Source organism: Helianthus annuus, chromosome 7, assembly GCF_002127325.2.
Source record: "Helianthus annuus cultivar XRQ/B chromosome 7, HanXRQr2.0-SUNRISE, whole genome shotgun sequence".
Classification (NCBI taxonomy): domain Eukaryota; kingdom Viridiplantae; phylum Streptophyta; class Magnoliopsida; order Asterales; family Asteraceae; genus Helianthus; species Helianthus annuus.
In genome coordinates, this window is record NC_035439.2 from 125,285,621 (window position 1) to 125,357,709 (window position 72,089).

The 72,089-nt window shown below is 35.4% G+C and overlaps 6 protein-coding genes and 1 long non-coding RNA gene across 16 annotated transcripts; 1 reads left to right on the plus strand and 6 right to left on the minus strand.

The window, feature by feature from the left end:
• Positions 1-3,449: 3,449 nt before the first annotated feature.
• On the plus strand, positions 3,450-8,604 carry LOC110868462. 2 transcript variants are annotated; one of them, XM_022117621.2, is made up of 4 exons: positions 3,450-4,416; positions 5,492-5,647; positions 6,187-6,795; positions 7,390-8,604. In XM_022117621.2, the coding sequence occupies exons 1-4, from the start codon at positions 4,075-4,077 to the stop codon at positions 8,368-8,370; spliced, it is 2,088 nt and encodes a 695-aa protein (XP_021973313.1). In that variant the 5' UTR covers positions 3,450-4,074; the 3' UTR covers positions 8,371-8,604. The 2 variants fall into 2 exon arrangements, with proteins under 2 accessions (XP_021973313.1, XP_021973314.1); XM_022117622.2 differs by having other exon boundaries at positions 3,455-4,416; positions 7,393-8,604.
• Positions 8,605-15,528: 6,924 nt separating this feature from the next.
• Positions 15,529-16,301, minus strand: LOC110867301 (RING-H2 finger protein ATL70). Its single transcript, XM_022116404.2, has one exon. The coding sequence runs from the start codon at positions 16,226-16,228 to the stop codon at positions 15,686-15,688; it is 543 nt and encodes a 180-aa protein (XP_021972096.1). The 5' UTR covers positions 16,229-16,301; the 3' UTR covers positions 15,529-15,685.
• A 9,359-nt stretch (positions 16,302-25,660) lies between these two features.
• LOC110866862 (probable LRR receptor-like serine/threonine-protein kinase At3g47570) lies at positions 25,661-27,384 on the minus strand. The gene is made up of 2 exons (XM_022116009.1): positions 26,106-27,384; positions 25,661-26,034 (listed from the first exon to the last, which is right to left on the minus strand). The coding sequence occupies exons 1-2, from the start codon at positions 27,382-27,384 to the stop codon at positions 25,661-25,663; spliced, it is 1,653 nt and encodes a 550-aa protein (XP_021971701.1).
• Positions 27,385-27,563: 179 nt separating this feature from the next.
• LOC110866863 (LRR receptor-like serine/threonine-protein kinase EFR) lies at positions 27,564-29,012 on the minus strand. Its single transcript, XM_022116010.1, has one exon. It carries the CDS (start codon positions 29,010-29,012, stop codon positions 27,564-27,566), a length of 1,449 nt encoding a protein of 482 aa, XP_021971702.1.
• A 1,016-nt stretch (positions 29,013-30,028) lies between these two features.
• LOC110868463 lies at positions 30,029-39,576 on the minus strand. Of its 9 annotated transcripts, none has more exons than XR_004862616.1 (8): positions 39,380-39,576; positions 39,213-39,286; positions 39,055-39,098; positions 38,745-38,974; positions 38,535-38,636; positions 31,334-31,967; positions 30,292-31,253; positions 30,029-30,202 (listed from the first exon to the last, which is right to left on the minus strand). It is a non-coding gene; the product is annotated as an uncharacterized LOC110868463 (long non-coding RNA). The 9 variants fall into 9 exon arrangements; XR_004862612.1 differs by having other exon boundaries at positions 39,055-39,105; XR_004862613.1 differs by lacking the exon at positions 39,055-39,098 and having other exon boundaries at positions 38,745-38,996.
• Positions 39,577-49,149: 9,573 nt separating this feature from the next.
• On the minus strand, positions 49,150-50,669 carry LOC110866864 (probable leucine-rich repeat receptor-like protein kinase At1g35710). The gene is made up of 2 exons (XM_022116011.1): positions 50,617-50,669; positions 49,150-49,981 (listed from the first exon to the last, which is right to left on the minus strand). The coding sequence occupies exons 1-2, from the start codon at positions 50,667-50,669 to the stop codon at positions 49,150-49,152; spliced, it is 885 nt and encodes a 294-aa protein (XP_021971703.1).
• A 13,927-nt stretch (positions 50,670-64,596) lies between these two features.
• On the minus strand, positions 64,597-66,116 carry LOC110866866 (probable leucine-rich repeat receptor-like protein kinase At1g35710). The gene is made up of 2 exons (XM_022116012.1): positions 66,064-66,116; positions 64,597-65,428 (listed from the first exon to the last, which is right to left on the minus strand). Exons 1-2 carry the CDS (start codon positions 66,114-66,116, stop codon positions 64,597-64,599), a joined length of 885 nt encoding a protein of 294 aa, XP_021971704.1.
• Positions 66,117-72,089: the final 5,973 nt, after the last annotated feature.

Sequence of the window (72,089 nt, forward strand, 5' to 3'; positions counted from 1 at the left end):
GATACGAGGTCGAAGATGGTTAAGTTAGTTATCCTTTCGAACATGGTGGTCTGCTCTAACGATAGGGTCTCGGTTTCTAGTCATCCGAGAGAAATTAAATCCATTGGGTACCTTTGGATTTAAAGAAGGTCCAATTTTAAAGATTTGGAGTGGTCTAGATGGTATATTTTTATTTTGGTTCCTTTTCTTTTGTTCTAACTCCTCGCTAGTTTATGTTCTTTGTTTTGTTGACTTTGAAAAAATGTTTACAAAAGACCATGCGTAATGGGCGTGTAATCCCTAATTCACGTCACACCACCAACCCTAGGGCGTTTTCGGGGCTTGAAGTGCCAAAGACGTTTTTGTGTAACATGCAACTTGCACACACATTCCTACACAATTTACCTCCGCTATTTTTTAAAAAAATATTTAGGAATCGTTAGAGGGGTATAAAAGAGGTTTGAACAATTATACCCATTTTTACTTCAAAATATCTATAGTGACGTGAGATCCACATAACAACTAACAAAAAAACATCTCTCACAAGGACTTGAACCGTTACATATAATCTAACTTATTGTACATTGTATTATGTTGTCCAACGTTTTCCGTGAAAGAAGTTTGAAAGTTCAATAGCATTGACTTTGTTTTTAGTAATTTGTACTCAAGAGGAAAATGATGATTTTTGATTTTTTGCAAGGTGGAAATCTATCCATGTGGAATCGATTGGGAAACAAGAAACCTAAAATTTGTTTTTTGTTTTTTTTTTTTATGACTAAATTAAAGCTTTAATGTACAATTAATGCAACTACCGATTTTGCTAAGACCATGTGTAGTGGGAGGGAGAAGACCCTTGGGCATTTTGTGATATGTGGCGGTCCAGTTAACATATGTACATTGTGGGACCTTATTATGCACCTTTAGAAACTTTTTCTAGTAAAAAGCCCCAATTATTAAGGTCGTCGAAAAAACTCTTCTTTTGCCGGAAAACTCAACTTTTTAGCCGGAAAACTCAAAGTTTTCATCCCAAACTTGTTTGTAACCATAGATTGGACCTTTAGGAACTTTTTTCCGACCAAAAACGTTTTTCCGGCGATCAGAGACTAACGACGTTAGGGTTCTGTTAGTCAGGGTCCATTAAAGGCCAATATGTGAAAAGATGGGACCACCAGTGGAAATTTTTAAAGTTGGGACCGTTGCCGGCCAACGGACAATAGTTGAGATTATTAAAATCCATTATTCCTAATCTTTTTAGGAATATTTTTCTTTTATTGCTGTATTATCGGGCCAATATCTAGCCGGAAATTACATCGAGATAGAAGGTAAACGGGCAACAAGCTGCGCCGTTATTCCCCTTTTAAATAGCAAAACCAAGTCTTTTAAAAACTACATCCATAGATTGCAGGGCCATAATATTACTATGCATGACCCTTTAAATTCGACTAAGTAGGTCCACAGCCTCTGACGCAAGAAAACCAAAGATAAGAAATAGCTAGGGATGGCAAAAAAGCCCAAGCCCGACGGGTATACCCGAAACCCGAAACATACGGGCCGGGTATACCCGAAGCCCAATGGGTATGGGCCGGGTACGGGCTTAAAAATAGAAAAAATTCGGGTATGGGTACGGGTATGGGATTTAGTGATACCCGCCCGATACCCGGCCCATTTACCCGAATTATAGATTTCCATATATATAAACGTAGTAAATGTACTTATTACCTTCTCTATAGTCATATGCGGCTATTTATTTGGCAAGTGTTTAGTTAACATACAACTTATTTTTAAACATGTATATTGGATATGGAAACTATCACCCTTTATTATGTGGATGTTTTATGAAAATAGGTGGTCATGATACAATTATTTAATTAAGTAATCGTTTTAATTTAGTTTAGCATATGTGGTCTGATTATGATATGTAAGTTATGATATGTAAGTTATCAGTCATATTTTCATTTATTATAGTCATTAAAATAGTAAATTATATAAACATCAAAGTAAAAATTGCATATTTGTCCTAACATGTATTTTTAAGAAATTAACGGGTATACCCGATACCCGCGGGTATGCCCGATACCCGAAGGGTAGTTACCCGAAAAATACCCGACGGGTAACGGGCCGGGTATGGGCCAAAGAATTACAACCGGGTACGGGCCTGGGATTACCAATACCCGGCCCAAGCCCGGCCCAAGCCCGGCCCATTGCCATTCCTAGAAATAGCGGTCCGGAAAATAAAAGAATAACACATGATCAAAATAAAAGCTTGAGTAAGAAAAGTTGGAAGAAAAAACAAGACAAGTCTTCCATTTTGAGCTTATTCTCGTTGATTTCATATGTTTTCTTTTTCTTCATCATTTTCACTCTTCTCTAGTCACGTGTTACTTATATACTTTCTTCATATCGTTTTACATAAACATTCTTTTTAATATATCCCTCACCTCATTATGCATAAAACCATATTGATTGCACTGCACCTCTTGCATGATACCACCAAATCGGCTAACAAGTTTGGCACCCATCGGTAGAAGAAGTGAAGAAGGAGAAACGGTGGTTTGACTCCTGTCAAAACCCATAGATGCCACCGCTATGCAAACGACTATTACCATGGCGTGGTCAGGCTCTCTCTAAAAGCTTATTTGCAGTAACCTTGCCTTCAACATTAAACGCGACAACCTAACCCAAATTCATGAACCTTCATAACCTAATCATAATCCACATGCTCTTTTATATCGTCATGGTCCTCATAGTCGTTCCATGGTCTCATTTTTGCCGTATCCAACCCTAGCCAATAATGCATGTTGGTTATCAAAACACTAGTCACCACCCATGTTTAACTAGAAAAGTCATAATCATTTACGCATTTTGATTTTTATTTCTAAAAACGATTATACACATAATTTTTAGTTACATATCATGGAAATTATTTTGTTTTTACCTTTTCAGTGTGTTGCATGTAATTTTTGTATCGCACAAATACATATTTATGAATGCAATGCTTTATTTGCTTTTATTCCGTACTTATAACTGTTTTACCATATTGCGTTATGAATGCAATGCTTTATTTGCTTTTATTCCGTACGTATAACAGTTTTACCATATCGCGTATAAGAAACGATCCGGGTATCGTATAACTATATACACACGTTATAATCATAAGAACTTTAATCTTAATTTTTAGCTAATTATAATTTTAAGAACTTTAATCTTATTTTTTTTAAAAACTAATGACATATATTTACTAGACGTATTCAAGTAGAAATACAATTGCCTAGATGAAAATTATAATTTCAAACCATTAAAGATCTCCATCAAATGTTATTTAAACATCAACAAATATTACACAAGTAAACAAGTAATATGATTCATAGAATACAAAAACCAAAAGAACATAAAACGATAAACGTAAATCTTGAGTTGACTTATCTAATTCTAATTCTAACGAGACGCAACTTCCGTTTGCTCGCCGTTAAATACCGTCGTAAATCGTTAACTTAACCACACCTCTTTTAACGTTAGTGTGTGTTTTCTTTGACCTTAATTCACACTCTCCTTCTCTCTCTAAACTTTCTCTCTCTAGCTTTCCTTTTCTCTCTCTCTCTCTCTCTAAATTAACGGCATATTCATCTCTCCCAAAAATTTGAGCTTTTCACGGAGACAAAATCCATTAACCCAAAAGCAAGAAAATACCCACATTCAATCTTTCTTTCTTGAAATTTTTCTTGAAATTTTTCATTAAAGATCCATAAAAACATAATCTTTCTCTCTCTAGAAACACCCACACTTTCTCTCTCTCTCTAAAAAGATTAACACCCACATTGATTCTTGAAAATTTTCTTAATTTTTTCTTCAAAGATCCAAAAAAATATAATCTTTCTCTCTCTAGAACACACACACACTCTCTCTCTCTAACCCAAAGCAAGAAAAGAAAATACCCACATTGATTCTTTCTCTGTTTCTTGATTTTTTTTTTTTGAAAATTTTCTTGATTTTTTTTGAAAATTTTCTTTGAAGATCCAAAAAAGATTCAATCTTTCTCTCTCTAGAACAAAACCCACATACCCACTCTCTCTCTAAACATTCTTGGCTGGAAAAAAAATGGTGGTGAATGTGATAAAATGGAGGCCATGGCCGCCATTAATGTCAAAGAAATTCAAGGTGAAATTGGTGGTGAAGAAGATGGAAGGTGGGAGCTGTGATCCTGTGCATGCGGACCCAGAGAAGGGTTACCATAGGGCTGTGGAGATTAAGTGGAAAGGGCCCAAGATTACTTTGAGTTCTTTTAGGAGGACTGTGAAGAGAAATTTCACCAGAGAGGAGAGAGTTGTTGACCCAAACGGTGTCGTTCAGTGGGATGAAGAGTTTCAAACTGTTTGTACACTTTCTGGGTATAAAGAGAATGCTTTTAATCCTTGGGAGATTGGGTTTACTGTGTTAAATGTAAGTTTCTTGATTACCCTTTTTTAATATATATTTTTTAAATATTTTTAATTATTTTCTATTAATATTTTTCATGTTTTTTTATTTAGTTTTTGTTAAGTTTAATGAATTGCAACTTTGCAAGTACAAATCTTGAAATGCCTTTTGACACTTTCAAAAAGTTGGGTGATTTTATTCTGCACACTTTCTTGATGGGAATCTTATGTACACATACATAGTTACATACTTACATACACATACTCTGTATCTATATATTTAGACATACATTTGGGCATCTTAGTTAGGGTTTCTTTGTTCCTTTATTGCATTTTTGTGTGTGTTGTTTAAATGTCATATAGGTTAACTTTTAACATAATTTGCAATAATATTTATATTCGGTATTTGGTTTTGCGTTGTACCACGAGTTTAGCGTAAGCTGTGCTTTACCTGGTCCCATTGGTTAGCAGGGTATTGGTGGAGTAACGGGTTCTCATGCTCACCGAAAGGAAAAAAATTAAAAAATGGTGTACTTACTTGAAAGAACATAGGAAGGCAGATTATAGTATTATGCTAATTTTGACCGTTTTCTTGATGTTGATATCTATACTCATGGTAGTTATTCCAATAAATAATGGTTTATTTAAAGACGTCGAATGCCCTAGTTTTGCTCAAGATATGATTGGTCCACTAGTGTCGTGAATCGTTATGGATGACGCAAATCATATACCGTATATTGTTGCATCATACGTATCCTATACGTATCCTATGTTGTCGCATTATGTGTATCCTATATTGTCGCATCATACGTATCCTATATTGCCTGCATCATATGCATCCTATATTGTCGCATTGTCGCATCATACGTATCCTATATTGTTGCAGCTATTCCTAAACAGATTATGTGATCCCTAAATAACCAGACGGTTTCACTGTACCCAAACGCTAGAAACTAAATATCTGCGACCTAATAAACGCAATAATCAGCCAAACGCTCCTTTAGAGGTTTCTAATAAGGGTTAAAGTTGGAAATCTCTCTTACGTCCGATCTTTATAGTATTGTTTCCTAGTAGTTTCATATGTCCTTTTTTTAACTTAGGGATCAAGCCCGGGACCGAAAAACAAAATTCCTATACTTGGAACAGCATCTTTGAATCTCGCTGAATTTGCTTCGGCTGCTGAAGAAAAAGATCTCGACCTCACAATTCCTCTCACCATTTCATGTGGAGCATCTGAGCCGGGCCCCTCTCTTCATGTAAGTGGCCTTTATTTTTTATTTTATTTTTTTTATACGGAAAATATTCACAATATGTATTTTTGCATTGGTGTATTTAGTAGATGCAATAATTCTAGTTTTAGAAAGTCTGATACCTAAGTAAGGAATTTCCAACATATAAAGGATCTTACTAGTGTTCTTAAGCGATGATTTGTTGCCGTTTTGGTGTGATATGCATGTAGGCCCCACATAATTGTGTCGTTACTTTTAAATAATGAATTTCAGTTTCCCCTTTTGCCATCACATTTGATGTGCATGTACATATAGAAACATTTTACCTATCCCATCGAATAAAGATTGTATGTTTGACTCGGTACATAAATTAAGAAACGAAATACCTCAAATACCCTTGAAACAAAGACACAAAAGAAGAATCTTGTGGCATGTGGTTCTAAATCGCTACTGTCGATTTATTTGAAAAGTTGATATGCAAATAAGTAAATTTAACTCGGAACTTTTCTAGCCAATAAACGTTGCGTTTTGTTAAAGGGCTTGTAATCTTGAAACTGAATGTGCAGATACAACTTAGTTTGATGGAGGTGAGAGCGGATCAAGAATCAGCAGATCCGACACAAAGTCAAAGTCAAACATCAGAAAGTTCATCCGGAGAGAAAGACGAGCTTTCCGCACTCAAAGCCGGACTAAGAAAAGTCAAAATCTTTACGGAATATGTTTCAATTCGGCGAGGTAAGAAAACGTCTCGTGAAGATGATCATGAAAGTCGAAGCGAGGACGGTGATTATTCCTCATACCGTTTCGATTCGGAATCACTAGAAGAATCCGAGGAAGGCGAGTCAAACGAAGTCAAAGAAGATTCCACTTTTCGGAAATCGTTTAGTTATGGGACGTTGGCGCATGCTAACTGTACCACGGGGTCTCTTTATGAAGACAGTGTTTATTACAGTTATAGAAAATCCGATGTGGGTTGCTCTCAAAACGATGATTCGAACGCTTCGGTTTCCGAACCGTATGTGGTTCCGAATCCGAAACGTGGTATCTTTCCTTGGAAGAAAAGGAAGCTGAACTTGAGGTCACCTAAAGGCGAACCGCTTTTAAAGAATGCTGAAGAAGGCGGTGATGATATTGACTTTGACCGCCGCCAGCTCAGCCCAGCCGAATCTCTCGGGGTAAGTGAAACTGAAACCCTTATGCACTTTTAGTTTTTCACTAGGGATGCAAATGAACCGAAACGAACACGTTCGTTTGTTAAGGAAATATATGTGTTCACGAACTTTCATGAACACTTACCGAATGGGATTTTCTATTCGTGTTCGTTCATTTAGGAAATGAATGTGTTCGTGTTCGTTTGTTAATTTTAGGTAACGAACGTTCACGAACACAAACGGATGTTCATGAACACAAATTAAAACAAACAAACACAAACAAGCGTTCATGAACATAATATATAATACACCGATACTTATTAAATATTTTATTTGTCAGAACTAACGAAAATAAACGAACACGTTACCGAACTTTCACGAACATAAATGAACGAACGCGACCTCTGTTCATGTTTGTTCATTTAACAAAACGAACGGAATTTCTTGTTCGTGTTCGTTCATTTATTAAACGAACGAACACAAACGAACTTCCCGCCGAATGGTTCACCGAACTGTTCGTTGAATGCTCGGTTCGTTTGCAGTCCTATGTTTCACCATGAACAATAGAAAGAATTTTTTTTTTTTTTTTATTTCTAATGCATTTTCATTTTCTTTTAGCAGTGGCATACGATGAACGATCAATCTTTGATATCAGAATTCGGTGACGATAGTTTCGCTGTCGGAAATTGGGAACAGCGGGAAATAACCAGCCGTGACGCACACATGATGCTTAAGACGCAAGTATTCTTTGCGTCAATCGATCAACGATCCGAACGAGCAGCCGGAGAGAGTGCATGCACCGCACTTGTGGCGGTTATAGCCGATTGGTTCCAAAATAACCACAATCTCATGCCGATTAAGTCCCAACTCGATTCTTTGATTCGCGAAGGCTCGTTAGAATGGAGAAATCTTTGTGAGAATGAAGTTTACATGGCCCGGTTTCCCGATAAACACTTTGATCTCGAAACTGTTCTCGAAGCCAATTTACGCCCGTTATCGGTCAATCCCACGAAATCGTTCATCGGGTTTTTCCACCCTGAAGAAGTCGAAGAGGGTAGTTTCGACTTTTTGCATGGCGCGATGTCTTTCGATACTATGTGGGATGAGATTAGTCACGAGTCAGAGCCACGAATCTACATTGTAAGCTGGAACGACCACTTTTTCGTCTTGAAAGTTGACTCCGATGCGTATTATATCATCGATACTCTAGGGGAGAGACTTTTTGAGGGGTGTGATCAAGCTTACATCTTGAAGTTTGACCGAAACACGATAATTTATCAACTTAATGCCTCGGAATCCGGTTCTGATGATTCTAACCGAAAGTCAACTACGGAAACCGTTGCATCGGTGGTCAAGAACGCGAGTGAAAACGAGGTTGTTAGCGAGGGTAAAGAATCTTGTAAGGTGTATCTCAAAAGCTTCTTGGCGGCCATTCCGATAAGAGAACTGCTAGCGGATATGAAAAAAGGTTTACTTTCTTCAACACCGATTCATCACCGGCTACAGATTGAGTTTCACTACACTCAGTTACAACAACCGACACCTGTTCCAGTCATCGCGCCTGCGGTTGATGACTCAGCAATCCCGGTTGCCACATAGGATAGTTTCGCAGGCGATGCTAGTTTTAGGTTTACAGTTTTAAGTTCAGAGTTCAAACTAGCTTTGTTTTAACAACTTGTTTTTTCTTATAGTTTTTTTTTTTTTTTTTTTTTGTGTTAAAAGACTCTTGGGATGGAAAGTGAAAGGGAATCTCAAATGTGTAGTCTCTGTTTCCATCTTTTGCAAATGGAAAAAAGTTGACTTTTTTGGTCAGCTTTTGTTTTTTAGTTGGAATTTTGGTGTTTGTTTTTTCAGATTTCAGTTCCCAAGCTAATGGTAATTGGTGTTAAAGAATCCTGCATTTCTGTTGATGCTTTTAGGTTTCCATTGGTGCAGATAAAGTCTTTTTCACATTATGTAGTTTGTGATTCCAGCTGTCTTAAAGACCGAGCGTTGTGGAATAACTTATCATGCCACATCATCCTAATAACTCGCGAAATACTGCGTTGTCTAGTTATTGGGAGGGTTCCAACCAATCATATACCTTTATTTTATTTCATTTCTTTAAAATCTTTGTTTTTGTTATTGATACTGGGGTGTTTAGTTATTCCACTATGCATTCCTTTCCTCGCCATTCGGTTCATGATCGCCAACGGAGAAAAGGTGGGGCACATGCCTTTTCCAACCAATCACATCAGGGGCGTAGCTTTCAAGGGGCCGGGAGGGGCGCCCGACCCCCCGAACTTTTCGCTCAGTAGTGTTATGTATGTACGTTTCGTATAAAATTTTTTAGGTATATTTGTTTTCGACCCCCCGGTTTTATAAAAAAAAGTACTTATATATAATTTTTAGGTCCGGTGACTTCCGACCCCCCGTTTGAAATTTTCAAGCTTCGCCACTGAATCACATGCCTTTATTTTATTTTATTTCTTTAAAATCTTTGTTTTTGTTATTGGTATTGTATTGAGTGTTTAGTTATTCCACTACACCTACCTAGTTATTGGATGTTTAGGTATTGCTCAGATTCCTATGTGGCAGTGACGTGGTGGTGATGTAGCAATGGTTTAGTTATTCCACAACACATAGTCTAATTTGAACCCACTTTATGATTAGTAATTCATATTAGACTATGGGGTGTGGTTCCACTTTCTACACCTCATGATAATAGTCACATAATATATGAGGGGTATGGTAATCCACTTTCCATAGGAGTGGAAACTGCCACATGTCTACTTCTCATTGCTTTATACCACTAACCTTGGTCCCACGTCTTGCCCGCTTTTCCACGCCTGTGGAGTGAACACGACCGAAGCCTCATAATTGATTGGTTGACCACTCCTTTTGCCCCTCAGCTCGTGTCGTTGGTTTGACACACACACCGGACAACGTTACGATGATTGGTTTGGGTAACTTTGTTTTAAAAAGCTTGCGCCTCAAGGCGGCTCTTTACACACATTTGTGTTAAATTTGGTCAAAATTATGGCGTGTAGGTGATTGATATTAAAAACAACCATAAGGGGGATGTAAAAGGCTGATATGTACAAGAGATGAGACATTTGATGTAGATAAAACTTATTTGGTTGTACACAGAGTAAATTTTACGTACGTGAAGCTCATACCTCAGGTGATGTGGCATTGTGAAGGCGTGGCCTTAAACACCTCAGGAGGGGGCGTGAGTGGGTGGTGGTGTGAGCTTCTTCACGACGTGAGAGGTGTGGTGATGTGGGTTATGCTTTTTTCAACCAATCAGAATAATTTGTTTATTATTTTAAACTTATTTCAAAATAGTATTATTTTAATGGGTAGTGAGTGGTGAAACTAGGGGTGTTCAAAAAACTCGTGGCTCGCAGCTCGCTCGAAAAAAGTTCGGCTCGAAATTGGCTCGGTTGTAAACGAGCCAGCTCGGCTCGGTTTGTAAACGAGCCGAGCTCGAGCTTGGCCTGGCTCGGCTCGTGAGCCGGTTCGATAAGATTTACATCCTTCATTTTTTTGTCACACATCGCTCAGAAGATAAAAAGTAAGGGAGTGTTTCCCCTATAAAAGAAGGTAAATAAAATGTAGAAAGTGAGTTAACTATTTATAGTTGCCTATTTAGCCATTTGGTTAAATTAAATTGCATATATGGCCCTTAGTATATGAAAATATTCATTTTAGGGCTTTTTATTTAGTAAATTTTGCGGTTTTTTGTTAGTTCGAGCAAGGTCGAGTCGAGCTAGCTCGAATTTTAATTTAGTCGAGCTTGAGCCTCAAATCCCAGCTCGATTTGAATTTTGAGCTCGAGCCAAGCCAGCTCGAATTCAGTTTGAGCCGAGCTCGAGCTGGGTCGAGCGCGGCTCGACTCGGCTCGTTTACAACCCTAGGTGAAACCATAGTGAAGGTTAGTGAAAAAAAAGTGAATGCCAGTGGTGCGGTGAGGTGACAAGTACTTTACGACGTAGGAGTGATGTGGAGTGAAAAAAATGTGAAACGATAGCGGATGGTCTAAGCGTCTCGGAGTGTTAACAGTTCTAAAACCAAGCATGTGATGCATGTTGGTTCAAAAAAGACCTTGACTTTTGGTCAAATTTAACCTATTGTGTTCCAAAATGTATGGTCTTGTTCCAATTTCCAAGTTGAGGACAAGTGGTTTCTCTGATAATTCTGTTATGCTGCATATGTGATGATTATTTTGGGTCACCATGTGGTTCAATTTATGTCCTTGCTGTAAAGTTTTCACCTTTTTCACTTGTAGTGGCCATACTTTTTAATGTCTCAATAAAACTTTATGAACAAAAAAAAATGAATTTTAAATGTTGATGTATCTTTAATTTTGTATAAATTTTAATACACATGGTACAACTTGTGATGCACTGAAAGTGGTATCAGTCTTGCTTAATATGACAATAAGCATCCAATGTGGTTGCTTATAAACAATGAATATAGTACAACCTTTATTGTACAATGTACAAGTTCTGGCTGAGAATCACACCACAAAAATACAAATTAAATCATTTTTTATACAGGGACAAATATTATATATTCTTGGTCACATGATAAAAATTTTGAATTTGTTTGACTTTGCTAATTTTGTCGTTTTATGAGAATATTGGTCAAAGATTGACCAACCATGCATGCATCTTGATTCATAACCCATCCCTTTAATAGTTAAATATTAACCAAATAATTAAAAATAATTTATATACCTAAAAGGAAATAAATTACTAGATATATATTAATGGGCGAATATTTCTTTTAAAATATTAAAATTAAAAAACCAAAGCTGAACGACAAAATATATCATTATATATTTTTAAGTATAAAACAAAAAGAAAAACAATGGAAATAAAGTTACAATATGATATGGACAAAATTGTACTCTTGGGCCTCTATAAACGCTGACAGGATATTAGCCTATTAGGAGCAGAGTGATGGTGGGTTAATTTACTAGACATTGGGCCAAACCCAGTGAGTTATTTAGTGGGCCAAAATTTGGGCCTCTATTTTCTAACTTTTTCAATTTTATATATAATTTTCATTTTCAATACATACAAACTCAATGGGCGCCTATTGGGTGAAATGGGCGGTGGAGGGAATAGTGTCAGGCAGCTGCCTGACACTCCTCTATTGGACAAACAAATTTATGATTTTATCCTGCTTTAAAATTATGATTTTGCTATCAGTTTAAAATTATGTTTTAAAAATAAATTTACGCTTTTGCTCTCAGCTAAAAAATTCAATTTTGCCCTCGGTTAAAAATTACGACTTTGCCCTGTTTAAATTTACAGTTTTACCATTAGTTTTTAAAATTATGATTTTGCCATCAGTTTAAAATTATGTTTTTGCCCCCACTTAAAAATAAATTTACGCTTTTGCTCCCAGCTAAAAATTTCAATTTTGCCCTCAGTTAAAAATTACGACTTTGCCCTGTTTAAATTTACAGTTTTACCATTAGTTTTTCCCCCTTATAATTACGATTTTGCTATCAGTTCAAAGTTATGTTTTTACCCCGAGTTAAAAATAAATTTACGCTTTTGCTCCCAGCTAAAAAAATCAATTTTGCCCTCGGTTCAAAATTACGATTTTCCCCGTTTAAATTTACAGTTTTGTCATTAGTTTTTTTTTTCTCACAACCAAGTTACAATTTTTCCCTCAAATTAAATTTACATTTTCTCCATCGTTTTTGTTTGTTTTACTGGTTAAATTACAATTTTCCCCCCAGTGTAAAATTACAATCATGCCGGCAGCTGCCTGACATTCCTCCATTATTCCATTTAATTGACGATTTTATCCCTGAAAAAAAAGTATGATTTCGCCCGCAGTTGAAAATTACGTTTTCCCATTGTTTTAGTTTTTTAGCAAAAGTATAAAACTTTTTCTCTAATTGGTTGACTCGATTTAATTTTTTTCCGTGTCAAGAAGCCGCCTAACACTCGCTCATTAGTCCTGAAAAATTACAGTTTTGCCCTTATCCGAAAAATATCATTTTAGTTTTTTTTTCCTAGCAAAATTATAGTAGTGATTTTTTAATTGATTAAGAATTATTCGGCCATCGCCCCGCAATGCGGGCGGGGCACCAACTAGTTAACTCTATTACATTTTACAACTTTCGTGAACAGTGCTTTATTAATTTTTTTTCTTTTTTGACTTTTTTTTTTTTGTCTTTTTGAGCCAAACCAATTTATGATTTTGTCCCATTTTAAAATTACGATTTTACCATCAGTTTAAACTTACGTTTTTACCACCAGTTCAAAATAAAATTATGCTTTTACCCCCGGTGAAAAATTACAATTTTGCTTTCGGTTCAAAATTACGATTTTGCCCCGTTTAAATTTACAATTTCGCCATTAGTTTTGTTTTCTTCCTCCCAGCTAAATTACGATTTTGCCCTCAATTTAAATTTACATTTTTTCATCGTTTTTGTTTGCTTTCCAAGTCAAATTACGATTTTGCCCCAGTGTATAACTACAGACACTGAATGGAGGAGTAGTTCCAGGCAGCTGCCTAGAACTCCCCCATTGGCCCAACCAATTTAAGATTTTATCTCCGCTTTAAAATTACGATTTTGCCATCAGTTCAAAATTACGTTTTTACCCACAGTTCAAAATAAAGTTATGCTTTTGCCCCAACCAAAAATTACAATTTTGCCCTCGGTTAAAAATTACGATTTTGACCCGTTTAAATTTACAGTTTTGCCATTATTTTTGTTTCTTTCCTCCCAGCCAAATTACGATTTGGGCCTCAATTTAAATTTACATTTTGGCATCGTTTTTCTTTGCTTTCCTAGTCAAATTACGATTTTGTCCCACGTGTAAAATTACAGTCATGCCATCGTTTTAGTTTTTTTTTTTACAAAATTGTGGTAGTGCTTTATTTTAATTGTTTGACTCGGTGTAATTTTTATTCGTGATTCGTGCCATGCGACTTCCTGGCACATGCTCATTTATCCTGAAAAATTACAATTTTGCCCCCAGTTTAAAATTATTGTTTTTCTATCGTTGTTGTTTTTATTAAGCAAAAGTATGATAGTGTTTTAATTTATTTGGTTGACTCAATGTAATTTTTTTGAGATCGTGTTATAAGTAGTATGTACAGGTAATCAAAACACAGACGTACATGTTATGATAGAGAAATATTCGGCTTAGTGCCCCGCAACGCGGGTGGGGCAAACCCCTAGTAAAATACAATACCATTACCAATTTTGTGAATAGTGATTGATTTTTTTTGTTATTTGTATACTTTTTACAGTTTTACCCCTCAAATTTTGTTATTGACACTTACAACCCCTTACCTTTCTAAAGACTTTGTAATCGAGTTTTACGTATTTATTTTTACGTATGTGTGGGTATAAATTCAAGTTGATTTACGTTTCGACGTAAAGTTTTCTGGAAATGAGTCGGGTCAATGTAATATGTTTTCGTGCTTACTTTTTTATGTACGTTTTCAGTTGGTCTACGATTTAACGTAAAATTTTTACAAAATACTAAGACAACGCGCGGGGCAATTTACTAGTTTCATACTATATATTATATGTCACACAAACGCTGCATACATGTATAACAAACTAATAAGTCATAAGTTCATAACTTGTAAAGTGATGGGCTAATTTACTAGACCAACAGGTAGCTTCCTTTTAGTGGGCCAACTCTTGGGCCTCTATATCAATTACTCTCGTTGACCTTTTAGCCTAATCCAATATATAAAAACTTTTGACATACACCAACACAATTTTTTGGACGGTTTTTTTTTTTTTTGAACGGATACACCACAACACAATTGATTAGTAATTCTTAATAAATCAAAATCTATACTATATAATAAAAGAAACCACTTTTAAGACACTTGTCATCATATTAGGGCATCTCTTATAGATAATTATTATTTTATCTTAATTTTTTCTAATTAATTATAGATAATTCTCATATTAAATATTATTTAGTTTAATATCTTATGGATAATTATTATTTAGTTTAATTTTTTCTTCTCATTTACAATATCATTTAGAGAAAATTATGATTTTGGCCTCTGTAGTTATATGACTTTTATCCTTTTAGCCCAAATTTTTTTTAACATCTGAGCCCTAACGTCTTCTTTTCTAACCCTTTTGACCCCTAACACTAACCCCATCCATTAAATGTTAGGGGCCAAAAGGGTTAAAAAAAGACGTTAGGGGCCAAACAGATTAGAAAAAAAGACGTTGGGGGCTTAGATGTTAAAAAATTCTTTTTTTGGGCTAAAAGGGTAAAAGTGATATAACCACGGGCCCAAAATCGTAATTTTATTTTTTGATGTATAAAATTAGATCCATTTAATTCGTACAATACACGAGTTTTTAAGGATATATATGTAATTTATTCAAACCGTGTAATACGCATATTTTTAAAGATGTACTTTTTTTTATTATTTGGTATATAAAATTACATTTATTCAACCCGTGTAATAAATGGGGTTTTTTAAAGATGTATTATTTTATTATTTGGTAAACAATATTACATTTATTCAACTCGTGTAATACATGTGGTTTTAAAAATATAACTTTTTTATTTTGTATATAAAATGACATTTATTCAACCTGTACAATATTGTTCTTGTAGATATAACTTTTTATTATTTAATATATAAAATTATATTTATTCAACTCGTGCAATAAAGAAGGGTTTTAAATATATATTATTTTATTATTTAGTATATAAAATTTATTTATTCAACCCGTGTAATACACGGGGTTATAATCTAGTGAAATATAAAACAAAATATATATACAACAAATTTATGCAATTCAATAGCATTAAACTCTACAAGATCTACGGTATAACATATGTAAAGAAAATGTAGACCTTCAAGACCAAATGTTCATCCGAGTCGAACCAAGCCAATCCAAATAAGAAAAAAAAAAAAACTAATCTCGTCGTCTTGCAAGTGGGACAACTTCGGCCAAAGGCGTCGAGAGCGGTGTTGGCATGGGAGACGTTCGACAATTAGGGCACGTAGGGTTCAACCGCAACCACGGGTCAACACATTTAACATGAAAAAGGTGACCACAATCAGGAAGTTGTCTAAGCATATCACTTCCTTTGTAATCACCCAAACAAATAGAGCAACAAGTTGAAAAGCCCGAATCCGATTTATTGATCTTAGCATCTTTGTAGAGCATAGTGGGATAGCTCAAAAGTGTCTCATCATCAAGGCCCACTTCAACCACACAATGGTTTGAGTCGGGTTGGCCCAATGCTTGAGCTAAACTATTCCTTTGGGCCCGGATTTGGGCGGCTGATGGTGATGGTGTCGATGTTGTTCGATTGCAAAAATAAGAAGCTAGAGTGATTGTTGTAATAAGCAACAACATTCCAACCGAGATCCCAATACCATACCCGAACCCGCTGATATTTTGTGACCCGAGAAACCCACCAGAGTTTGGATCCGGGCCCATGGTGTTGTTCATCTTCTTGTTTGATTTGGTTTTGTGCAAAAGAGGTATAGAATGGAATGAGGTGAAGGAAATGTTGAAATATTGATATTGCCAGCCATTTTGTGGGGTGTAAATGTGGAGAAATGGCTATTTGGTGGGGGGTTGATTTTTAAAATATTATTTTCGTATTCAAAAGTCAACTGCAACGTAAAGAGGGGATCAAATTGCAAAAAGAATTCAAAAAATTTAGGGGATTAAGTTTAAGTGTCATTTTTCAAAGTAATATGAATCTTTAATTATATTAAATTATGAAAGCTTACGTTATAAAATGTCAACGGTTTTCATTTTAAGATACCTCGTTGAAATACTTGTCATACACGTTGATTATATATGTGGTATTCGTTAAGTATTACAATAAATATGACGTATAATTAATACATTTATTTATAATTCTTTTATCAACTAAAACTTAAACCTGTCTAATAGTATTAAAAATATAACTTTCATTTATATCAAGTCATTAATAATTATCACTTACTTTCTTTTTTTGTAACAAAAAATATCAAGTCATTAATAATTATCACTTACTTTCTTTTTTTGTCACAAAAAAGTTAATTAAGTTTAAATATTTAGTTGCATATAAAATTCTAGTTATATATTTCTGAGGGTAACACCTTAAATTCTACGTATATAGACTTTCGTTCAATTTGAAAACATAATGCGGTGTGGACGTGCTGTTGCATGGTGGAAATGCACGTTGGGAGTACCACAAAAGATGGGGATTCAACTTCAAGTCGTATTTATTTATTAATTTATTTACGTATTTCCGAATATACATTAAATATGATTTTAGATTGTAATTAATGCCGGCGTATGTTAAAAATGACGGTCACGTTCATGACCAGCCTTTTATTCATTTAAATCAACAAATATACATTTATATCTATACCGGGGAAGGTTCATTTGAGAAGAAAATTTTATTGAGAAGAAAAAGAATAAAAGGGTATAATTGTAAAACATTAAATAGTTTCTTTCTCATCTCATTTATTATTATGTTTGATTAATTAATTAGTCATTAAAACTATAATCCTTCACACTAAATATTTTTGCCTACACACATCAAAAGTTATCCTACACATTTCGGAAATTATCCTACACATATTGAAATTTATCCTACACAACTCGTAATTTATCTTACACGCCTCGTATTTATCCTACACTATAAACGAATTTTTATTTTTATTTTTTTGTAAAAAATATATATCTTAAAATTAAGTTACAAATTTAATATAGTTAGTTATTAAAGATGAAACTACCAATTAATGATGTATGTAAGTTTACTAGTATACCCTTATAGTTACATTAAGTACAAATATTAAACGAAGTCTAATTAAGCATTCCTATTGGTTGAAATTTCTTCTTTTTTTCTTCTTACAAAAAATTTATTCTCATTTGAATCCTCCACTATCTATACTACTATAAAATATATTTTAAGAGGGTATATTTGTAATTTAAACTCTATTTTAAAACCTCTAAGATAAAATTTGGTGTGTATAGAACAATTGCTTTATGCAATAGATTTTACTTTGTCTCCATTTTTCTTAACTAACACATCATTTAACAAAATTCTCCTATTTTTTCTTAAGAAACACATATTTTAATAAAATTCTCCTAATTAATGTGTTACTTATGGTTATAATTTGTATCATATAATATTATTTAATATATTACTTTTGTATATAATAATTTCTGTCATGTAAGGTTTATTTTATCAGGTACGTACATATGAAAGTATGTGCGTGAGGTGTCAGTGTGTGCATGTGTGTGATGTGTATGTAGTAAGGTGCATGTGTGTGCACTCAATACTTAAAAGAAGGGTGTGTGTACAATGGCGAAGTTTGAGATTTTCAACCGGAGGGTTCGAAAACGGATATACCCAAAAATTTGTATAAAACCGGGGGGTCGAAAACGTATATATCCAAAAATTTCTTTACGAAAACTACATATTCTCCATTACTGAGCGAAAAGTTCGGGGGGTCGGCCGCGATGAGCGAAAAGCCCTTGTGTGTGTATACGTGAGGTTATCCTTTAATGGGTTTTATAAGGAATGAGGTTAGGGTAGCGATGATGAAACTGTAGGTTGGTGGAGTTTATGGAGTGGTTTGCACTCCGCAGCATCGCGCGGGCTTCCGACTAGTAAGTTTAAAAAGTTTAAATCTAGAACAACAATAACGACATAAAAATATTTATATAATGTTTTATTTACGATACATATGTAACACCCTTTTTAAGATTATAATCGAACAATGCACTCTCTAGTCTCTACTTTTATATTTAATTTGTTTTACGTATAAAGTAATTAGAAGATTCTTGTGATTGTATATTTAAATCGTCTATACGTGTGTGTAAAGTAGGATTTGAGGAAGTCATTTTCATGCATCAATTTCTTGGTGAGGGTTTGGTTTTTGAGTAGTTGACTCTATTGTGATAACGCCAATTTTTAATTTTCTTTTGTTAGTATTATTTTTTCATCAAAAACAAAATAAGAAATTTCGGATAGTTGTTAATTACAAGAGTGAAATTGGCATTAAAAAAGTTGGTCGGTTAAAATTTACTTTTAGTTTTAGAAAAGATTAGTATTTTCAATCCTTATTATATAGTTTCTTTTGCAATTTCCTTTTATATGTACAAAAATAATGACTTGGTAAAATATATTTTGAATAAAAGTGCTGGAAATAATGAATTGGTAAAATGTCCAAGAGGAAAAACAAAAGTTATTAAAAATGAATAGTTAGAGAGAAAATTAAAAATCGAAGTACTTAACTTTCTATAGCACCTCTCTAAAAAATCGAAGTACTTTACTTTCTATAGCACCTCTCTAAATACAAAATAGAAACTAAAAAAAATATTAATCTTAAATATGTTATAGGGTCAACCCGTTTATTAAACAAACCGTGTTTGAGATAACCCATTTATTACATAGATCGTATGCCGCTCGTTTATGTAACACCCCCCACCAATAGCCACAATAATCAATTATGCATATAATCAGACATTATGTGACACAACATTCATCAGGATTTATGCATTTTCAACGATATAAGTTGTCAGTGGTGTTCATACCATCTCGCCAAATGCTAGGTTGATAGCTTATGTATATTGTTTTCATCATGTTAAAATTAGTTATCAACTTTTAACACTATAATGCAACATTGCTACCATGTAGTGCATGTTTATAAAACATGATTTTTTAATATAGAGAGGTTGCTTAAGTCCCAGAACAATCAAATGAACAAAAAAGTTGACGAAAACAATTTAAGTTGAATAAGTCTCAATCTTATTAACCAGAAAATAACTCAAAACTGAAACATCTTCTCTTAACCTTAATCACAACTTTGATGAGGTTATATAAGGGTGAGAGGGGCACTCAACTCTTAGGGGAGTCCCCTCTCTTACACACACCCAATCAGCACGTGCCACGTCAACTCCTCTCTTAAGTCCTCATTTTGCACTCAAACGTTGGCATCACTCCACTCACACAATTATTTTTTTATAAAAAAAGAAGAAAAAAATATGATTTGTGGAAAAAGAGTGGACCCACATTAACAACCAATCACCCCTTTCTCTCTCCTCTCTCTCATGCGGTAACCTCTCACCGATCCCCCACCCCGGCTTCCCCTCCCCGAGTTGATGGCGGCGGTGTACCCGCACGGCAACTTGGGTCACCGCATGTGCCCCGTGCACCCTAAGACATGACTTGGTTACAACTAGTGTAGGATTCAACTTCCATGTTTATCTAACCTATCTATTATAAATTAAATATAACTCAGTTAATTTATCTCTAATTAACTTAACCAAATAACTATACTAATCCTAACTCGAATTAGTCGGCCCAACTTGAACCCCCCCATTACTAGAGATCGGACCGATCCGCCTCATATGCTCGAGTACGGGAATTACGTCCAAAAATCACCCTCCTAATTTTCTACTCGAAATACGTGGGCTCCAACTTGTCTTATTTGTCTTGGTTTCCATAGAACTTCTCCTTATTTCTAGCTATGTTTTTCGGCTCCATTCTATCCCGAACATTCTTGCAACCTTGTACTCGACTAGTTATTTTTCCATGACCCGTCATTTGGCCATAAGAACACGCACCACCATTGACTCGGCCGCGATATTGAGTAAACCTTGTACCCGACATTATTCCCGTAGAATTTAGGCACAACTTTGATTTAAGCCTTGGTTAAATCCATATGCGTTCAACCCGAACAATATCCCTTTATAAACCTTAATTGTTCAACTTAAAGACTTGAACCTTACTCGTTCAACTAAGCACCAAAACTCAACCTCCTTGTTGATTTAAAACAAACACATTGATAAAAAAACTTGTTGGGCAAGAAACTAATAACTATACCGGACTTAGACTCTAACCGAATTGTTAAGAAGTACCAATTTTATTCAATAACATATATAACTCAAGGTATTGTTATCAAATGTAGATCCTTCCAAAAATAATTACCGACTTAGACGGTATTGACGAGTTTCCTGAATTGTAGATAAAAATTGTTGATGTAAACACTTGACTTATAAAGCTTCGTAGACTTAATATAATGGTGACATAAGGTTTCACAGTGCACTACTATTATATTATATATTATATTATATATTATATATATATATAGTTTTCGAAGGATGATAAATAGTAATTTCAATTTTAAAATAATATATAGTTTTCTAATATTTTATTATATTAATATTTTTTTAATATTTATTTTTAACTATTAATAGATATATTTTTTTCTATTTACTTTTAGCTTACATATTTTTATTTTTCCTTTTCTAAAACCAGATTTTCTTTATCATTTATTTTGTTTTTCATAATATTTTCTTCTTTTTTTAAATTTACCTTTACTTTATCAATTAATTTGATATTTCTTTAATAAATTATATACGTTAATTTTTTTCTAAAAACTTAAGTACGTAGTTGAGCTTACTTTTTACCCTCGATTAATATAAGTTTTATTAAAAACGAATTTGTATTAAAAAATAAAGTATTTATTTGCTATCGTAAAATGATACGATGATAAACTAAACCGATTCTAACAGTTTGGTTTTCTAAATAGTATTCTACATTTTCAAACAACGTTTGTTTTACATTATCGTTTGCTCCGTTTCACCGCAACGCGCGACTGAAAAAAACCTAGTTATTATTAATTACTATTATGTCACTTTTTTAATAAATTTATCAATTCATTAATATCTTTGTTTTCATATACATTGGTATACCAGGTTTAGTGTTATTGGATGGTATGATATGATTAAAGTCGAACATATTGTGTTAGGTGATGATTGTTTTTTCAACGGGTCTACAAGGAATGCAATGTTTATTGGTTACGAAGCTCCAAAAAGCAGAAGTATTAGATGAATAAGATTGCCATTGTTATTTCGCATAACATAAACTTCATTTCATCATTTATTTATTTTTATCGTTTTACTTGTATCATAACGCACATGCTTTGTTATTTTTACCTTTATGAGCTTTTGTATTCGATAACAATTTTCATTGAAGCATTTCGATATCTTCTTTATAAATGTATAATGTTCATTTCAACACTTTGAAACCATAATATTTTGTGTGCCCCGTATTAGCACTTTGAACATGTTTTATTAGCACTTTGAACTAGGCATCGGTGCTTATTTCTTTTAGGCCCTGTTCAGCCGATTGGACTGCTATATTTGGGCCATAGGCCACATGTTGGTTCCAGCCCAAATCATTGCGAGCAACCCAAAATAATCAGATTAGAAAACGATATCATCGTGAAATCATTATTTTATAAACTTTACTTCTACTCTATTTAAAGTATTGAGTTAAATGCCATTTTAGTCCCTGTGGTTTATGGCATTTTTCCAGTTTAGTTCAAATGTTTCATTTTTCTCCTGCAGGTCTAAAATGGTTTCACCGTTGCCATTTTAGTCCACTAGGTTAACTTCATCCATTTTTTCTGTTAACGAGAAAGGAAGTTCGGTCATTTTATATGGTCGAATTGCCCTTCTAGTTAACAGTATTACATATAAAACTAGAATTGCGACCCGCCGCAATGCGGCGAGGATTCTTTAGTTATAAATAAGTCGATCTAGGACCCGCACATTATGTTAAACCTGTGAAACGGGAAAAAATAGACGATGTAAAAACATTCACCCACACACACATGTTGCATCGTGTTAACTCGCAAAATTTAGAACGAAACGTAAAACGTTAAACCAAATACGCACGTTGCGATGTGTTAAGTCACAAAATTTAGAACGAATCATAAAGCGAAAAATTTGCGAAAAATGAAAACTATAAAGGACCAAAGTTGAAAGTAAAAAAAGTTGTGAATATAGATTGTAAAAGATAAAAAGTTTTGGGTTAAAAGTAAAAAAAAAAAACAAATAGTTTTGGGTTAAAAGTAATTTATGAAATGCTTTTCGGTGAAAAGTAAAAAAAAATCAATTTTTTTTTGGAAAATCCCCAAAGCCAACGTTACGACAACCATATGCATAACCATTTTTCTTTGAAAAACCCCCAAAGCACACCCCGCGTTGCGGCGGGGCGTAAAACGGTGTCAAATAGTATTAATGTCACACAACCGTCATCGACCACCACCACTGACTCGACGTAGGGTATGCTTGTTGCGACGAACCTGTCAAACATGGGAAAATAGAGGTAAAAACGTTGAACCACACATGCACGTTGCGTCGTATTAACTCGAAAAACTTAGAAATATACGTAAAACGAAAATTTGCGAAAGATGAAAAGTATAAGTGACAAAAGTTGTGAAGTTAAATAGCAAATAATGAAAAGTTTTGGGTTTAAGTTAAAAAAAACAAATTATGTAGGGTTAAAATTGAAAAAGGTAAAAACCTTTGGGTTAAAACTAAAAAATCAAGGTTTTTTTTTTGAAAAATACCCAAAGCACAATCTACAACTCATGATGCACTAAAAAATTGCTTCTTTATATATGGAATAATGACCGAATTGTCCTTCTCGTTAACAGAAAAAATGGATGAATTCAACCCAATGAACTAAAATGGCAATGGTGAAATCTTTTTGGACCCCAGACAAAAAAATTAAACATTTAGACTAAACTGACAAAATGACCTAAACTACAGAGATTAAAATGAGATTTAACTCTAAAATATTTTACTACTTTTCATCATCATAACTTTAGCTATTACCTATAAATGTTAACCTACAATTAAAATAACTAACGTCAAGTGCTTATAGATATTTATTTTAAGTTTTTAACCCAGTTATAAAACTCATAAATTCCTTCAATTTACAATATTAGAGTAATAGAGTATCATGTTCACGTAGATGATTTTCTATGGAGGGTTTTTACAAGATTATGTTCACAACTTGAAATCGTTTAGTACGTAATACATAACATAGTTCCTAATCAGGTCCATACAAGAAGATCTTCGGTTTTTACCACACACAGGACACATCTACGATTTGGTTTTATATAATTTGTTTATATCCTATTGATTCCAATAAGAATTTATCAAGTTAGCCTTGTTTTCTTTGATGTTGTTATTTTATCCACGACACACATATATTCAACTTCTGGTTTTAGGATAATTAAACAAAACCAAATACAATAATAACACCGACCTTCACCATCTCAGTTCGATGGGCTGGTTATCCTCGGTATCAACCATTTTATAGACTGCAACACAAATACTAATATAAAATTTAGTACACCATACACATCATGCATGTTCATACAACCATGTTTATTTATGCACAGTCGTTGTGTGTACTGCCCACCCCTTGCTAGATGGAATTCAGACCGACAACCGTTGTTGCCGGCTGATTACTGACATTCTTAAAGTTCATGTTTCAATATCAACTTACCCTAATTTCACTGTTCAACACAAAGACGATATCAAATCAATGAACCATATCATATTGAAACCCTGATTAAACTTCACATAATCAGAATCACAATAGCTCTAATATTTGGTTACGAGTGAAACACAATAAAAACATAATAAAGCTCAATTATCTTCGGTTTCACTTAATTTCAAACGTGAAATCAATTCTACAGATAAAAATTAAACATGAAATTGACAGATCAAATACATGATGATTCAAATTTAGACTAAATTACTGACTTAAATAGAAAATTAACAGTAAAACGATGAAAAAATGGAACAAAATTACCTGAATTAACAAGAAGTGAGGATCGACGTGCCAAATTGGAAGTGGTCACAAGCGATCGATTGATCGAACATCATATCTTGATTATTGCGTGAAAGGAAGCATGAGAGGCGATTGAAATGTGAACGATTCAACTGTAGGAAGAAAAAAAGAATAACCTAATTGACGGATTAGGGGACTGGAAACGAAGGGGCACCATTCAATTCGCATTCCATAGCAAATGGAAAGGTTAATCTGAAGCCATTCAATCGCCGATTAAGCATTCAGTTGACGCAGGTCATAATGTAGGTTTCCAAAATTTCATGGATGAAATCTCCATATTAACCCTATAGCCTCTTAAATTTTCTACGCTTTCCTAATGTATCCCTTTTAAATGGCTTCTATTCTCTTGTATGTGTTGCTCCAAAACTTGTACTTAAGATAAAATTACAATCTTGTCCATTAGATTTGCTTAATATAGTATTATAGATTATAGATAAGTATTGGATTGGCCCACGCGATACGACGGGTGTCACTAAGGTTCTTTTGGAGAGCACAATTTAACCTCACATGCCTTAAACACTTATTATATTTAGGCATTATTGTTATATAAATATTTAGCAATCATATACTTAAGTATTTAAATAACATAATACTTAACTTAAATTTTAGTTATAAAATATAAATAGTAAAAGTAGCTCTTTTGGAGAGCGCAATCTAACCCGAATTCTGTCATATTAGATGACCATGGTTTATTCGTCACTTATTGTGTTCATTGTTTGATACTTGTATGAAAAATGGATCTTTATGGTTGTTAAGCGGCAATTTTGGTTAGCTGATCTCTTATCTTGCTTTTGAATGTTGGGCTAATCTCTTATTTTGCTTTTGATTGTTGGTTATCCTTTGCCGTTTGTTTATCCATACATATTAATATCTAATATCTAGGAATTTCTTTAAACTAAAGTACATATACACAACATTTTCATTGACTATTGTTGTCTTTATTTAGGATTATATGAAACTTCTTGATTCTTTATTGTTATGCTTAGGATTATACGTTACATCTTGATTCTTTGAACTTGATACGCGACTTAGTGGTACCCGGTATTAAATTGTTTAAGAGCACCTGCTTTTTCAAAAACAAAATATAATATTCATGGAGCTAGTACAACATGAAACTCGTATACTTATGTTAACATGAAATTAAGCAAAATAATAAAGATGACATACAACATCTCCAGAAAGAACATCCACGTTAATTCTACATTTTAGAACATTAAACCTCAAATATTTTGAAGTGTATCTACAATATGCTGCAATTCACGTACAACATTTTTCATATTCATCCGTTGAGGTGGGGAATCCATAGAACATGATACTCCAATCTTGATTATTGACGCCAAACATTCCTCGATTTTCTTTGCATTTGCTTCCTTATTTTGCTTAGACATTTTATCCTCTTTATAAATGTTTAGAATGTTGATATCAATAACATCGATTACATGATCTAGCAAGGCCATGGAAGCAAATTTATGAAGACTTAGGCCCTCAATAAAGATGTCATCAGTTGGTGTTTTCCCGGTCATCACCTCCAGTAATGTTATCCCATAACTATAAACATCCCCACTGCTTGTCATCTCATTTCCGAGTCCGTACTCTGCGATTTACGTGTAATTACTTTAGACAAAAAAGTATTTCTTCAAGCAAGTAAATAAAAATCTATTTTACCTGGAGCAGCATAACCAATTGTTCCTCTAATCTCTGTTGAGTTGTTTAAGTATGGAGTTCCAAAAAATTGAGCTAAACCGAAATCTCCAACATGAGCCAGCATATCATCATCGAGTAGAATGTTGCTAGGCTTCAGGTCACCATGAACAATGGCTGGTAGGCAACTATTGTGAATATAATCAAGAGCAGATGCTACATCAAGAAGAATATTTATCATTTGAAGAAGGCTTAGTCTTGATGTACTTTTACTTGAATGCAACCAATCATGTAAACTCCCATTAGGCATGAACTCGTATACCAAAGCTTTAAAATCATTTCCTTGAAAGTCAACACTTGAACATGAAGTTATTATTTTCAACAGGTTCCGATGTCGAATATTCCGCCATACTTCACACTCCCTCATAAATCTTGCTTGTGCTCCACGCTTTTGAAGACGTAGCACTTTGACAGCAACAAACGTGTCATCATCTTTATCAAGGATTCCTTTATAAACAGAACTGAACCCACCATTTCCAATCAAATTACCTTCGGAGAACCCATTGGTAGCGTTGAGAAGTTGACTGTATGAAATTTTCATGAATTGTTCACTAGTTGATGATTGAGATGGTTTGGTCATACTTCTATTTCTACAACAAGCATATGCCAAGCATATTAAGGTGAAAAATGTTGATGCAACCAAAATGATTATTACCAACAAAGGAAGGTTTCTGGTATGTTTCTTTGTATCCTTACATTTTGGTAACCCGAGTTCAACAATGCCACCACAAAGCCTCTTATTTCCCAATATAGAGAATGCACTTGCATTAGCGAACACCCCTCGTGTTGGTACTTCACCTTCAAAATTATTATATGATAGGTTCAAATATCCTAACAAAAACAACCGTTCTAAGAAATGGGGAATTTGGCCCGATAAATTATTATGAGAAATATCGAGTACCTCAAAGCCTCTTAAGGAACTTATTGATAGTGGTATCATACCGTGGAAGAAGTTTCCTCTCAGACACAATGATGAAAGACTATCACAACCACCAAGACTACTTGGAATGTTACCTGACAAATAATTACCGGATAAATCCAGAGCAGTCAACATCTTGAGGTCTCGAACCTCGGTTGGAAGTGAACCAAACAAGTTGTTTTGAGAAAGATTTAATGTTATGGACAAAGATGAAAGTTGAAGGATTTGTGAAGGTATATTTCCATTTAGTTTATTGTCATTGAGGTACAACTCTAATAGATTATGGAAATTTCTAAAGCTTGATGGAATAAACCCTTCCAACATGTTTGAAGATAAATCAAGTTTTTTTTTTGGGTAAAGGGTTACCCCGGTGAATTTTATTACCATCAACTATTAGAAACAAGAGGGGGCCTAAGTGACACCCTATTCTCAAGTATGACATGCCATACCCAAGTTAAACAATCAAAACAAGCTGAAAGCAAACAAAGTCACTCGACAAACAACTAAAACAAGCAAACATGCGACCAAAGTCTAGCACTCTTAGCCGCAATCATCATCAGCCATAAGCAGACCCCTAGGAAGGCTCCAGTCTTGGAGAATACCCTCAACGTGAATGGATGACCTAAACCCATGGATTTAGGAATCTGCCCTGAAAATTGGTTCTTATGTAAATAAACAACTTGTAGGTTTCGAAGGATACCAATGGTTGAGGGGATGTTTCCTTTGAAATGGTTTCCTTGTAAATGTAAACGTTTCAAGCCAACCAGATTACCGATTGAACTAGGGAGGTTTCCGTGTAACTGATTTCCATATAAATATAGGTCTTGGAGTTTATTAGAAAGATTACCTATTGATGTTGGGAGCATTCCTTGAAACTTGCACTTGTGAAGAAGCAACCACTTTAATCTAGTGCAATTTTTCAAAGAATCAATAAACATAAGTTCATCATCTTCTTTGCTTCCAAAGAGGTTATAGCTTAAGCGTATATAATATATATCTCTTAGTTTTGCAAAGTCGATTGCCAACTTCCCACTAAACTTGTTTCCACCCATATCAAGATATCCTAACCTCGAACAATTAGATATGGACAATGGAAGAGGTCCAGTTAGTTGGTTACCCCATAATCGAATTCGGACAAGACAAGGGAGCATTGCACCCATGGATGGAGGAAGACTACCGGTAAAATTATTATAAGCCAAGGTAATATTAATCAGGAGTGAAAGATTATAAAGAGAATAAGGGATGGTTCCAGATAAACCACATCCACCAGAGTCAAATTCTCTTAAGTTTTTCCATTGGCCTATGGTGTCCGGAATGCTCCCACCCAAAGGATTTCTAGTAACAGAGAACACTTCCATTGATGTAATATTCCCCAAGAATGGTGGGATTTGACCTGTAAACATATTATCACCGAGATAAAGGATAACAAGTTTGGGGAGGGAACCGATCTCCTTGGGTATGCTTCCAACTAGATCATTAAGAGAAAGACTAAGTGTTTCAAGGTTAGAACACCTAGATATGTTTACTGGAATGACCCCACTGAACTTGTTTGTGGACAAATAAAGGAATTGTAGCCTGGAAAGACGACCAAGTTCTTGAGGGATTTTTCCTTGAAGGCTATTGTTCGAGAGAGAGAGAAAACATAGGAAGCTGAGGTTCCCAACATGAGGAGATAAAGAGCCTTCAAGACCTTGCGAATTCAGTTTTAAACGCGTCACCCTTTTTTCCCATTTTCCACATGTAACACCAATCCAATCACAGAAATGAAGGGAATTGTTCCATGAGGTTAGAGCTTCGGAGGTGATCATCGACTTGATCTCGAGCAAAGAGTGATGATCCGTGTCATTTCCATCGGCATAGGAAGTTGAGATGGCCGTGGAAGTTAGAAATATAACAACATAAAAGAGGAAATGCATAAGAGAGGATGATGAGATTAGTTGATTTGAATTCATGGATATGAGAGGAAGATAGATCTCACAGGATCATTGTTGGCCTTTTATCCTTGGCTTTTGCATGCGCTATCATAACCGATAGTGAAGCCAATGACCGTATCTTCCAAGTCAATGATAGGTCTTCAGTCTCATAATTTTCCAGGATGAATTATTGAAGTAATTAAACATCTTAACTAAATATATAGTTTTTGGGGATAGCTAAAATGAAGATAACAAGATACCTTCTGGCCTTTGATCCCTATTTCAAATTGCCGACAATGCATATTCTGGTTTAATTTTTTCTTGGTGTCGCATATTAAGCCAAGTCTTCAACCACTCCTTTGAATCATTCTCATATTAACTAGTTTAATACCCGTCCGGTGGACGGGTTACGTTGATTTATTATACAGTAAGTGTGAATGAATCTATGAACACACATATTTTTTTCCTTTGAATTATAAACGAAAATATTATTTATTTATAAATTTCAATAAAAAATATCTTTTGGCGGACCCGAACTATTTCAACATTTTGCCGATTTTGACATGTTATCCAGTTGCCCATTTTACCACCCATGACCCTACAACCAAACTATTTCAACATGCCATAAAGTGTTGCTCCTTAATATATTGGTTGTTCACATGTTTTAAGATATATTAGCCACTCGAGCAAGGTTTTAAAACTTAATCTTTGAAAATTCCTACATTTTAAATATGAAAACATTTCTTTTGCATTTTTTCAAGCTTTTTTTCCGACTAATTGCAAGCATATACGACCAATTCCAGGATTATGGGTATTTTTTTTCGATCGGACAGGTGAAAATTTTTCAAAGTCACCCATTTTGGAGTAATTCCACTCAAGTATGTTTTAACTGGGGAGTTCTTTCTGACGCATTCAACATGTCTGATTCTGAAAAGTCACCAACATGGATCGATGCTACTTGTAACAAATTTAACTCTTCCACATTCAACGCGTCTAAAACGCATTGGTTATTTGACCCATGATATCTTATGTGAATAGTACATCACAATGTTATATCTATCTAAATGTCACAAACATTCTTCTTGGAAAATTGTTCTCAATTTACTATGATAATATATGTAACAACCAACAGAATCATAAAATCCTCAATAGTTCATGTCATTGTTGTTAACTAAATTCTAAACATACCCAAAAACATAAAATGGATCATCGTCATCTAATGGGCATTTCTACATATCATGACTTAATAATTAAAGCTAAAAGAGTCATGTAATTACAATTATACATTAAGAAAACGATAAATAAGTTGTATCGTTACCTTAACATTAGTCAAATCACGTCGATGCTGAAACTGATTAAATCTTCTCAGCTGATTTCTCCTTAGTAGTCAAAGTAGCACCACAACTCACGTCCGTTTTTACACATTGCAACATCCAGATCGATGAAACGTTCAATTAAGAACAAATCGCATACACATCTAATAAAAAAAACGATTAGCGATTAAGAACACTGACTTGCAAGAATTAGGATTTTTCATGTGCATGAAAACATAAAGAACCTAGCCAGTGACAAATTTGGTCTTTAACTCTAAAAACGTACGGTCATAAGGTCATCAAGAACACTGAGTTACATACCCGGATGTTGTCAATGAAGTTGACTATTTCGAACCGAAGCTTATGATATAATGCTCATTTGAAAGGTGTTGTCCAACTCGCGAAACTTTGCAACACTGATTATAGACTGGCCTTTACTGTGTGGAAGATCTAAAAACACGTCCTCATCCAAAACTGGGCATCACAATGTTGACAAACTTGAACAGGTTCACCTCAACTTATTTAATTTTTTTAAAACATTAAACAAAAATTACCAGGTGAAAGTATGCATGAATAACCCCGAAACCCTGCAATTCCTTAAAGTCATCCATGACGTCACCCAAACCTTCGCATCATACGTCTTCTATTCACCTCCATCATTCGCTATCAGTTACACCGTCCCTCAACCACCTGCTCCTTTGTACAATCCAGATCACCTACTGTTGTTGCTTGTTATACAACAGTCACTGCTCTAAGTGGGCACCATGTATCGCCCTTCCGCTGATTTATGCAACCCAAGAACACTACAAATGAAATGCAACTCATTAAAGAAATGTAACTATCCAACCGTATTTTGTTTGCAACCCTTTGGACCAAAATGTCGTGAGTAGCGCTTAAACACCTTTCTACACAAACAATAATAGCGTCCGACACATGCCCAGCAAAACATGTGATTGTTGTTCCCAACCTGACCACAAAACAAAGATTATTAACTTCCCCAAAAATTGTAGTGTTATACACATAACAACAGATGTGTTGTGGACTTACCTTCACATTGACTTTACCATAGGATGCCAATGATTACCAAAACAGTTGAGCGTGAATCTGGGTCGATATCTAGGAGCTATTTTTTTACATTTCCTGAAGGTGAAGAAGTTGTGAAAATGTACCTGCAACTTTTTTAGATGTAGCAACAGCTCCGAGATCCACACCACTACAATATCTACCATTTGAAAAGGGGATTTATGCATGAAACATACAAGTACTTATTTAATTCTTTGAATTCTAAGATGATTTAGAAGGTTTTATGCATGAAACATACACTTTAGGCAACTTTTGACCCATTTCCTTTTTGGCTAGTTCTTTTCTTAATTACTTTCCCTCTATGAGGTAATACAGGATGGCATTGACCCGTTCATAACTAAATGGGTCAAAATTGCCACGTTGTATGGAACATGGACTCCAGAGATGTGTTATTTTTAAAATTCTGAATCAAACTATCTTCACTTTTTTCATGGTTATGAACATTACTATACCATGCCTTGACAAGAAAACATTTCCAATTTGAACACAAGTTTTTATGAACTATCTTCACTTTTTTAGAAATCAGTTATTATATACCTCAAGTGGCTCGAGCTTTGCAGTGAGCTTTTCATTTTCACTGGTATCCATATCTTCATGCCTCCTCGAAGCACAAAAAAAGAGTAAAAAGTCTATAGTTAACGGCGAGGAATTGCAAAAATATGAATAATTTGTTTAAATGTAGGTTTCTTTATAGGGAAAATGCTAAATGGGTCAATTTGGTTGGGTTTTATCTGTAGGATCGTTTGCTGACCTCACGAGTCGTTCAGAAGAGTGCTTAGACTAGTTCAGAGGCGGAATTCATTGAATTAGTCTTCGTAAAGCTTGATTTCACTATTTAACGTCTCCTTTATTGATTAATTGTCAAATTACAAGTACTTGGAGACAAACGGGCAGAGCTTCGCCTTTTCACACACACCTACGGACTGACTGACTACTAGAACCGCTCATATGGCCTATTTATAGACATCATGGGCCGCTCATATGGACAAGTCCATATGAGCGATCCAACAACAAGTCACTCGAGCGGTCCATCCATATGTCCAATAAGCGGTCCATTAACCTGCCACTCGAGCGGTCCATCCATATGTCCGCTCGAGCGATCCTAAACCTAATTGGACTAATGAGCGATCCTAAGTCTAATACAAGATTTCTTGTTTACTGTTCACAATACAATCAGCTCTGCCCTAAGACTCGAACGAAGATGTAGTCGACAGACAACTGCACCAACAGACTCCCCCTTGAATGTTGACGGAATCTTCAGTGAGAGTCTTCAATCATTCACAGCTCTTCAATCTTGTTCAGTCTTCTTCAGGAACTCAGTCTGGAATCAAATCTTCTACAGGAACTTCTTCCTGAAATCATATGCCTGGATCTTTCTCTGGTTCTAACTTTCGTCAGACTCCCCCTATCATCATGCTAGGATCTCTGTCTGGAAATCGTTATCACCATTGAAATTAACTCCTGGCTTTCTCTGTTTAAGCTCTTTTCTGGTTCTGATGTGTCTCCTGGCTATCCGTAGCAACAGGATCAGAAACCTGCACAACTCAAACACACTATCACAAACCAATACAATTTGCAATTCAACTTAATGAATTAGCAAATCACATAAGAAAAATTATGAAGATCAAACTGTAGGTTACCATTCAACTTATTCATCAAGTTAATGAACCAAATTTGCATTTCAAATCTTCACAATTTAACACTCTCTCCCAAACCACAAGTTCAACATGTTTAGCACGTGAAATGTTAAATATCAGTTTTTCATATTCTGTTGTCGAAAATCTTTTTGTAGTTTTCAAATATAAAAAAAAAATACAATATTTTTGGATTTTTGAATTTAATGAAATACAGAAATGAACACTATTTTTGAGAGATTGTGCAAGAGGATCATATCGGTTTTTGAGACATATCACTAACACCGTTGATCTTATTAATCAGCAAATGTTTAAAAACAAATTTACTTCTGGTTGTCAGTATTGTTGTCCACTTAAACCTCTACACAAATTTTCAATTGATTCAAGATACGTATTTAATATTTTAGAACTTAGACTTATTTGAGTGTCCCACCTCTTGAATATACTCCCGTATCCAGATCTCAATATTCTGATTTACAGGTAAGTATACTATGAATGATATCTGTATATAAATTAGGGGAAAAATGCGAAGATTGAGGGATCTCAGGTCAGAACTTCCGTTCAGCAGAGAGATATCAGTTTCGACTTAGTAGTGTGTCCCCTTTAGAGGATCTTTTCAGCTACAACAACTGATCATCAATTTTATTGTCTAATCAGCTGAGGGCTTTATGCTATGTTTCAAGCATATTACAGCAAGTATTAGCCAGGGACTAGGTCAGAACTACCGTTCAGCAGAAGTCCCGGAATAATACCCCAGACATCATTTGAGTATAAGAACCTAGTATTTCAGAATAAGAAACCTTTCAAACGAGATTTCAGGGGTTACCTATATATCCAAGTAGTGTTCCCCACAAATTAAGTAAGTTTGAATTTAGGTTTATATCTCGAATACAATTTACTAACTGTGTGAAGCCTACTGACACATCGTTAGTAAGACTCGTTTAAAAACATTTTTGACTTTACAAATCTCTAGCATGCTGTGATAGACCACCAATGTACTATCATCTCCTCTTTTTGCAACAAAACTCATTTTCATTTTTCAATTTTTTTAAATTTTTCAAAATTTTCTTACTCCCCCTAAAATCAAAATATGTTTCAATTTTGATTTTCTGAGGAAAAATTGAAAACAAACTATACAAAAATTTGACAACATTGTGTGAATTACTTCAATTCACCATTCTCGTGCCAAAACAATCAAAATTCCCCCTCACAACAAACTATTTTCCCATAGTGATTTCAAAACACTCAAGTTTCTTTTTATCAAAATGGTTTTTCCGGAAAAATTAGTTTGTGTTCCAACCATTTGTAGGTTCGGGGTTATCTCTTCATCTTGTTTTCTTCAAACATTTTAAAGATTTATCATTCCCAGTTTTACCATAAACCATCTTGTAGAAAATCAAGTACAAATTAATGTCCCTGATTTACCACATGTAAAGCGAAAAATCACCAAAGTGAAATTTCTCAAGAAATGTGCCGATTCATGATCCACGATACCATCTTGGGATCTCCGGCAAGTCAGGTTTTTCATTTAAACAGATTCACCCAAGCCTGACGGTCCTTGGGTGATTTCGAATTCTTGTTCAACAATGGTGGAAAATTTGCATCATCCATTGCTAAACCTGAATTCTCCTTTTTTACCTCAACCAATGGCTCCTCTGGTTTTACCATACCAGAATCATTGCCTGCAGGTGGCTTGTCTGACTTTGACCTGTCAGATTCATCGCCGACCATTTTCTTCTTTTTCTCTCTTTTTTCTGTCCTCAGATTTGTATCTGATGAATCTGTCTTACTTGACTTTGCAATCGAGGAAGTTGATTCATCAGAACTCTTATTCTTTCCAACAAATGAACCCGAGGACAAAATCTTCTCGAGATATTCTCTCGCCTTCTTTCTCTTTTTCCTCAGTCTGTCTTTTTGCCCCTGTGAAAGTTTTACTTTCTTTTCTTGAGTTGACTGTTCTTGAACTTTAGGTTTCAGAACCTTCTGTTCCTGGGGCTTGACTTTGACTGGAATCTTTGCCGTTTTCTGAGAATTAACCCTCAATCTTTCACTAGATTTCCTTGGGCAATCTCTGGCAATGTGACCTTTGATGTTGCAGTTAAAGCACCTCCTGGTCTCATAACTCCAGTACCGGCAGTTAACAGCAATATGCCCCTGATAGCCGCAGCTTTAGCACACCCTGTTATCATACCAGTTACCACCGTTGTACCAAACATTTAAGTCGTAACATTGTTTGGCCTGGTGATATTCCTTCCTCAAATTTGTTGAATTTGGCTTTGAAGCACTGTGGTCTGACCTGCACCACTTATTACCAACAATTTTTGAATTTTCATTTTTTACTTTTTGTAATTTTTTCTTTTGATTGGATGATCGATCTGATGAACTTTTATTATCTTTTTGTTTCTGTTCCACTTTCTTCTTCAAAGGTCTTTGTTTAGAACATTCACCTTTTTCAGTTGATTGTAGAACAGTTTTCTGAAATTTTTCTTTTAAATTTAAAAACAATTTTTGTTTTTCAATTTTAACATGTTCATCATCAGATTTTACATCACAATCTTCAACTTTGACAGAGTCAAAGTTTGTGACATCGTCACTTATTGGAACAGAGTTGATTGGTTTTGGACAAGGAATATTCAACTTGTCAGATGAAGTCACAAAACCGATCAACTTCTTTTCAAGTTCATCAATTCTGTTCCTCGAATTCTCAGCTTCCCTTTCAAGCTGAGAGATTCTTTCAAGATGAGACTTGATTGAATTTTCATTTTCATTTTTCAAGTTTTCAAGAACAGATTTTTCATTTTCCAAAACATTTATCTGTTCTTGAAGTTTCACTTCATTAGCTTTCAGATTTTTGTTCTCCAATTTTATCCAGAAATCTTCATTTTCTGATGATTTCTGTTTGCTTTCAAAAACCTTTACATTTTCTTTCAACTTCTTGTTTTCCAATGTCAAACTGTTCAGATTACTTAACAGTTTGTCATTTTCAACTTTCAACTTTTCACAATTTTCCTGAACCATAAGAATCTGCTTAAGATCAGTTTGCTTCTCGTCCTCCAACTTCTTGACCATCGATGTCAAACTTTCCGCATCCTTCAAGAGTTTGTCATTTTCAGTCTTGAAGTTGTCGCATTCGAAGCATACTGTTTCAGAACATGAATTTTCATTCTTCACAGATTCTTCAACCTTCGGCACTTGTTCTTTCTCTATCTTATATGTACCTGCACCAAAGATTGTAACAAGATCAAGAGGATTTCTATTATCATCAATATAACAACCTCTTTTCATATCATACATTGAATTTCCTTTTGTTTTCAAACAAACATTGATTCTTTTGTTTATTTCTTTGATCACTTTTAAACTCAAATTTTCTAAATTTATTTTTATCTTATCCAAAATTTCTCTTTTCTTTTGATGATTTTCATAATCGTGATTTTTAAGTTCGCCGATGAATTCATTCATAGTTAATTTTGAAAAATTAGAGTTTTCTTTCAAATTTTTCAAAAAATCATCCCATTCAACTGATAAACCATTAGCGAACTTTGATACCATCTCAGCTTCTGATATCACTATTTGATTTTCCTTCAAATAGTCTATCAAACGATCAAAACGTTTCTCCAAATCGTCCAATTTTTCATCTTTCTTACTCAAAAAGCCTTTAAAACGTTCATACCAAATTTCTTTTGATATTTTCTGATAAGAACTACTAAAATAACCTCGATACCAACTATTCATTCTCTCAAGATCATTGTTTTCTTGCACATCAAACCTCATTGTCATTTTTCCAAAATATCCCGACAAATATTTTGTGAACACTAACGCGAACCAGATGTTCGAATTAGTGAATCGAATGAGCGAACCAAACAATCTAGACCAAATAAGTGATCCAAGCTTAATCAGTATGAGCTGTCCAGAAGAAGTTTGTTCGAGCGGTTCAAGATGGTCCGAATAAGCGATTCAAGAATGTTCGTATGGGCGGTCCACAACACTTTGGAGCGGTCCAAGGTAATTAGACTGAATAAGCGATCCAAAACACGTCCGGATGAGCGATTCAACTAATTAATTTCGAGCGGTCCAAGTCAACCGATCGGATAAGCGGTTCTCAAATGTACAGATCAGCGGTCCAAATACAGTCAATTTCGAGCGGTTCAAAAGAGCGAACACCACTCGGACATCAATTTGACCTACTTTTCCTTCGAATTTCGACACCAAACTTTCCAGGGTTTGTCTTTGTACTAACGTATACAATCCCTGAGATTTTCAATAAATTTCGACCGTTGAAAATGTCTGAATCTGAAAAAGAAGGTGTAGAAGTGAGAATTTCAAGCGAAAATCGAGCTAAACGGTAAGAACTCTTCCTCCTGAGCTCTGATACCACTTGTAGGATCGTTTGCTGACCTCACGAGTCGTTCAGAAGAGTGCTTAGACTAGTTCAGAGGCGGAATTCATTGAATTAGTCTTCGTAAAGCTTGATTTCACTATTTAACGTCTCCTTTATTGATTAATTGTCAAATTACAAGTACTTGGAGACAAACGGGCAGAGCTTCGCCTTTTCACACACACCTACGGACTGACTGACTACTGGAACCGCTCATATGGCCTATTTATAGACATCATGGGCCGCTCATATGGACAAGTCCATATGAGCGATCCAACAACAAGTCACTCGAGCGGTCCATCCATATGTCCAATAAGCGGTCCATTAACCTGCCACTCGAGCGGTCCATCCATATGTCCGCTCGAGCGATCCTAAACCTAATTGGACTAATGAGCGATCCTAAGTCTAATACAAGATTTCTTGTTTACTGTTCACAATACAATCAGCTCTGCCCTAAGACTCGAACGAAGATGTAGTCGACAGACAACTGCACCAACATTATCTCTACCAGGTAAATTAAAAAATTATCTAAAAAGAAATGAGTCAAATATGCCGAAAATATCCTAGAGTGAATTTTTAAAGCATAAAACATGTTATTCAAAAGAATAGATTCATACGTTAAACAATATAACCTATGTATTTGTATTTGACACGCTAATTACCAATATAGAAACTTATTAAGTGTTTCGACCCATACATTTTTTTTTGTTTTAACCCTTTACCCAAGCCCGCCCGTTTTGCACTTCTAAGAAATAAGTAACGCCTTTCTTTTTTTTTTTTTGCTTGGCACATCGCAGATAATACATAACCCTGAGGGGTTAAAATTGCCACCTCTAAGATCACAACATAACTCATGATACATATTCAAGAGTTGATACTCCAAATATTAATTTTGTTCATTAATCTTTGATATCACAATTTTTTTATAGGTACCAAGAGGGCAATCCTATAAAAATGCATGAAAAAGAAAGGTCATACACAAAACTTAAACATAAGAATCACAAATCAGATTTTGTATTGGGCCAATATGCATGGAAAGTTGTGTATCAACAAATCCAGTTGCTAAAGTGTAGATAAACACACATTTTCAGGCCTATATCAATACACAACATCCAACACAGTAGCAGTTAATATAAACTCATAACAAAATACGAACCTTCTCAAACATATTATGGATCTGCGATGCTCTTGTCCACTTCGAGGAAGGTGGAGGGTTTGAATTTTCACCATTTTGACGCCCTTCCGCCATTTTATCTACCTGCATCTCCAAATTAGGTATAACTGAGAATACACAGACGAAAAAAACCCTAAATCCCTAATATTCTTACTGTGCAAAAAAAAAAATCAATTGATCAGAATTGTGTACCTGTTGGATCGGAATCGTGTCGGAATTGGGTTCGGATAAGGCTGATAGGAGTGTATCTTTCTTCTCGATGATTCCATAGTTAGAATCATTCATTATCTCTTCAACTTTTCTTTTGATTAAAAACATATGCGCAACTCCAGATTCAATTAGCGATTAGACACACAAACATCACTGGTGATTCGTCTGATCCTCTTCTCAAGGCCGTCCATGCACGCTATGTTCCAACACCACTGATGGTGAATGTTGCCTCATCTTTAGTTGATTTATATGTACATAAAAAAAATCATTTAATGTATGAAAGAGGATTTACAGTGGAGCCTATATTGGCGAGTGCTGATTCATCTGCAAATGCCCCTAAATCCTAAATTACACTAATGAATTAAAACAGTAGTGCACAATGTCATAGAAATATGAAGTAAAACATATGAACTGAATAAATGCGTCTCAAAATCTGACATTTAGCCTAACCTAGAGCCAATGAAGTTTCTCTAACTTTACTGAGTGGCCTGGCATTGTCCTGCGATGATGAAGATGATGGTTTCCTGAAACGGGGAAGTTAAACGGCGGTGATTGGAAACAACAGGAATGAACCAGTAGGCAAAAAAAAATTAATTTCAGGCTAAGGACTCACTAACCTTGAACTCGCGGGAGAAGGAAGACGTCCTGGTGATAAACTGCACCATCTGATGGAAGCTTGAGAGCATAAAAATTGCAATCAGAAGAAACCCTAATTTCAATCTAAATGCTTACTGTGTCGCGATTGAAGAATGCTTGGCTGCAGCAGGGGGTGGGCTCTTGGGGTTCTCGTAGACCAAATCAGAAACATGAGGGAACTCTGTGTTTATTTATGTGTATATAACAACTGTAAACGGAGGTTAAGGGTGACGTGGGGGAGTGAAAACAGGGTTCCAAGTAACTGCTAATAACTGCTGAAATAGCAGTTAAAAATGTGAGTTTAAGTGGCTGAGATTTAATCTCAGCCAAATCCAATGGTCAAGGTTGATTTAAGAGTTGGTTAGACTTAATGAGATCCATATATATATATAATATTAATCTAACTTACTCCAAATAATACCACATGGCATTCTCTCCTTCAACTTCATAAATTTTATTTATATTCGTTTAATAAATTTCTTTTAATATTAATATTAATTAATAACCAATATATAGATATCATCCTTATCTTTATCTATAATTAATAAATAACTTCAATTTTGCAATTTAGACCATTTGTTTTTTTACTTTTAATCCAAAGTTTTTCAACTTTTGCAATTTAATCCCAACTCTTTTTAATTTTTAATTTTGGTCCATCATATTTTCCATCTTTTCCAAGTTTTTCGTTTCGTTCTAAATTTTGTGAGTTAACGCATCGCAACGTGCGTGTGGGGTTCAACATTTTTTAGTATATTTTTTCCCGTTTGATTGGCCCGTCGCGTCACATCTATTTTTCCGCGTTTGACATGTTCGTCCAACACGCGGGTCCTGGATGAACTTAGTTATTTTTTTCTATGTCTTACGTTTCAATTTAATTTCTCAGCAACGAGCGTGCGTGATTCAAAGATTTTACGTCTCCTTTCGCTCGACGTTATTTTTTCCCGTTTTTATTTATGTTGTTTTTACAAGCTTTTCCGGTGTTGGTGGTCGCTGACAATGGTATAGTATGCTACTACTTAACACTATTTTATTACAACCGCTATAACGCAGGGGCTTAATACTAGTAAATTAATAAAATCCAATTTAGGGTTCCGAAACCTCCCTTTTGATAAATCCATCCCTGCTATTTATATATAAACATTTAAACAAAATTACTTCTTATGTTCAGAAAATATTCCTATTTAATAAATCCATTCCCTGCTAATCTTCCATTTTATTTTACGAATATTAATTTTCTAATAATAAATCTATTCTATTCTATTCTATTCTAATAATAACATTTGCAACATTTGGTGAATAGTTACTATCGTTTCTTTTGTTTTTTTAGTTTTAATTCCACCTTTTATACTATAAATCAAATATATTTTTAACCCAACAATTTTTTTTATCTTATAAGTTTCGATCATTGGTTTTATTTATATAAACTGAATACACGGTTGCATTAATGTTTTTTACAATCATTCCAATGTAAATATTAATGAAAACGGAGTTGTATTCGAATAGCGGTATAGTGTCGACGGATGAGCCGGTACTGAGCGAACAACATAGATATTGGTGTCGGTGTTATTGGAACCGGTGTTGGTATTCGTTTTTATGGTTTCCGATCAATAATTAGTGTAGTAAAAGCAATATAAATTTAAAAAATAATTGTAGTCGTTAAAACCGAGTCTTACAAGAATTAATATTTCCGCCGTAACGTGTGAGTTTTACTCAGTAGTTTTATTTGTTTATACAAAAGTACTTATTCATTTTAAATGTTTTTTTTTTTTTTGCTACTTAGTGAACCAATTTGCCCTGTTTATACATAAAGTAATTCGTTTACGGAATGGAAGTTACTTTTTATTAGTGTTAGCCCAGTTTAATAAGGCCTGTTTAGGCCCAGTTGTCAGAGTCCAGTATGGGTTTGTAGCCCAGGTCTGTTTCGTTATGTTTGTCCAGGTCTTTTGGTAGTCCGGGTATTTTGGTTTGTTACGATCGTGTGAGAGTCACCGGATTTGTCTCCGGAGTTTGTTTCTTCCCGTTGTAAGTCTGGCTATATAAGTCAAATTCTAAACCCTGCGTACTACTTGAATACATCACTTTCTGTAGTATATTTATAATTTATAAAATATGACAAATATGACTAAATGTGAGTTAATTCATGTTTTTTTTTTTAAATTTGCTGTAAAAGTGCAGTAAATACCATGAATTACATGCATTTTTCGACATTGACATTACGTTTAAACTACCGAATCAACGGATGGCTGAACTTTATATTTATGTGGCTGTCTTCACTAAGATCATACAAATGGTATGTTATTAGCTTAGATGTAGTGTATTGAATTACTCATCAAGGCTCTTTCCTTTGAATATTGGATGTATTGCAAGAAAATACTTTTACATTTGCTCAGAGAGGCTCTTTCCTTTGAATATTGGATGTATACTAAAAAAATTCAATGTAATATTTTAATATTTTTGTGGCGTATGGGGTGTACGACATGGATTGTCCTTTTGTGGCCGGCACTTTATGAAATTGGTGATTTATCATTTTGGACGACTTAAAATACTTCCATTAATGGTGTGAAATATAAAAAAAATACATTTATCCTAAAAATCTAAGCATCAACGAAAAAATACCCTTCATATACCATTCTTTTTTTTTCTCATTTATTCCTCTTTTTTTCGTCTACAATCTTAACTGCCAACTATTTTACCATGTTATTTTTCTATTTTAAAATGGTTTTTTATTAAGTTTTTTTAGAATAAGTTTGGATCAAGACATGTTCATCTAAAAAAATAGTCTTTTGATTCAGTTTAAGACCAGTCCGTGTAAAAACAATAAAAGAATGTTAGTTTTTAAGATTACATAATCACTCTCAAAAGGGAGAAACACCAATTGTTCCAGTCTTTTGAAAAACTAAATGAATAAACTAACTTGGTAGGACAGTTAGGGGGTAATGAATCAAAATTCTAGGTCAAGGAAGGAAATGTAGAGGACTTTTAGAAAATGAACATATTTTTACGGAATGATGGGTTTTATTTGAATCATAATGATAAAGGATAAGAAACCTACTATGAATGCTCTAAAATCTACTTGTTACTCCCGGACTCCTCATCCCCAAATTGATTACGCGCAAAAGCCAAGATTTCCAAACCTACACAGTATCAAACAAATACATCATGCTTCAAATTATTGCATATCTTATGCTTATAACAAGAATCAAACAAACTACTATTCAAAAAAACAAACCATGATCTTTGTATCGTGCATAGAGTTGATTCAACCTGTTGCAAAAAGACTCACCATATCTGAAACAAGATTCCAAGAACTTACACCCAATTGAGAAAGCTGCACCATGATATGACAATGCTAACTATAAAAAACAACATTTTGACTTTCCGGGTCAAATTTGTAACCTTTCAAATGCAAATATTACAAATTTCACACTACATTCTTTTGCATTTGTTCCTTTTATATTCTATTCCAGGTTTCCACATTTTCTTCACCGTTTAAAACCGTTAAGGCGTTAACTCTAACTAATTTCAGCTTAAAATTCAACCTTGTTCACTTAATTCAAAAGTCAAATAAGGACTTCACACAATCACACCGTAGAATAAATCCAAAATCCCAGATTCAAGATACATTCAAGAAAATTTTAAAGCTAAAACACCCACCAAAATCAATACTTTATCAATGGGTGTGGATCTTAAACATTAAAAAGCTGATAATCAATGTCTGTCATGTTCTCTATAGAAAATAAATAAATAAGATATTAAAAACACTAATACAAACTGGTTTGTTCTTGATGATCAGGACTAGATCTTTAATGACTGATGACGACAAAATGTGTGTTGGGGGTTGAATTAGTAGTTTAAGAGAATCAAAACTACAAAACTAATAAAGCAAAACTAACAGAAAACCCGAGAAAATTGCACTTTCGTCCTTTATGTTTCAAAGTTTTGGCAGGCGGTGTCCTTTAACTATAAAAATTATAGTGGCTGTCATTTACATTTACACATGATAACATGCGGTGTCCTTTCCAACAAACCCAGTTAAATTTTAAAGTTAGGTTTGATCATATGGGTTTGATCACAGTGATGAAGCTTGAAATTTTTTTAGGGGGGGTCGAAAACGTATATACCAAAAAAAATCTATAGAACCGGGGGTCGAAAACATATATACCCAAAAATTTCTATACGAAAACTATATATATAACACTGCTGGCCGAAAAGTTCGGGGGGTCGGGCGCCCTTCCCGGCCCCTTCAAAGCATCGCCCCTGTTTGATCATATGGATTGCAAGTTGATCCGAGATGCACAAAAGGCTAACCCTCAAAACTTTTGACTTCAGCCTAGAGTTAACCCCCTTGAGAAATTGTGGATTTAGCCTATCAAAATTGGTCTATCATTATTTCGAAGAAATTAAAAAGTTTCATTAGTGTTTTTTATTTAAAAGAATGGAATTTTTGGCTACAATAATAATTGTATTAATTAAAAACTTTTTTGCAAATTGGAGAATATGAATCCACAATGACTAATAATTACTTAGTATACATCTATGTGTTGTTCATTTCTAACATAGACCGTGTGTTCGTATACTTGATACAGTTGTTGATTTCTAACATGTTTTTAATTTTTGGTCTCCCATGCAGTTCCATTGTTTTTAATTTGTGATGGACTAGAAGTTAATACGGTAATATCAACATACAGATCACTTCATAATTCCAATGATATTTATATTGGACTAATCACTTGTGCTTAATCATGACTTTTGTTATGTGTGGTTATGGATCGGAATTATCAACAGTATTATTGGAGAAACTTAGGAAACATGAGTTCTAAATTTCGGATAAATTTCAAATGTGTTGTTTTTTTAGGCGAAATTTGCTAGTACTAAATTAGTCTTATTTTACCTCATGCCGGAATGGGAGATTTCAAAGTGTTGTTAATCCTATTAAGACTATTATTAAGTTAGATGAAGCTTGTTTTGCCCTAATCACCTAATCTATATTCTTATGCAACACAAAATTAACCAAAAACGAAACATGCATCAACAAAGTAAAAAAAAGGACTTACATGACACACCATCTCATAGATAGAACATCCACGTTATCCCTATTTTAATCAAACTAATGTTGTGAACATCCACGCGATCCCTACTTTAATCAAACTAATATTGTGAATCATGAACACTTTACCTCAAATATTTTGAAGTGTATCCAAAATATGTTGCAACTCAGGTATAACCTGTTTCATAACCATCCTTTCTAGTGGAGAATCCATAGCGCATGATACTCCAATCTTGATCGTTGAAGCCAAACAATCCTCAATTTTCTTTACATTCTCTTCCATGTTTTGCATAAAAGTTTCATCCTCTTGATAAACTGCCAAAATGTTAAGATCAAAAACTTCCATTTCCATTCAGTGGCGTCTCCGAGAATTCACGTACCCTGTTCGAGCTCGAAAAATGGGCCCATATTAAATACCATTAACAAATAAGAATTAAACTCAGTTATTGGTGGAACTAAAAGAAAACAATTTACCATTACCTTTTTCATACAACTTTTCCTTTTTTCCACGAAATGCTAAATTATGTTTAGCTAGAAACTTCACCAAGGCAACGATTCTCAAAAGAACTTGTTTCCAATAATCTGTTTCTTTCTTTAATCTCTCGTATTGATCTTTATCAATTGTTTGGTTCTCTCTCAATCTTTTACGCATATCAAACCACATTTTCATATGTGTGAGATGGTCTAACGTAACTTCATGTGCTTTCACTCTACCGGCAGCATGGTGCCGGTCATTGAAACCTTCACCTTACAATCTACCTTTAGGAGCCCCAGTTCTAAACACTTTACAACAAAAACAAAACATCTTATCTAGCTCTTTTGAATATACTAGCCATTCTCTGTCACACTTCTCCAAATTTGATAATGTTCTTGTATAAATAGTTGCCGAAAATCGTCTATTATATTGATTAAGTGGACCAAACTACTAGTATCTCTTTTAGGACCTTTCGCTACCAATACTTAAGCTCATCCGCATTAAGTCCTTCCCACCTTCTTGGATCAAATATGTCCACACGTTCTTGTTGCTTTTCAACATTTTCTTGTTGCTTAGCAACGTCTTCTACTTCCACACGTTCTTGTTCTTGTTCTTGTTCTTGTTCTTGTTCTACTTCTAATTCTACTTCAACGTCTTCTTGTTGATTTTCAACATTAACTGTAGGTGGATTAGGCGCCAAAAACTTTTGCATAGCACCGGCTTAGACTTCACCAATTCATCCGCTCGTTTCCTTTTTTGACGTTTTTGCCATCCGGAAGCTTGTTTAGGAGCCATTATTCATTAACGCTTAAAAAACGACAATACTTAATCAATACGACAATAGACGATACGGGTTCTGATGTTCAACAAAATAATAATCAACATCAACAATTAAACTTACAGTTCTGTAAATATGAAATTATGATTTATGAATATATGATGATCAGTTCTATCAAATTTTCAACAATTAAAGTATTAAACTAACAGTTATATTATATAAATATGAATATGAAATTATGAATAAATGAATAATAATCAACATCAACAATTCTGATGTCACAACCGACACAACTCATCTCATAACTTTCACTGTTCAATCAAAGTTTCAACTTTTACAACAATATTCTATAAACGAACTTACGAACAGTTAATCAATAATCAGAAATTGAGAACCAAAGTTTCAATATATCAAAGTTCAATCAGAAATTCACCTGAAACCTGATCTTCTGCCGTAGTGCCTTCGTGTCGTTCGATTTCCTGCTGCGTATTCGGTATTTCGAAGTTCCGTCCGTCCAGTTTCCAGGCCCTGGGTATTTATTTTTTTTAATCATTTTAGTATTGGATTGGGCCCAATAAACCTATTGTTAAGTTGGGTAAATTATAAAAGTTACAAATCTTTTGATAATGGGCCTCTATATTGGATTTGTTTTGTGTGTACAATTTTTTTTAAAAAAAAAATAACATATATATATCGAATTTTTTTTAAAAATCTCGTGCCCCTCGAAAAAACGGGCCTTGTGCGGAAGTCCTCCCCGCACACCTAAAGAGCCGCCCATGCTTCCATTACATGGTCTGGCAAGGCCATGGAAGCAAATTTGTGAAGGGTAAGGCCTTTAGTAAAGATGTCCTCAGTCAGTTTTTTTCATGTCATCACATTGAGTAACAACATTCCAAAAATATAGACATCCCCACTAGTTGTCATCTCATTCCCGAGACCATACTCTATAATACATAAGCAATTACTTTACAAAATAATACCGTAAACAAGTAACTATGAAAGTCTATTATAACTGGAAGAGCATAACCAACTGTTCCTCTAATCCCGGTTGAGTTGTATGGGTATGAAGTTCCAAGAAATCGAGCTAAACCGAAATCTCCAATATGAGCCACCATATCATCGTCAAGTAGAATGTTACTAGGTTTCAAGTCACCATGAACAATGGTTGGTATGCAATGATTGTGAATATAATCCAGTGCGGATGCTACATCCATAAGAATATTTATTATCTAAAGAAGGTTTAGGCTCGATGCAGTTTCACTTGAATGCAACCAATCATATAAACTCCCATTTGGCATGAACTCATATACCAAAGCTTTGAAATCATTTCCTTGAAAGTCAATGCTTGAACATGAAGTTATTATCTTCAACAAATTCTGGTGTCGAATGTTTCTCTGTGCTTCACACTCCCTCGTAAAGCTTCTTTGAGATCCCCGATTCTGAAGATGTGATACTTTAACAGCAACAAATATGTCATCATGTTCTTCATCAAGGATTCTGTAGGATCGTGTCTCGACCCGAACGAGTCGTTCAGAGGAGTTTTTGTCAATTACAGGTGCGGAAAACAAGTAATCAACGTAGAAACAGCTAGCAAATCTCTTTAAACACCTTTCTGTATTGATTTATAACAGTTTACAACCAAATCTCGATCCGGCAACACTTCGGTACGAGTTTTCAAGACTATTCCAAATGTTTGGCTTATGAGGCTATTTATAGTTGCTGAGGTTTCGCTCCAGTATACATGTCATTCAAGCGAAACCTCTAGCTGACATTCAAGCGGAACTATATGATGACATATAAGCGAAACCTCCTATGTCCTTATAAGCGAAACTATCTCCTGAGATACATACAATCTCCTATTTTCTCGTAAAACGTGCCCTGATCTAACAATCTAAGACTAAGACTCGATCCAAGACGAAGTCAACAGATGTAGTGCACCAACAGATTCCATTATACATGGAACTGAACCCGCTATTTCCAATCAAATTGGCTTCGGAGAACCCATCTGTAGCCTTGAGAAGTTGACTATATGACACTTTCATGAATCTTCTGCTCATTGATGATTGAGACTTATGGCTCTTGCTTTTCTTCTTACACCATGTATATGCTAAACATGTTACAGTGAAAAGTGTGAATGCAAGCAAATTTACTATCACATATCAAGGAACCTTTTTTAGTATTTCTTTGTCTTATTGCATTTAGGTAACCCAAGTTCAACAACGCCACCACAAATCCTACTATTTCCCAAAATAGAGAATGCACTTGCATTGGAGAACACCCCTACCATCGGTACTTCGCTCTCAAAATCATTATATGAAAGGTTCAAATATTCTAAAGAAAATCCTCCTAAAATTGAGGAATTCGCCCTCATAAATTATTTTTAGATATATCAAGTACTATCAATCCTTTCAAGGAACTTAGTGATGGTGGTATCATACCTTGAAATAAGTTTCCTTGTAGGAACAACCATAAAAGGCTAACAGAACCACCAAGGCTACTTGAAATGCTACGTGATAAATTATTATGCTATAAATCCAATTCACTCAACATCATGAGGCCTCCCACCTCGGTAGGAAGTGAACCAAAAAGGTTGTTTCGAGAAAGATCCAAAATTTTGAAAAGATGAAAGTTGAAGAAGTTGTGTAGGTATTTTTCCGTTAACTTTATTGTCACCAAGGTACAACTCAATTAGATGATGATAATTTCCCAGGCTTGATGGAATAACCCCTTCCAACATGTTTGAAGATAGAGAAAGTGAGATCAATGGTGATAAGTTCCCTATGGCATCAGGAATCTTCCCCGATAATTGGTTTTCCTGTAATCCAAGCTCTTTTAGCCTTTGAAGGTTACCAATGGTTGAGAGGATGTTTCCCGTGAATTGGTTACCTCCTAAGACTAACCCGGTCAAGCCTACTAAATCACCGATTGATCTAGGGAGGCTTCCATGTAATTTATTGTATTCTAAATTTAAATCAATAAGCTGCTTAGAAAGATTACCTATTGATCTAGGGAGAACTCCTTGAAACTTGCAATCACCAAGATCCAATACCTCTAATTTGGTGTAGTTTTTCAAAGAGTCAATAAACTTCATTTTGCCATCTTCTACATCTCAAAAGTTGTTATCACCTAATGCTATAAAATTAATATACCTTAGTTTTGCAAAGTTGATTGTCAACTTCCCACTAAACTTGTTTTCAGCCACTTCAAGATATTCTAACCTCGAACAATTAGAAATTGACGGAGGCAAAGATCCCAGTTAGTTGGTTCTCTGATAACTGAAGGCTAGTAAGATGATGAAGCATAACACCTATGGCTAGAGGAAGACTACCCGTCAGTTGATTACCAATCAAGTTAAGTTCGGTTAAGAGTGAAAGGTTATAAAGGGAATGAGGGATTGTTCCAGGTAAATTACACCCACCTAAGTACATTTCTTTCAAAGTTTTTAAATTGCCTAAGGTGTCTGGAATGCTCCCACCCAAAGGATTCCACTAACGTCGAGCACTTCCATTAATGTAATGTTTCCCAAGAAAGGTGGGATTCCACCTGTTAACTTATTATCACTGAGCTTAAGATAAATAAGTTTGGGGAAGAAACGAATCTCCTTAGGTATGCTTCCAACTAGCTCATTTATGCTAAGATCAAGCACTTTAAGGTTAGCACAATTGGATATGTTAGATGGAATGAACCCCTTCAACTTGTTATATCCAAGATCAAGGATACGTAACTTGGAAAGACAGCCAAGTTCTTGAGTGATTGCTCTAGATAAATTACAACCACTTGTGGAAAATATTTTCGGTTTTTTCCAATGGCATAAGATGTCAGGTTGTATGCTCCCACCCAAAGGATTTAAGGTAGCATCGAACACTTCTATTGATGTAATATTCCCCAAGAAGGGTGGAATTCCACCTGTTAGCTTGTTTAGACGAAGATTAACAATAAGAAGTTTGGATAGGAAACCAATCTCCTTGGGTATGCTTCCAACTAGCTCGTTATGTGAAAGTTCAAGTGTTTTGAGGTTAGAACAACTAGATATGTTAGCTGGAATGACCCTATTCAACTTGTTATCGCTAAGATAAAGGAAACGTAACCTGGAAAGACGACCAAGTTCATGAGGGATGGCTCCTTGAAAGTTGTTATACATATCAAGACCACGAAGGAAGGTGAGAGTCCCTACATTAGGAGACAATGAGCCTTCTAGACCTCGTGACCACAATTCTAGATAAGTTACTCTTCTTAGCCGCTTCCCACATGTAACGTCCTTTACTACACGGTTCAGTTTATACCTGTTTAGTAGATAAATCGGATGGACAAAATAACTGATTTAAACTTCTAGAATTTAACTTTTTAATTAGGCTCCCACTCCGCACTTAGGCGGTAATTAGAATTATAAAACCTTTTTTTTTGCCCCTTACTTGAAAACTGCAATAATTAACCCTAATTTAAGATCGAAGGAAGACTTGTTCAATTGCTAGAAGAATTCAACCGCTGGTGATAGAAGGGATACATAGGACGACCAGAAGGGTTACGATTGGATTCAATAGCAATTTCAAACACCTTCAATCTTAGGTCAGTAAATGGCAAAATATAATGTTTTTACTTAGTTGATCAACATGTGTGATTGTGTGTATATGTTCCATGATTGAGGCGTGTTTGTGTTATTAACTAGAGATCCAGATGATAGCAGTGGATATTCAATTATGACTTGTGGGATCCAATTGATGTTTTTTGCTTTCGTAACTAACAACAGTGGATATACATGCCATACGACTTGTAGACTTTCCAGAAATTAGTTTCAGTTACAGTCTATTGGATTTCATGCCCTAATAAAAGTAAATTAAACATCAGCATTAACATCGAAACAATTTGATTATTAACTGATGATCGACTTGTAGACTTTCCAGAACTTAGTTTGAGTTACAGTCGTGCAGCCAAAGCCGTTGCAGCACTAATGGCCGCTGCTGCGAGCGTCATGCAGCCGATGCCACCACTGTGTGCGTCGTGCAGCTGAAGCGGCTACTGCGCTGTTTCCGCTGTTGTTGCATCGTGCAGCCGACACCGCTGCTGCACTGTTGGCCGCTGCTGCGTGCGTCATGCAACCAACGCCGCTGATGTTGCGTTGGGGAACCGACCTCGCTGCTGCATGTTGGCCCGAACTTGGATCTTGATCTCTAACGAGCGTGAATAATTTGAATAATAACAACTTTATAACAATCGAATAAGAGTATATACAATGATTTCGAGAGTAATGAACAATTACAAATGAAACTAACTATCTCTATTTATAGTTTCTAAGAGGCACGAATGAATAGACACAACTCTTCGTGAAAGGGTATGTCTCTTGGATTGTGTGGTTGAGATTGATCTTGAAAGGGTATGTTGATTTCCAGCCATTAATCCGAACCATCGTGTCTCTTGATCCTTTCCTTGGAGTCGGTTCCGTAAGGGTGTGTGTGAGGGACACACCTCTTCGATTAGTGAGGGTAGTTATGAAGTTCCATGTTGTCAACTTTGATCCCTCAATTTAGTAACCGCCTTGTAACCGCTACTTTAATAATAAACTAATACTATCTATCTAAACTAACTAACATGGTGTTAAGAGATTAACTTGGTTTTCATTCACCCCCTTAATCTCGAACATCCATGAGTTGCTTTAAATCTTGAATTCCGAGCAGTTCCCTCATTGTAGCAAACTTGATCCTTGCTAGTGCCTTTGTTAGTATATCTGCCCGTTGTAGTTCTCCACTTATGTGTTCCACAGTGATATCTTCGTTTTCCACGCATTCTCTTATGAAGTGATAGCGTGTGTCAATGTGCTTGCTTCTTCCGTGAAAGACTGGATTTCTCATGAGTGCTATTGCTGAAACGTTATCAACTCTGAGTGTTATCTTTTGTTCCTTCCAGCCTGTGATTTCACTTAACAGTCTTTTAAGCCATAGTGCTTGACATGCTGCTGCAGTGGCTGCCATAAATTCTGATTCGCATGATGAGAGTGCCACTGTTTGTTGCTTTTGTGTACACCAGGTTATAGGTGATTCTCCAAAGTAGAATACCAGACCAGTTGTTCCTTTTCCTTTGTCTGTATTAACTCCAAAACTACTATCGCTATAACCTGTGATCTTACATCCTCCTTGTCTTTTGTAAATGATTCCATGCTCTTTAGTTCCTTTGATGTAACGTAGTATTTGCTTTACTGCTTTCAGGTGTTGCTCCTTTGGTTCTTGCATGAATCTACTAAGTAGACTGACTGGGTAACATAGATCTGGTCTTGTATGCAATAAGTACCTGAGAGATCCTATCAGGCTTCTGTAGTGTGTTGCATCTACTAGATCTCCTTCTTCAGTCTTTGTTAGTTGAGTTCCTGGAGTCATGGGTGTCTTTGTGTCATTGCAGGATGACATATCAGCGTCTTTGAGTATCTTATTGATGTATCCTGTCTGCTTGATGCCTATCTCACCCCCTGCTTGAATTACTTCGATTCCCAGATAGTATGCTAGCAATCCTAGATCGCTCATATCAAATTTGTTCTTCATCTGAGACTTGAAGATGTCTATTTCCTTCTTTGATGTTCCAGTGACTATCAAGTCATCAACGTAGACTCCAACTATTAGTGTAGAGGCTTCACTTGTTCTTGTATAGATTGCGCTTTCTAAAGTACACTTCTTGAAGTTAAGTGACTTTAGGGTTTGATCTAACTTCGTATTCCAAGCTCTTGGTGCTTGTCTCAATCCATACAGTGCTTTTGATAGTCTGTAAACCTTTCCTTCATCTCCTGGCTTTATAAATCCTTCTGGTTGTGATACATAAACTTCTTCCTTGAGATCTCCGTGTAAGAATGCAGATTTCACATCTAGATGATGTACCTCCCAACCTTGATATGCTGCTAAAGCCAACATTAGTCGTACCGTCTCCATACGTGCTATTGGTGCAAAGACTTCGTCAAAGTCTATTCCATGTTGCTGAACATATCCCTTTGCAACTAGCCTTGCTTTGTGTCTGACAATATTTCCATTTGCATCTTTCTTAGTCTTGAATACCCACTTTAAGCCTATTGCCTTGTGATCTCTTGGCAATTCCGTCAAGCTCCAAGTGTTATTCTTGTTTATCGAGTCTAACTCAGCCTTCATTGCTTCAATCCACTTTCTGTCACTAGATGCTTCCTTGTAATTCCTTGGTTCTTCTTCAGCGAGTAATAATTCATGTGGATCTAACTGAATTTCTTCTGTTTCGTCATATAGTTCTTCGAGACTTCTTAGTCTTACTGGAGTATTGCTGATATTTCCTGTTGTACTTTCAGAAGTGGATGGACCTCCATTTTGTAAATTGCTTGAGTTTCCGGCTGAGTTCTGATTGTATGAGTATGCTGGCGGGGTTACATAAGAGTCTTGTTCTTCTGTCTGATCTACTCCTGAATCGTCATGTTGTGGCCCGCTACTGTCTGGTCCGCTACTGCCTGGACTACTTGGCTCATTTTCTTCTAACTCTGGTGGTAAGTCATCTTCATGAATGACAAAGTTCGTCCATTCGGGATTCCCTGAATCTACCGTTTCCATATAACTATCCCAGTTCCATGGTTGACCCTCCATGAACTTTACATCTCTACTGACACATATCTTGTTCTTTGCTGGATCATATAATCTGTACGCCTTTGATCCTTCTTCTATTCCAAGGTAAACCATAGGTGCGCTTCTATCATCTAACTTCTTTTGTTGAAGTGGTAGTACCTTAGCGTAAGCCGTGCAGCCAAAGACTTTCAAATGTTCTAGATTTGGCTTCCTTCCTTTCAGTGCTTCAAATGGTGTCTTATTCACCAGGGCTTTTGTCGGAACCCTGTTTAGTACGTATATCGCGTGTCGTACTGCTTCACCCCAAAAGTTCTGTGGCATGTTCATTGCCTTTAACATACTGCGAGTAGTGGATAACATCGTCCTGTTTCGCCTTTCTACTACTCCATTTTGCTGTGGGGAGTATGGTGCTGTAAGCTGTCTTGCTATGCCATTTGTTTTGCAATACTTGTTGAATTCAGCCGATGTGAATTCACCTCCTCTATCCGTCCTTAGCATTTTTAACTTGGTCTGCGCTTCCTTTTCCACCTTTTCTTTGAACTCCTTGAATGTTTCGAATGCTTGATCCTTGGAAGTTAGTAAATATGCCCACATGTAGCGAGTACAGTCGTCTACAAGTAAGAATATATACTTCTTCCCAGCATGTGTTGGTGGAGTTATAGGACCACACAAATCTCCATAGACTAAGTCCAGAGGTTTTAAGGATCTGAACTTTGCCTGATTTGGAAATGGTGCCCTACTATGCTTTCCTAATAAGCATGCGTCACAGACTTGACTAGCATGACTTATTTGGGGAACTCCATGTACCAAGTTCTTACGAGTCATTTCTTTAATAGCGTCGAAGTGTAAATGGCCTAACCTCGCGTGCCATAACCATGCTATGTCTTCCGTCTTTGATAGTAAGCAGATTGGTTTTCCTGTCTTTAATTTGACTTTGTACAGCCTGTTCTTTAATCTCTTGACTCGCATTAGCAGCTTTCTGTTTCGATCTCGGATAGTAAGTAAATCTCCGTCCATAACCACTTTGCAACCAATTTCTGTAAGTTGTCCAAGGCTCAATATATTGGTCTTCAGACTTGGAATGTAGTACACTTGTGAAACAATCTTTTGTTCTTGATTCATACATTCCAGTAGTATTGAACCTTTGCCTTTAATTTCTACGTGTGACCCATCACCAAAACGTACTTGCCCTGTCACCGTTTCATCTAACTCCTTGAAGTGACTTCGCACTCCTGTCATGTGGTTGCTTGCACCGTTGTCTAAGTACCATAAATTTTCATCTCCTGAGGCATAACTTGTCGGTTTTATCTGTTCCTCGTTTAGCAGAGCCCTTTCTTGAACATTTTCTTCTTGTATTGTCATTAACAATACGGGTGCTTCGTCTTCCTCGACGAGGTTTGAATGCTCTTGCACATCGTCTTTCTCTGAACAATCCTTCTTGTAGTGTCCAAACTTCTGACACTTAAAACATTGGATCTTACTTAAGTCGGTTCTTGCAAACTTCCTCCAGTTTCTTGAATTTCCATTTCTGGGCCTTGATGTAGATCCTTCGTTTCTGGGACTTTGCCTATTTCCGTTGTTTCGCCAATTTCCACGCGTCTGGTTAAACCTACCACGACCGCGGTTTCCAAATTGCCTTCCTCTGTTGTTATCCTGATGTGTAAACATAAGCCTATCTTGGCTTTCTCCTTGACTTCCTTTCTTTAACTTGAGACGTTCTTCATACGTCTTTAATCTTCCGATTGCTTCTTGTAGGGTCATGGTTTCTATATCGGAGTATTGTTCCATAGAGGCAACGATTTGAGTAAACCTATCCGGTACGCCATTTAGGAGTTTGCGTACTAGAGTCGGTTGACTCATAGTCGATCCTACTTCTGTTGCTCGGGTAACGATACTATTGATCTTTGCGGTGAACGAATCAATAGTGTCGTCATCCTTCATTTGCAACATCTCAAATTCTGACATTAGCGTGTGCATACGCGCCTTTTGTACCCGATCTACGCCAACGTGTCTAATCCTTAGATTTTCCCAAATCTCCTTTGCAGTTTTACAACTTGCAACTTGCAATACAACGTCCTCTGGTATTGCTTGAAATAGATATGCAATGGCAGACTTATCTTTCTTGGTGTCTACCGTTGCATTTTCTGCCGGTTCAATCGTTTCCCACAAACCATTCGCTTCAAGAATCGTCTTGATACGAATAGCCCAAACCGTATAGTTTGTTGGTTTCAGTATCGGACACTGAAACTGGGAAAGAGAATTTCCATTTATCTGATTTTGCCCGGATGTTCCTGACATATCTTCTTTCCGAATAATCTTCACTTTTACTAAACTTTCCTTTTGGTTTCAATATATCTTAACAACCCCGATTCCCCGAATCGTGTAATAACCAAAACAACCAAATCAAACTAATTCGCACTATAACCCCGGAATCAAAAACAAACGAACCCTAGATTCCTAACCGTTCGGTTCAACCGACTTCCTAGAACCGAAAATAAATTCTGAAATTGAAACTTTGCGAATTTAAACGAAACTGAAACCTGATCGCGAATTCCCTGCGATGCCTTGCGATTCCCACGCCTAGAGCCTGATGCTCTGATACCACTTTGTTGGCCCGAACTTGGATCTTGATCTCTAACGAGCGTGAATAATTTGAATAATAACAACTTTATAACAATCGAATAAGAGTATATACAATGATTTCGAGAGTAATGAACAATTACAAATGAAACTAACTATCTCTATTTATAGTTTCTAAGAGGCACGAATGAATAGACACAACTCTTCGTGAAAGGGTATGTCTCTTGGATTGTGTGGTTGAGATTGATCTTGAAAGGGTATGTTGATTTCCAGCCATTAATCCGAACCATCGTGTCTCTTGATCCTTTCCTTGGAGTCGGTTCCGTAAGGGTGTGTGTGAGGGACACACCTCTTCGATTAGTGAGGGTAGTTATGAAGTTCCATGTTGTCAACTTTGATCCCTCAATTTAGTAACCGCCTTGTAACCGCTACTTTAATAATAAACTAATACTATCTATCTAAACTAACTAACATGGTGTTAAGAGATTAACTTGGTTTTCACTGCATGTATCCGACGACTCTGCTGCATTGCAGCCGTCAATGATGGTTAGCAAAGCCAGGATCCAAGTATCTAACTGGATTCTTCACCATGACATCATGAGTGAACGATGGTTGAATTTTAAGTTGAAACCGAACACAAGAAAAACAACTAGAATCATACAGATAAACCATAAGACTGATAAAAAGCTTAGAAATTTATCAATTTCAGTCTAACAGTTCACAAAAAGAGAGTTATAACTACAATCAACAATTAAAGATTTGATATACTAAATTTTATAGGGACCCCTTAAATATAATTTGATGGACGCCCAGAGGCGGATATACCCTTTAACTAGGGTGGGCACAGGCCCACCGTACATCCAGCCCATATTACAGAATGAAAGGTTCTGCAATCGTTAATTTCACCCTTGTACTACGTGTTTAAGTCTAATAATAATTTAATACCTCTGGCATATTCTTGCCAAATGAAAACTGGTATGTGTCAATTAATAAGATCTTAAATTGCATTGTATGTTAGATTGTTAATCATTTTTTTTCTAGCACAGGAAGATTTACTATTTTTTTCTTATTTAGTCAATTGATATGTTTAGTCAATAGTTTTACAGTATCATTAAGGGGATAAGTGTAGATGCATTTTATGGTGGACCTGGAATAAGTATGAATTGGTTTTACCCAACTCATTTTGACCCGACTTGTTTTGACCACCTTCTTTTAATCCGACCAATTTGTGCCCCCCGTAAAAAAAAAATCTGGATCCGCCACTGTGGACGCCACTGGTAACAACCATACTTAGTAGGCATACTATACTTTAATAATCATGATATATCGGCATGATGGGTCGTATCGGGTAATAACGGTGCATAAAAAGTTGTAATTATAAATGGCTTGGGTTCGTGTCAAACCCAGCAGGTTGACCCAGTTTTTTATATTATGTTTTAATTTTTTTCAAAATGTGTTTTTATATGACAAGTTGAATTAGTCGGGTATTTTTAGGCATCCGAACACGACCCGTTTGATACCTCTTACCCTCACTGACTATAGACGATAATGTTATAGTTTAAATTATTAACATGTTCACAATTAAATAGATCAGAGTTCGGCTGAGGAGCATAATAAACAACTTTTAATAATTTAAACTGCCTATCATGAGTGTTAAATTTAACTTCACATTTACCATTCACAGCAAGTCAGTAAGTTTTGTTAATGGGGTAAATATTGATATTTGTATTGCATCTTTTTTAATAGATATTATGGGTATGCGCAAGGGGCTATATATCATTTCTATGGACCTCAGTGAGACTATTGAAGACCATGGCGAAGACAATGTTGAAGACCATGGTGATGGTGATGACACTTATGACAATGTTGAAGACCATGGTAAAATGAAAGGCTACCAATCAAATTCTCATGATGGTAATGAGGAGAACAATAAAAAAACTAAGAGAACTAGGAATTAAAAACATTATAAAGTCTTCAGCTAGTTTGGAAGAAAGTCAAAAAACAAAGAAAAAAAACAATGAAGAAGGTAATTTGATTATCAAAACTTAATTTATTTTATTTTATATACACATGTTGTCTAATGAAAATAAAATTGTTATAGCAATACTGTCCACAATATATTCCACCAATGTCTTCGAATAGAGTTGCTAATCTATGAAGCTACATCGAGTCGTTGCTCCAAATATCTCTCAAAAGCTTTCCTCAACTTCAAATGCAACAAAACCGAATAAACAACTAACAGTTACCATGAGTGAAATAATCAAAGGTGATAAAGGAGGAGCAAAGAAAAAGTTGGTTTATGTTGATGAGGATGATGAGATATTTCAAGGTATCATTTTGTTGTTCATAAAGTTATTTTAATTAATAGTATCTTTTATATTAATTTACTCTATTATTTTTAAGGAAGGGATATAGAAGTAGATGATGTTGATCAACATGAGATACAGAGCAGATCATGACTATTCTAATGATGAATACAGTATTCATGAACAATTGCAAGGCCCTGAAAAACAAAAGGCAACAAGTTCTAATATAAAAGGTAATAGTATAGGTAGGCGTAAGAGGCTACATATCACTTCTACCATCTCAACTGAGCATGTTGAAGACCATGTTGACGAGACCATGTTGAAGACCACCAAGTTTTTGAAACTCAAGGTCATCAAGCTAGTGAAATACAAGGTAAAAATTATAAATAATTTGTAATGATGTTTTAGACACAAAACAATAGCATATATATTCAAACTTGTAAACTGTTAATAGAACGTTTTTTGTACCTGTTTTGTTTTTTTCGAATTTGTTAGGTGCTCCTAAAAGGGTTAGAGTTATACAACAAAAGCTGAAATTTGGAAGATGGATAGTACAAAAAGAATAGCTGTCACATTCAACGAGTTTGGAAAGCTTGTTGGGGTTGAAGCTAATGAACTTTTGCTCAATTCCTTGGGACGCTCGCGAGGATGGATGATCATGTATCCATAGAATATTTTGACCGGAGGAAAGTTCCAATACAAAAAAAGGACAGGTATTCACTCATTAAGGTATATGTCTTTATCAAGTTTCAAAATGTATTAGTAGTTAAGCTAAGAGGTATATTCTAATTTACATATAATTTTTGTTTGTAGTCTAAATTTGTTATTCATCCAAATGAAACAAATGAGATTAAAAATTGGATCTTTCATAGCATCGGAAGAAAATGGAGAGAATGGAAAGGTTCGTTAAAGGTATGTGCATATGATCCAAGCCTTATTGTTGATAAATTGTGGCACAACAAGTTAAAAATGACGACCGAGTGAATCCAACTCAATTTAAAGAACTTGTTACTCGTTGGTTCACTCCATAATTTCAGGTAACAATGATGTAATGTTGATTTCTTATGAAATATATATAATTATGGAATTAGATTAAAGAAGTCTTATCATGTATAACTTTACCATTTACTGTAGAGTACATGCGGTGTTAAAAGAATGAGCCGCTTAAAGATGAAGGAGCCTCATGTTAGTGGGACAAAGTCGTTTGCTAGACGTGCTCATGAAATGGTATTATTCTAGATTTTTTTTTTAATTTTTGAATATTCTGGTTTTTATTTCCCTTACTAACCATCAAACATAAATAATAGGCGACGAAGAATAATGGTATACATCCAACACGAGGAGAAATGTATATAGAAAATCGCACTCGTAAAGATGGAAGCATTGTTGATGATAACGCTACTCAAGTTGTGGTAATGTATTTTAATGTTCTTATATATTAGAGGTGTGTTTAATTTTCTTATGATTATCTATTTTGTTTAATTTTCTTACAACCCGTTTGACCCATTTGGCACTTCAACACATTTGACCGGTTCCTTTTTAGCTCTTTTTATTTGACCTATTGGTAACAAAAATAAATCACCCACATCGAATGCTCACTTTGCACATTTGAATGTCTAAGAAGCTAATGACTCGGAGCACGGTGCTAAAATACTTATAAAACAAACGTTGCCTCTGAAAAGATTACTAGAAAAGCATTTTAAGAAAGGTCATAAAGCTTACCTCAAGCTTCTAGAAGGAGTCTAAGGTTCTTTTAAGCAGTGCTTTTAACTATCATGACAGTAACATCCTGCATTTACACAAAAATGGATGCTTATGTTTAGTGAAAATAATCTCTAATTCCTCACTAATTAGTCATTTGACTGTTGGTCAAATATCCAAAATGCCCCTCAAGGTGGAGGCACCTTGTGGATAAAAGCAATGTTATAATACCTTGTAATGATTACAAATTGGCAAAAAAGTACATTTCAGTGAATAGACAGGTAATTTTTTGTACGGGTCAAAACCTGAGACACTTGTGTCTAAATGTTTTTAAGTTTATATAAACAATTAGTGTGTAAAATATGATTACAAACATTATATTATTTTGAAAAAAAAACAACCAACTTCTTGAATATGCATTAAAAATACACGTTGGCAACTTTTGACCCGTTTCCCTTTTTGAAGGGGATATTACTTTTGAATGAATTAGTAAGTGGCCATCGGACACGTTAAAGGTAAAACATAACTCAAATCAGCCCAAAATTTCACCTCTAAATATTCTTGAGAAACACGTTACTTTTCGCTTATAGAACTGTGACTCCCTTGTTCCTCTTGTGGTATACCACAACAGGCCATAAAGCCACTTATTAATTCATTCAAAAGTGATATCTCCTTCAAATTCCACAGGCCATAAATATTATACGAAAAAATTGCAAGTTTTGTCATATATTTTTATACCACTTTTCAAGCGGTGTCCTTTTTAACGAATGTTGACAGGCGGTGTCCTTTACTAAGTATTTTGTTGCAAGTTTAGTCCTTTACACCCAACCCAGTTAAAAAACCCTGTTAATTGTTGGGTGTAAAGGACTAAACTTGTAACAAAATACCTAGGTAAAGGACTAAACTTGCAACAAAATACCTAGTAAAGGACATCGTCTGTCAACAATTAACAGGGTTTTTTAACTTGGTTGGGTGTAAAGGACTAAACTTGCAACAAAATACCTAGTAAAGGACACCGCCTGTCAACATTTGTTAAAAAGGATATCGCCTGAAAAATGGTATAAAGATAAAGGACAAAACTTGTAATTTTTCCATATTATACCTCCTACTTATTACTTAAGGCAGCATAACAAAGGGATTAATGGCATTTTGCCATTGACAATGGCACGAAGTCACAAGCATATGTTATTACTTGTACATCATAGTGGTAAAGGAAGTTAATTAGGCGAGAATATCAAATACATCATGGTCCAAATGCAGTATACCTGGTTACCTTCTAAGTCTAATGTTATTACGAGCTATACACATTATTAATCTATAAATAAGCAACTTAGGTGTTGTTTGTTTTTTCAGATGTAAAATGTCTGTAGTCTGCGGACCACATCTGCAGGCATATGCAAGAGAAGATGTGGACCAAATGTCTGCAGTCTGCAAGAAAAAGAGGGTTTGTTTTTTTTCCTTCAAAAACAACTTCAAACACACAACACACACACACTAGTTCTCTCTGCTCTCTCTCTCTCTACAACCACCACCACCACCACCGCACCACCTCCGCCACCACCACCGCACCACCTCCGCCATCACACCACCGCCTCTCTCTCTCTCTCTCTCTCTCTCTACGGTCTCTCTCTCTCTCACTGATCTCTCTCTCTCACCAATCTCTCTCTCTCACCGATCTCTCTCTCTATCACAGATCCCTCTCTCTCTCACACAGATCTCTCTTTCTCACCGATCTCTCTCTCTCAGATCTCTCTCTCTCTCTGACGATGGTTTGGTGGTGGTGGGTTTTGACGATGGTGGTGGTGGAGGTGGTGGCTGAGATGTAGGAGGTGGTGGTGGAGATGTGGTGGCTGAGATGTAGGAGGTGGTGGCGGAGATGTGGGGGTGGAGGTGGAGGTGGTGGTGGAGATGTGGTGGTGGAGGTGGTGGCGGGAATGTGGGGGTGGAGGTGGTGGTGGAGGAGGTGATGTATCAGAAGATGTTTTGTGAAGATGTGTGAAGCAAATGTTCTTAGCTTTTTTTTAAGAAAAAAAAAGCTATTTGTAGATCTGTTTAAAAAAAAAACAAACAGTCTTCAACATCTTATGTCTGCCCGCCTGCAGACATAAGCAATTTGCAGATGTTTGAAGCAAAAACAAACAGAACCTTAATTGTGCTTAAGGTTGTTGTATCTTTAGTTTTGGGAGTTTTTTAAAAAAATGAAATTTTTCTTTTTAACCCTAAAGTTTTAATCTTTGACAATTTAAGTTTAAAGTTTTAATTTTTGCTTCCTTTTTAACCCTAAAGTTTTAATCTTTGACAATTTAAGTTTAAAGTTTTAATCTTTGGTAATTTAACCTCTTTGATTAATTTGATTTTTCACTTCTAATTCAAAAGTTTCCATCTTATACAATTTAACCCCTTTGATTAATTTGATTTTTCACTTCTAATTCAAAAGTTTTCATCTTTTGTGATTTAACCACTTTGATTTTTTTTACTTATGTGTTGTAATCTTGGCTTTGGGGTTTTTCAAAGAAAAAATGGTTATGCATATGGTTGTTGTAATCTTGGCTTTGGGGGTTTTTCAAAAAAAAATTGATTTTTTTACTTTTCACCCAAAGTATTTCATAAATTACTTTAAACCCAAAACTATTTGTTTTTTTTTACTTTTAACACAAAACTTTTTTATCTTTTGCAATCTATTCTCACAACTTTTTTTACTTTCAACTTTGATCCTTTATAGTTTTCATTTTCCGCAAATTTTTCGCTTTATGCTTCGTTCTAAATTTTGTGACTTAACACATCGCAACGTGTGTCTTTGGTTTAACGTTTTTATGTTTCGTTCTAAATTTTGCGAGTTAACACGACGCAACGTGCGTGTGTGGGTGAACGTTTTTACATCGTCTATTTTTTCCCGTTTGACAAGTTCAACATAACATGTGCGTCCTAAAACGACTTAGTTATAACTAAAGAATCCCCGCCGCATTGCGGCGGGTCGTAATTCTAGTTTCATACTAAAACTGAATGAAGCAAATATATGTAACATCCAGTTTTGGGGCATAGGCAATAAGTTGCTATTCATTTAAACATCAATAGGGCTGTTCAGAAAGCTCGTGGCTCGGAGCTCGCTCGAAGCTCGCACGGATTTAGCTCCGAAAAAGCTCGCTCGATGTAGCTCGGTTTGAAAATGAGCTGAGCTGGCTCGGCTCGGTTAGAAAGGGAGTCTAGCTCGGTTCGACTCGTAACGAGCCGGATTGGCTCGGTTTGGCTCGCTTGTTAGCTCGGCTCGACTTAGCTCGGATCATTTTACTTATAATATATTCTAATTTTATGAGAAAGTATAATGTACTTCAAGGCTTAACCTACATTAACATACATGACAAAAAATATAACGTGCGTTATTATCATAGAACGTGCGTGATTATAGTCCCATGCGTGATTATGTGGTCCCATGCGTGATTATGTGGTCCCATGCGTGATTATACCCTTGATCAAACGGTTACCATTGTCTCCTACGTGATGTATGATAAGCAGTGTTTTAAAAACCGGTAAATACCGGCCGGTTATACCGGTATTACCGGTGTCGGATGCAAATCCGGTGCGAAACACCCCGGTAAATAAGTGAAACGGCATAAGATTCGTACCAGCGGTAAAATCCGGTATACCGGTTTGAACCGTAATACCGGTGCCGGTCCATGATTATTTTGGTTTGGGTTTTTAGTATTCTAGAGTTTCATCAGATACATAAACCATCGATCAACATTCAAAACCATCATCACTTACGGTTCATCACTTCATCCACAAGATTTAGCTCCATCTTCATCGGTTCATGACTCCATCTTCATCATGCTTCCAGTTCCATCTTCATCGATAGTTTTACTTATTTCAGTAAAATAAATAATCTGAGAGTAAATACATCCACAAGTGGGTCAAAAAGTGAAAGACTTGAAGCAATTCAATGTATCTCTCTCTATCCATATATATATGTATGTATGTCTATACGGGTAAAACAATGTTATGTGAAAAATTGTATTTTGAAACTTGAAAAAGAATGAGGACATGATAATAGTTATATTATAATTTATTATGTTAGTGAAAAAAATTAAAACTGATAAGTTATGTCAATATAATTCATGTACGTATGTATCTCTATGAAATTATAGAGTTAACTAGTTCATCCGGTTGAACCACCCGATATGACCCGGTTCTACCGGTTGAACCATTTTTAAGGCCATCCCGGTATGATTAAAAAACCGGTTTTTAAAACATTGATGATAAGGCTTTTTGTATGTTAACCTTACTCCTAATTTTATATACATTTTAATATATTACAAAAAACTATTATTATTTACATGTATTTAGGTTTGTAATTTTATATTTATAACTTATTTGAATGTCAATAAACTTCATTTTGCCATCTTCTACATCTCAAAAGTTGTTATCACCTAATGCTATAAAATTAATATACCTTAGTTTTGCAAAGTTGATTGTCAACTTCCCACTAAACTTGTTTTCAGCCACTTCAAGATATTCTAACCTCGAACAATTAGAAATTGACGGAGGCAAAGATCCCAGTTAGTTGGTTCTCTGATAACTGAAGGCTAGTAAGATGATGAAGCATAACACCTATGGCTAGAGGAAGACTACCCGTCAGTTGATTACCAATCAAGTTAAGTTCGGTTAAGAGTGAAAGGTTATAAAGGGAATGAGGGATTGTTCCAGGTAAATTACACCCACCTAAGTACATTTCTTTCAAAGTTTTTAAATTGCCTAAGGTGTCTGGAATGCTCCCACCCAAAGGATTCCACTAACGTCGAGCACTTCCATTGATGTAATGTTTCCCAAGAAAGGTGGGATTCCACCTGTTAACTTATTATCACTGAGCTTAAGATAAATAAGTTTGGGGAAGAAACGAATCTCCTTAGGTATGCTTCCAACTAGCTCATTTATGCTAAGATCAAGCACTTTAAGGTTAGCACAATTGGATATGTTAGATGGAATGAACCCCTTCAACTTGTTATATCCAAGATCAAGGATACGTAACTTGGAAAGACAGCCAAGTTCTTGAGTGATTGCTCTAGATAAATTACAACCACTTGTGGAAAATATTTTCGGTTTTTTCCAATGGCATAAGATGTCAGGTTGTATGCTCCCACCCAAAGGATTTAAGGTAGCATCGAACACTTCTATTGATGTAATATTCCCCAAGAAGGGTGGAATTCCACCTGTTAGCTTGTTTAGACGAAGATTAACAATAAGAAGTTTGGATAGGAAACCAATCTCCTTGGGTATGCTTCCAACTAGCTCGTTATGTGAAAGTTCAAGTGTTTTGAGGTTAGAACAACTAGATATGTTAGCTGGAATGACCCTATTCAACTTGTTATCGCTAAGATAAAGGAAACGTAACCTGGAAAGACGACCAAGTTCATGAGGGATGGCTCCTTGAAAGTTGTTATACATATCAAGACCACGAAGGAAGGTGAGAGTCCCTACATTAGGAGACAATGAGCCTTCTAGACCTCGTGACCACAATTCTAGATAAGTTACTCTTCTTAGCCGCTTCCCACATGTAACGTCCTTTACTACACGGTTCAGTTTATACCTGTTTAGTAGATAAATCGGATGGACAAAATAACTGATTTAAACTTCTAGAATTTAACTTTTTAATTAGGCTCCCACTCCGCACTTAGGCGGTAATTAGAATTATAAAACCTTTTTTTTTGCCCCTTACTTGAAAACTGCAATAATTAACCCTAATTTAAGATCGAAGGAAGACTTGTTCAATTGCTAGAAGAATTCAACCGCTGGTGATAGAAGGGATACATAGGACGACCAGAAGGGTTACGATTGGATTCAATAGCAATTTCAAACACCTTCAATCTTAGGTCAGTAAATGGCAAAATATAATGTTTTTACTTAGTTGATCAACATGTGTGATTGTGTGTATATGTTCCATGATTGAGGCGTGTTTGTGTTATTAACTAGAGATCCAGATGATAGCAGTGGATATTCAATTATGACTTGTGGGATCCAATTGATGTTTTTTGCTTTCGTAACTAACAACAGTGGATATACATGCCATACGACTTGTAGACTTTCCAGAAATTAGTTTCAGTTACAGTCTATTGGATTTCATGCCCTAATAAAAGTAAATTAAACATCAGCATTAACATCGAAACAATTTGATTATTAACTGATGATCGACTTGTAGACTTTCCAGAACTTAGTTTGAGTTACAGTCGTGCAGCCAAAGCCGTTGCAGCACTAATGGCCGCTGCTGCGAGCGTCATGCAGCCGATGCCACCACTGTGTGCGTCGTGCAGCTGAAGCGGCTACTGCGCTGTTTCCGCTGTTGTTGCATCGTGCAGCCGACACCGCTGCTGCACTGTTGGCCGCTGCTGCGTGCGTCATGCAACCAACGCCGCTGATGTTGCGTTGGGGAACCGACCTCGCTGCTGCATGTATCCGACGACTCTGCTGCATTGCAGCCGTCAATGATGGTTAGCAAAGCCAGGATCCAAGTATCTAACTGGATTCTTCACCATGACATCATGAGTGAACGATGGTTGAATTTTAAGTTGAAACCGAACACAAGAAAAACAACTAGAATCATACAGATAAACCATAAGACTGATAAAAAGCTTAGAAATTTATCAATTTCAGTCTAACAGTTCACAAAAAGAGAGTTATAACTACAATCAACAATTAAAATTTTGATATACTAAATTTTATAGGGACCCCTTAAATATAATTTGATGGACGCCCAGAGGCGGATATACCCTTTAACTAGGGTGGGCACAGGCCCACCGTACATCCAGCCCATATTACAGAATGAAAGGTTCTGCAATCGTTAATTTCACCCTTGTACTACGTGTTTAAGTCTAATAATAATTTAATACCTCTGGCATATTCTTGCCAAATGAAAAATGGTATGTGTCAATTAATAAGATCTTAAATTGCATTGTATGTTAGATTGTTAATCATTTTTTTTCTAGCACAGGAAGATTTACTATTTTTTTCTTATTTAGTCAATTGATATGTTTAGTCAATAGTTTTACAGTATCATTAAGGGGATAAGTGTAGATGCATTTTATGGTGGACCTGGAATAAGTATGAATTGGTTTTACCCAACTCATTTTGACCCGACTTGTTTTGACCACCTTCTTTTAATCCGACCAATTTGTGCCCCCCGTAAAAAAAAAATCTGGATCCGCCACTGTGGACGCCACTGGTAACAACCATACTTAGTAGGCATACTATACTTTAATAATCATGATATATCGGCATGATGGGTCGTATCGGGTAATAACGGTGCATAAAAAGTTGTAATTATAAATGGCTTGGGTTCGTGTCAAACCCAGCAGGTTGACCCAGTTTTTTATATTATGTTTTAATTTTTTTCAAAATGTGTTTTTATATGACAAGTTGAATTAGTCGGGTATTTTTAGGCATCCGAACACGACCCGTTTGATACCTCTTACCCTCACTGACTATAGACGATAATGTTATAGTTTAAATTATTAACATGTTCACAATTAAATAGATCAGAGTTCGGCTGAGGAGCATAATAAACAACTTTTAATAATTTAAACTGCCTATCATGAGTGTTAAATTTAACTTCACATTTACCATTCACAGCAAGTCAGTAAGTTTTGTTAATGGGGTAAATATTGATATTTGTATTGCATCTTTTTTAATAGATATTATGGGTATGCGCAAGGGGCTATATATCATTTCTATGGACCTCAGTGAGACTATTGAAGACCATGGCGAAGACAATGTTGAAGACCATGGTGATGGTGATGACACTTATGACAATGTTGAAGACCATGGTAAAATGAAAGGCTACCAATCAAATTCTCATGATGGTAATGAGGAGAACAATAAAAAAACTAAGAGAACTAGGAATTAAAAACATTATAAAGTCTTCAGCTAGTTTGGAAGAAAGTCAAAAAACAAAGAAAAAAAACAATGAAGAAGGTAATTTGATTATCAAAACTTAATTTATTTTATTTTATATACACATGTTGTCTAATGAAAATAAAATTGTTATAGCAATACTGTCCACAATATATTCCACCAATGTCTTCGAATAGAGTTGCTAATCTATGAAGCTACATCGAGTCGTTGCTCCAAATATCTCTCAAAAGCTTTCCTCAACTTCAAATGCAACAAAACCGAATAAACAACTAACAGTTACCATGAGTGAAATAATCAAAGGTGATAAAGGAGGAGCAAAGAAAAAGTTGGTTTATGTTGATGAGGATGATGAGATATTTCAAGGTATCATTTTGTTGTTCATAAAGTTATTTTAATTAATAGTATCTTTTATATTAATTTACTCTATTATTTTTAAGGAAGGGATATAGAAGTAGATGATGTTGATCAACATGAGATACAGAGCAGATCATGACTATTCTAATGATGAATACAGTATTCATGAACAATTGCAAGGCCCTGAAAAACAAAAGGCAACAAGTTCTAATATAAAAGGTAATAGTATAGGTAGGCGTAAGAGGCTACATATCACTTCTACCATCTCAACTGAGCATGTTGAAGACCATGTTGACGAGACCATGTTGAAGACCACCAAGTTTTTGAAACTCAAGGTCATCAAGCTAGTGAAATACAAGGTAAAAATTATAAATAATTTGTAATGATGTTTTAGACACAAAACAATAGCATATATATTCAAACTTGTAAACTGTTAATAGAACGTTTTTTGTACCTGTTTTGTTTTTTTCGAATTTGTTAGGTGCTCCTAAAAGGGTTAGAGTTATACAACAAAAGCTGAAATTTGGAAGATGGATAGTACAAAAAGAATAGCTGTCACATTCAACGAGTTTGGAAAGCTTGTTGGGGTTGAAGCTAATGAACTTTTGCTCAATTCCTTGGGACGCTCGCGAGGATGGATGATCATGTATCCATAGAATATTTTGACCGGAGGAAAGTTCCAATACAAAAAAAGGACAGGTATTCACTCATTAAGGTATATGTCTTTATCAAGTTTCAAAATGTATTAGTAGTTAAGCTAAGAGGTATATTCTAATTTACATATAATTTTTGTTTGTAGTCTAAATTTGTTATTCATCCAAATGAAACAAATGAGATTAAAAATTGGATCTTTCATAGCATCGGAAGAAAATGGAGAGAATGGAAAGGTTCGTTAAAGGTATGTGCATATGATCCAAGCCTTATTGTTGATAAATTGTGGCACAACAAGTTAAAAATGACGACCGAGTGAATCCAACTCAATTTAAAGAACTTGTTACTCGTTGGTTCACTCCATAATTTCAGGTAACAATGATGTAATGTTGATTTCTTATGAAATATATATAATTATGGAATTAGATTAAAGAAGTCTTATCATGTATAACTTTACCATTTACTGTAGAGTACATGCGGTGTTAAAAGAATGAGCCGCTTAAAGATGAAGGAGCCTCATGTTAGTGGGACAAAGTCGTTTGCTAGACGTGCTCATGAAATGGTATTATTCTAGATTTTTTTTTTAATTTTTGAATATTCTGGTTTTTATTTCCCTTACTAACCATCAAACATAAATAATAGGCGACGAAGAATAATGGTATACATCCAACACGAGGAGAAATGTATATAGAAACTCGCACTCGTAAAGATGGAAGCATTGTTGATGATAACGCTACTCAAGTTGTGGTAATGTATTTTAATGTTCTTATATATTAGAGGTGTGTTTAATTTTCTTATGATTATCTATTTTGTTTAATTTTCTTACAACCCGTTTGACCCATTTGGCACTTCAACACATTTGACCGGTTCCTTTTTAGCTCTTTTTATTTGACCTATTGGTAACAAAAATAAATCACCCACATCGAATGCTCACTTTGCACATTTGAATGTCTAAGAAGCTAATGACTCGGAGCACGGTGCTAAAATACTTATAAAACAAACGTTGCCTCTGAAAAGATTACTAGAAAAGCATTTTAAGAAAGGTCATAAAGCTTACCTCAAGCTTCTAGAAGGAGTCTAAGGTTCTTTTAAGCAGTGCTTTTAACTATCATGACAGTAACATCCTGCATTTACACAAAAATGGATGCTTATGTTTAGTGAAAATAATCTCTAATTCCTCACTAATTAGTCATTTGACTGTTGGTCAAATATCCAAAATGCCCCTCAAGGTGGAGGCACCTTGTGGATAAAAGCAATGTTATAATACCTTGTAATGATTACAAATTGGCAAAAAAGTACATTTCAGTGAATAGACAGGTAATTTTTTGTACGGGTCAAAACCTGAGACACTTGTGTCTAAATGTTTTTAAGTTTATATAAACAATTAGTGTGTAAAATATGATTACAAACATTATATTATTTTGAAAAAAAAACAACCAACTTCTTGAATATGCATTAAAAATACACGTTGGCAACTTTTGACCCGTTTCCCTTTTTGAAGGGGATATTACTTTTGAATGAATTAGTAAGTGGCCATCGGACACGTTAAAGGTAAAACATAACTCAAATCAGCCCAAAATTTCACCTCTAAATATTCTTGAGAAACACGTTACTTTTCGCTTATAGAACTGTGACTCCCTTGTTCCTCTTGTGGTATACCACAACAGGCCATAAAGCCACTTATTAATTCATTCAAAAGTGATATCTCCTTCAAATTCCACAGGCCATAAATATTATACGAAAAAATTGCAAGTTTTGTCATATATCTTTATACCACTTTTCAGGCGGTGTCCTTTTTAACGAATGTTGACAGGCGGTGTCCTTTACTAAGTATTTTGTTGCAAGTTTAGTCCTTTACACCCAACCCAGTTAAAAAACCCTGTTAATTGTTGGGTGTAAAGGACTAAACTTGTAACAAAATACCTAGGTAAAGGACTAAACTTGCAACAAAATACCTAGTAAAGGACATCGTCTGTCAACAATTAACAGGGTTTTTTAACTTGGTTGGGTGTAAAGGACTAAACTTGCAACAAAATACCTAGTAAAGGACACCGCCTGTCAACATTTGTTAAAAAGGATATCGCCTGAAAAATGGTATAAAGATAAAGGACAAAACTTGTAATTTTTCCATATTATACCTCCTACTTATTACTTAAGGCAGCATAACAAAGGGATTAATGGCATTTTGCCATTGACAATGGCACGAAGTCACAAGCATATGTTATTACTTGTACATCATAGTGGTAAAGGAAGTTAATTAGGCGAGAATATCAAATACATCATGGTCCAAATGCAGTATACCTGGTTACCTTCTAAGTCTAATGTTATTACGAGCTATACACATTATTAATCTATAAATAAGCAACTTAGGTGTTGTTTGTTTTTTCAGATGTAAAATGTCTGTAGTCTGCGGACCACATCTGCAGGCATATGCAAGAGAAGATGTGGACCAAATGTCTGCAGTCTGCAAGAAAAAGAGGGTTTGTTTTTTTTCCTTCAAAAACAACTTCAAACACACAACACACACACACTAGTTCTCTCTGCTCTCTCTCTCTCTACAACCACCACCACCACCACCGCACCACCTCCGCCACCACCACCGCACCACCTCCGCCATCACACCACCGCCTCTCTCTCTCTCTCTCTCTCTCTCTACGGTCTCTCTCTCTCTCACTGATCTCTCTCTCTCACCAATCTCTCTCTCTCACCGATCTCTCTCTATCACAGATCCCTCTCTCTCTCACACAGATCTCTCTTTCTCACCGATCTCTCTCTCTCAGATCTCTCTCTCTCTCTGACGATGGTTTGGTGGTGGTGGGTTTTGACGATGGTGGTGGTGGAGGTGGTGGCTGAGATGTAGGAGGTGGTGGTGGAGATGTGGTGGCTGAGATGTAGGAGGTGGTGGCGGAGATGTGGGGGTGGAGGTGGAGGTGGTGGTGGAGATGTGGTGGTGGAGGTGGTGGCGGGAATGTGGGGGTGGAGGTGGTGGTGGAGGTGGTGTTGGAGGAGGTGATGTATCAGAAGATGTTTTGTGAAGATGTGTGAAGCAAATGTTCTTAGCTTTTTTTTAAGAAAAAAAAAGCTATTTGTAGATCTGTTTAAAAAAAAAACAAACAGTCTTCAACATCTTATGTCTGCCCGCCTGCAGACATAAGCAATTTGCAGATGTTTGAAGCAAAAACAAACAGAACCTTAATTGTGCTTAAGGTTGTTGTATCTTTAGTTTTGGGAGTTTTTTAAAAAAATGAAATTTTTCTTTTTAACCCTAAAGTTTTAATCTTTGACAATTTAAGTTTAAAGTTTTAATTTTTGCTTCCTTTTTAACCCTAAAGTTTTAA

What these genes read in the sequence shown, in the direction of transcription:
- LOC110866864 (XM_022116011.1), bottom strand. Translation starts at nt 50,669, where the DNA reads ATGACGCTCGCAGCAGCGGCCATTAGTGCTGCAACGGCTTTGGCTGCA. An exon ending in ACGGCTTTGGCTGCACGACT is followed by an intron (nt 49,982 to 50,616) that starts GTAACTCAAACT and finishes TCTACTAAACAG; the next exon opens with GTATAAACTGAACCGTGTAG.
- LOC110867301 (XM_022116404.2), bottom strand. Translation starts at nt 16,228, where the DNA reads ATGAACAACACCATGGGCCCGGATCCAAACTCTGGTGGGTTTCTCGGG.
- LOC110866863 (XM_022116010.1), bottom strand. Translation starts at nt 29,012, where the DNA reads ATGAATTCAAATCAACTAATCTCATCATCCTCTCTTATGCATTTCCTC.
- LOC110868462 (XM_022117621.2), top strand. Translation starts at nt 4,075, where the DNA reads ATGGTGGTGAATGTGATAAAATGGAGGCCATGGCCGCCATTAATGTCA. An exon ending in TTGGGTTTACTGTGTTAAAT is followed by an intron (nt 4,417 to 5,491) that starts GTAAGTTTCTTG and finishes TTTTTAACTTAG; the next exon opens with GGATCAAGCCCGGGACCGAA. An exon ending in AGCCGGGCCCCTCTCTTCAT is followed by an intron (nt 5,648 to 6,186) that starts GTAAGTGGCCTT and finishes CTGAATGTGCAG; the next exon opens with ATACAACTTAGTTTGATGGA.
- LOC110866862 (XM_022116009.1), bottom strand. Translation starts at nt 27,384, where the DNA reads ATGTTGGAAGGGTTTATTCCATCAAGCTTTAGAAATTTCCATAATCTA. An exon ending in AATTGGTTATGCTGCTCCAG is followed by an intron (nt 26,035 to 26,105) that starts GTAAAATAGATT and finishes CGTAAATCGCAG; the next exon opens with AGTACGGACTCGGAAATGAG.
- LOC110866866 (XM_022116012.1), bottom strand. Translation starts at nt 66,116, where the DNA reads ATGACGCTCGCAGCAGCGGCCATTAGTGCTGCAACGGCTTTGGCTGCA. An exon ending in ACGGCTTTGGCTGCACGACT is followed by an intron (nt 65,429 to 66,063) that starts GTAACTCAAACT and finishes TCTACTAAACAG; the next exon opens with GTATAAACTGAACCGTGTAG.